Raw genomic sequence first — 65,256 nt, 5'->3', positions numbered from 1 at the left:
GTTGATGGCAAGCTACATCACCAACATCAGAGGTCTCAGTCAAGAACAGTGCAGTGCTAATAATGGCTAAGATACTGCGCAGGACCCTCAAACTCCCAGAGCTCGAGGATCATATATATGAAGCTAAATTCCATCTTATTTTTTAACAATTATATTTTTTTGTCAATTTTAGGTTATTCACTAGAATTTGGAATCACAAATGTGTCTTTTTCTAATTTTGACGTTTCATTTGACCTTTGTCTTTTATTAGGTGTTTCTAGGAAGCACTTTGGAACACTGGCTTTGAAAAGTAACGGTTTTTTAAATGGTTTAAACCAGGAAATGTGTCTGATGTCACACATATTTCCTGGTTTAAACCATTTAAAAAACATATGCAAGCATATGCATATGCAAGCTTTTATTCTTAACAACTTTTAAGAGCAACCTACTTTGCTCTGTAGGCCAGACAAGTGGAATTCCCCTTTTTGTCAGTGTAAAAAAGTTCAATTACTCATTTAATCCTTGAGATATCGTAACATAAGAAAAAGAAGTCCAAGCAAGCATTGGTTTAAAAAGTCACCTAGATAATGGAAAAAAAAAAAGCTATCCATTTTAGTTTAATTTTTGCCTCAGCCTGTAGTTAGGCTGTCTTCCCACAACTGTAGTGGAAAGTAAGGCATGTTTATGGAAAGTAGTCCAGCAGCCTTTAGCTCACGGTTTAATTAAATAGAAACAAATTTCTTTGGGTTAACCACTTCCAGCTCACTGCGGAAACTACTATCTTATCTGCCCTTGAGCAAGGTGAAGGGCTTTTGACATAAAGCAGTAGCCGGAAGTGTTGCGCGTGTATATGAGTGAAATGATATCCATCTGGCTCTGAGCTTTTTGAATCAGAGCACGAGAAAGTGGACGACTTATTGACTCGCCACGTGTTCTGGTGTCACAGATAGCGCTCAGATTACACATAACCACCTTCAGTCACATAGAGTGAAACCGCGTTTCAGTTTTGGAGCAGTTGCGCTAACAGTGATACGTTTAGGGTTGCTCAGCATGTGGTGGTGCGTTCACGGGGCGCACGCCTGCGCACACACCCTTGCTGGCTCGTAAACCGTATCAACCAATCGGCGCTCCCTCGTGAGGAGGGAGGGAGAGTTTTTACAGCCTGCTACAAATACTCGTGGCACATGTTTTATTTTAAGGTCGCCGCTTCAGACCGACTGAGAGGAATGGGGACCTCGTGGTAGTCAATAAATAAAACTTTCACTATCACCAGCAAGTCACAAAAAACTTCCTCGCAGCTCTCTGTAATTTTGGAAAACTAAACGCTCAGCACCTTTGAGATATAGCCGTGAAGAAACTTTTCTGCAACTTTTTTCAGTAAGCCAAAGAGGGGAAAAAATTCTGTGTCTGCAGTGGGGAAACGTGGGGACATTAAAGTGTCCATCCATCCATCCATCCATTCATCCTTCAAGAGTCCCGCTCGCGTCTCTCTCTTCCTGCCACTTGCCAACATGACACGGAGATCGTGTACCATTTACGTGGTTGGGATCACCTGCGCCGTCCTGCTCGCGGTTGGGATTGGCTTGTTTGCAGGGCAAGTTTTCCGCACATTAATGAACAACCGCCTGAAAAAGGTAAAGGGAAAACACACACACCGTTATATTCTTCTACCTTTTAAAGCTCACGTGCATGCATGGCTGCTTGAATGAGTGATGACGTGCATTTCCCCCCCTGTGAATGGGCTAATTGTTTACAAGGAGAGTGTTGAGAATGATGAACACTAAAATGATGCCATTGTCTGTGTGCCTGTGTGTGAGACCCTTACTCATTTGCATACCCTCCAATTCTCTTCACACTTTCCAACATGAGCTGTTTTTTCCTGTTGGTTTTATTGCATTCATTGTTTTATTGGTCATTAAAATAAAGTAATGTTTTATTTATCCACATCAGAAACCTAAGTGGATTGCGCTGAATAGAAACAAGAGTAAAATAGTTGTTCAGCGACTGTTCAAACAGACAGTGATGGGCTATGTGTCTCAGAAGGAGTGGCCGCGTGAGGTGGAGGGGGATGGGCCAAAAATGGGCTGTTATGGGTTAAGTAGCCTGTACTATGCAATCAGCACTTTCTCTTCTCTACAGTTACATAGCCTCAGTCCCAGTTCCATGAGCACACACATGACTATAAATACTTCTTCCTAGGAAATGACTGATCTAAAGAAATTCCTATTGATCTCTTATATTGTGATATGTATATCTTGTCCCAACAAGTCACTCCTCTTGTGCAAACAAGTTACTTTCTTGTCCACACAAGATAAGAAGTCAACTTAAACGTAACAACATAACTTTTCATTGACTTTAAATTAAGTGTAACAAGTTAAGATGCCGCAACCACTCTAAACTAAAATATTAGCTGTGTAAACTCTGTTTCAACATCCCACACCAGTGCAATGGGTAAGATAGAGCAAGTTTGGATAACTTGCAATTAATATGCTAATATGGAACTGCCATGCAAAGCTAATGGACGTCATGGCGCTAATTCTTCAGAATTAGTTATGTGCTGTGGACTGGCCTACAAAGTTTTACTATCCGCCTTTGTGTGTTTGCCGAGTAAAATCAGTCCCACCTTTGGCCATCAACGACTGTTGCCAGTGATGATTAATGCCCTTAGTGGGGATATTAAAGATTAAATTAGTAATATGTGGAAAAATAATAATGAATACCTTTTGTAGTTCCCGGTATCATTTTTAGCGTTCTGTTTTTAATGTTAAATCTTCCTACTTTGTTTGTCATGGCAGTGACAAATGTGGAATTCATGGAGTTGGTTCTGATATTAGCTAATCTAACTATGCTAACTACAGTTTACGCTGGTCAAAAAAGTTAAAGGAAAATGTTTAAGTCAGAGTATAGCAATCAGTTAAGTAGCAAAGGGGGTTGTTAATCAGTTTCAGCTGCTTTGGTGTTCATGAAATTAACAACAGATGCACTAGAGGGGTAACAATGAGACAACCTCCAAAACAGGAATGGTTTCACACGTGGAGGAAACAGACATTTACCTCCTCATCTTTTCTGACAGTTTTTTCACTACTTTGGCATTTGGCTAGAGTCAGTGTCACTACTGGTAGCTTGAGGTGATATGATGACCCTACAGATGTTGCACAGCTAGTCAAACTCCTCCAGGATGGCACATCAATACGTACCATTGCCAGAAGGTTTGCTGTGTCTCCCAGCACACTCTCAAGAGCATTAGGAGTAGGCGATTCCAGGAGACAGGCTGTTACTGTAGGAGAGAGAGCTTGAATCTAGATAAGCTGGAAGGTCCCTAACCCATCAGCAGGACCAGTATCTGCTCCTTCGTGCAAGGAGGGACAGTTTCAGCACTGCCAGATTACCTACAATATGACCACCAGCAGGCCACTGGTGTGACTGTCTCTGACAAAACAATCAGCAACAGACTTTATGAAGGTGGGTCCTTTTAGTGGGTCCTGTGCTCACCACCTGGCACTGTGGTGCCTGATCATTACCAGAATTGGCAGGTCCATCACTGGTACTGTCTGATTTCCACAGTTGAGAGCAGGTTCACCTTCAGTACATGTGAGAAGGAGGAGAAGCTGCACAGAACATTCAGCATCTCTAGTTTGGTGGTGGGATAGTTATGGTCTGGGGAGACATATCCATGGGGGGAAGTGTTACATAATTAATTTACTTATTTATAGAACTTTCTATAAATGCAGTGTATGTGTTGTCAGTGCTGAGAGGACGTTTTCCACCTGTGTTTGTGGGTTCCTGTGAAGTTTAATAAACTCCTTGCTATCTAAAATATAATGGGACACTGGAGTATATTCTCGAGCATCTCACACTTCTGATAATCAGTTGTCTGCTTGACGTTTATTCAGCTGTGTAAAAAATATAACTTTGATCTCAGCCAAACCGATTTACTCAGGAACAAATAAAATACAAAAAAAAAGCCAAACAATAACATTTTTAAGTTATCTAAGTGACTTATATATGTTTAACCTGAGTAGTGAAAGACGGCGGTGGGTTTGAAAACGATTTGCACCGAGTCCGGTGTTCTCACGGGCTCTAGTGAGCCTTGCCCCCGGCTAGCTATCGAGCTAGTGGGTAACAGACGTCTCCGAAAACGTCAGAGCACTTTTGAAAATATGTGGTGTCTTGATAAACTGAGCAGATATTTGAGGCTTACACAGCTACATTCTCGCCTAAAAATATGTTAAAAGTTTATTTTGTGACCCAGAAAGAATAATAAGAGTATTATTAAAACTAACTAGCTGCCGCCATTGGCTGTATCCCAATTCAGGGTCTGCAGCCTTAAAGTACGCATTTCAAGGCCGATTACGTCACAGCAGCGCGCCGAAGGCTGTCCCAATTCAAAGGCTGCTCGAAATGCGGCCCTGAAATGCGTCCTTCATTTCCCCGAATTTTAAGGCTGTGGCAGTGTAGACTTCATGGCCCAGAATGCATAGCGCGGCGGTGGGTGTGGATAATTTTGCCGAAAAAAAACGGCGGATGAGGGGCGCCCGAAGAGTAAACTTTAAGTAAGTACTGAATATTATGTCACTTATTTATGTGCAAATGTTTAATAACGACGAACATTAAAACATTACTGTTGGCCACATGTCGGCAAAGTTATGTGACATTAGTGACGTTTGTACTAACTTGGTTTTATAGCCTTTACTTTAAAATATACACCGTTCAATAGCTGAGCTTAATCTTACAGAGAATGATCAAAGCTCATGTAGAAACAAACAAACAAATGAACAAAAGATTTTCTCCTTCATTTCTGTCAAAGCTGTATGACATGTTTCCAGTTGTTAGTATCATGGTTGCTAGGCAACCTGGACAGCGCAACAGAGGCTAGACCGTCCCATTTCACAAGCCTCGCACTTCCGGCCTTAGCGGTCTTTGAGTACGCGGCCCTTGAGGATCGTTGAGGCTGCGTACTTTAAGGCTGCAGACCCTGAATTGGGATACAGCCATTGTTGGAAACTGAGCTGGGCTGCGCTATGAATTCTGGGACAGAGCTACTTCTTCTTCTTCGGGGTTTAAGGGCAGCTGGCATCCTTGTACATGCAGTGCTGCCATCTTCTGTTTCAGTCTGTTATTACACTCTTAAATCCTACTACTCATTCCTGCGTCTTTTGGGATCTTACAAAGCTTCAAACGACGCGTCGACGATTTTGATAGTCGACGTAATCGTGACTAGTCGACTAATCATGGTAGCCCTAATGCTTTTTTACTGTTGCTTATGGGAAACTCATACTTAGAGCAATGTTAACATCAAAATTGTCACCCACACAGACCCCAGTCAAGTCATCCCGTTTCAAGAGTTTTGTGGGTTTAGAGGATTCTCAGATGGATTATCTTGAGAACCAAAGGTGAAAAGGTCAGAGGGACACAACTACAAATAAACACACTGTCAGGGCGTCGTGCATTCAGTGAATTTATGCTTATTCAGTGAATTTATGCTTATTCAGTGAATTTCGCTTATTCAGCTGCCAGTCATAGTTCCTAGAAAAGAAAATCAGAATTAGCAGGTCATGCTTTTAAAAATAATCTGTATTGGCCAAGAACAGTGCCATCTGTGCATCTTCAAAAGAAAGTTTGCATTCTCAACATGTAGAATAGCTACTGTTTTCACTTCCTTTAACTCTTGTTTTTTTAGCCATTGTGTTTCGTAGTACATTGAACAATGGTCTTTGATTTCTAAATGTTTTAATTAATTAAAGCTAACTGAAGCGCTTAGTCTTGCTGCATAAGCTTAAAAATGGGTCAGAAACTTATCAAATTGGACGGGTGCATTGAATGCAACAGTTTTGCGATCAATGTTTGATCCAGCATCTGCCCAACATTGAAAACATTTGTAGTAATGTTCATCATATCTTTAGTCACTGAGGTCCAGACATTTCGATGATTTCCAACATTTCAGATGGTAGAAAGTAGTGGAGCTTTCCCAAAAGGTTCACTTTTCCTTAATAATAGTGCGGACATGAAAGACCCATTGGCCCACAGTCAGTATTCTCATATGGCACACCTTCATGCTTGTTTTCATATCAAGACTTCATAACAGGTATCAGATTATTCTTCGCAGACTTTAGAGGTCGACAACCATATGCAAGACTTTCTATTGATGATGTGAAAATTTTCATTTTCTTTGACCGTTAGGCTTGGTGTGGAAACAGTATGTTTGCACTGAAGCACCGCAGCAATTTCCTAATTTTGTAAACCCGTTCAACATTTGGCAATAAAACCCTTTCTGATTCTGATTCTGAAAATGGAGAAAAAAACAAAAAGGTAATGAGCTGAAGATGAGCTTCTGCAGTTAGTATATTTTGATCACAGATGTCACAGAACTGATTAATGTCATTAAATTATTTTCACGCTTGAACAAGAAAGTTGTCAGAATTTTTAGTCGTCTGTAACAGAATAGTCTTTAGTCGCTAAATAACACAATTATGTGACATTTATATTAATCAGTAGCACGTCACTTACAGTGATAAATATACTTTTGACTCAAAGTCTGGAGCCTTAAGAAAATCTCTATGTAAGTGGATTGCACAGTAGCTCTTTCTAAAAGAGGTTTAGGTACTTTAATGCCCATTAGTAAAACTCAAGTACAGTCAGTTTCTAGTCCAGAACAAAACAAGAACATACAGGCCATTAAGTTATTGAGGTCAAGAGACAAGGTGGAGGGTTGGTGGTTACCGTTATTCTGAAGAGGGGGGTCTGGGGGTCCTACTACATGCCTTGTAGTTAGGGCTGCCACAAACGATTATTTTGATAGTCGACTAGTCACCGATTATTTTTGCGATTAGTCGACTAATCAGATCATCATCCATTGGACTTACAGCATACAGCTTATTGCACCAGCAGCATCTGCTCTTATATAACTATCATTAGCTTACAGCTTTAAGTGTTTAAGGTATGTGGTAACTAAAAATAAAGACAAGATGATAGTTTATTCAATTTTAATGGAATTTGCAGATTGTTTCAGTGAAGTTTAATAAACTCCTTGCTATCTAAAATATAACAGGACACCGGAGTAAATTCTCGAGCATCTCACACTTCTGATGATCAGCTGTCTGCTTGATGTTTATTCAGCTGTGCAAAAACTATAACTGTAATCTCAGCCAAACCAATTTACTCAGGAATAAATAAAATACTAAAAAAAGCCAAACAATAACATTTTTAAGTTATCTAAGTGACTTATATATGTTTAACCTGAGTAGCGAAAGACGGCGGTGGGTTTGAAAACGATTTGCACCAAGTCCGGTGTTCTCACGGCGCTAGTGAGCCTTGCCCCCGGCTCGCTAACGAGCTAGTGGGGTAACAGGCGTTGGAGCGATTTTGAAAATATGTGGTGTCCTGATAAACTGAGCCGATATTTGAGGTTTACACAGCTACATTCTCGCCTGAAAATATGTTAAACGTTTATTTTGTGACCCAGAAAGAATAATAAGAGTAATATTAAAACTAACTAGCTGCTGCCATTGTTGGAAACTGAGCAGGGCTGCGCTATGAATTCTGGGACACAGCTTCTTCTTCTTCTTCGGGGTTTAACGGCAGCTGGCATCCTTGGACATGCAGTGCTGCCATCTTCTGTTTCAGTCCGTTATTACACTCTTAAATCCTACTACTCATTCCTGCGTCTTTTGTGATCTTACAAAGCTTCAAACGACGCATCGACTATTAAATCAGTGGTCGACGATTTTGATAGTCGACGTAATCGTGACTAGTCGACTAATCGTGGCAGCCCTACTTGTAGTGTGTACTATAGTTTAAATATTCTTGTTTTATTGTCAGAGTACAATTTGGGTTACTCCTTTACACAGTGCACAACTCTGCTTGGATCAGCTGAGTTTTGTGATTGTGCTCTATCAAGCATGTTTTCCAAACAGAGAAGTTGCAGAGTATGCTGGTTAACAAGGTACAAGGTCAACACACATAACATAATGTTGCTACTCAGATATTAATTGATACTAAAAACAATTACTGATGCACCAGTCATTTCCAGCAATATTGATGCCAACAGTGTCATCATCACCTCCTTTATCTGACACATAACTTGACAACCACACCCAGACAAGCAGGGGCACAGCCCTCGCTTTCGCTAGCAGATAAATACATGAAGAGCAGCAAAAAAAACTTGGTGAAGCATCATAAACATTAGCTATTATTTATCATTAATATAGCAGCGAGCAGAAATGATGAAAAATAAAACCACTCTATTAAACTGGGAGAGAAGTAGGCAGCAAATGTTAATGGTCCTGTCCGTATATAATATAAATAGTTATTTGTCTTAAATGTGATATCGTTGTCTTAAAGTTCCTGATTAAAGTTAAGAAAACTCTACCAGCAGCCAGATAGAAAGGGTAGAAGTCTACCTTAAAAATATTTAATCTGCAACAAAAATGTGATGCAAATTAACCAGAAGCACATGAGGTAACAGAGGTTATTCCTACAAACATTTGCACAGATCAGTATTCGTTATCAATATCAATACTAAGCTTGAGATGATAGCATTTTGACAACCCTAGTCTTTGGTTACAATCTTTAGAGTTCAGATTAGTTTCCATTTGAAAGACCCGTTTACAACAAGCTTCATCTCTCTGGTTCATGGTTTGTAGCTTCCACTTATATACCCATATTTTAGCCTGCATAAGAAAAAAAGTATTTAGTGAAGTGTGAAGTATTTTTTTCTGTAAAGTAATGTGATATTTTTCTTGTAAACTTGTAAACTTCGCTTGGGTTGGGGTTGTGCATGACCAAACAGTTTCGTCATACCCAAGGACATTTCTCAAGAACAGGAAATCTTTATCGGGGGTATTTTTGGCAGTTTTGGAGCAGTGGCTTCTTCTTTTGGATTAGCCTTTTTGTTTATGTCTGCAATATCTGTTTGTTTGTTTGTTTGACTGTATGCTTTTCATACAAGTTTCACACAAGACAGATACAAACTTAAAGCAAGATTTATATATATATATAAAAGATGTATCGAGGTGACATAACTCAAGTGAGCTTCTTACCCTCTGGCATTACTGGACTGAAAGTGAAGTAATCTGTCTGTAAAAAGTAGTTGAAAAAATGTCTTTGTGTCTTGCATAAAGTAGATGTCCAAATCAACTATGGTTTGCTAAGATGAAATATGTGTAGAGGTTGGAGCAGTAATTTTTATAACTTATCCGGTTGTTCAGTCTGACGTCACTAGCCGTGTCTGGGCCTGAACTCCGCTGCAGGTCCATATATCAAACGATCACTGTGGCATTACTGAGAGTTGAAAAACAGTCTAAAGTCTTTCATCTTTAATAAAATGATCAGCGTTCTGCTCTACCAGGTGTAACAATTGAGTTTAACATCCAGGCATCCATGAAAACGGAATTTATGACATTTAACGGAGTTATAAGTTAACAGGAAGTTAGCTCGCTAGCTTCTATCTAAATACAATATAGCATGTCCTGACTGCGGGGTTTTGGAAACAAATTAAACAAATTAAAATTAATTAATCCGGTTTTGGACCGGATTGTTTATGTAAACACATGTTCATATGTAAGTGTTCAAGCTCAAAATGAAAATGTTTGCATTTTCCCAGATGAACACTCTGGAATTTACCCAGGAGTTGCTATATATGATCATTGTTGTGGCTTTAATGGTCACATTAATTCATATCAAGTCCTGTTAAAACAAGAAATGAAAGTTTTGCAAAGTACACCATGTTTCATAAAAGAATTCTTCTTCACTTGTTCAAGCAAGTAGATAGATGTTTGTTAATAAAATGGCTGGAGAAGATATCAAGTTTCATTTTTAAGTGGAAACTGGAAAGAAGAATGTATCTGTGGGAGTGACACAAGCATTTAACTCACATGGAGACATACTCAGTTATCTGCTAGTTTGGCAATATGATATATTTCAGCTGTGTCAAGTTACTGCCTTTTCCACATTGCACCAGCATGAAGGGTCTCTTCCCATGGATACCCTCCCAGCAGTAGACTCTCTTGTGTGCTAAGCCTCTTTCAGGTTGAAAGATTTATTGGGAAACTGGCTGGCAGTCTCTCAGCTTATATGTGAGTCAACCAGGGTCAGTATAAGTGACCCACTGGTGAAGTGATAATGAAAAATGACTGATTCCTGAAAGGAAATTTCACCATCATTACCATCTTCACTATAGTTTCTGACTACTGTCTCGTCTCTGGACTTTCTTTTGCTTAGTGGTTTTATTTTGAAAATGTTAACCTGCTTAATAAAGCTGGTGAAGGTGCACAACTTGCAAGTAAAATAAGCTTATTTGTATATTAACTTAGGGAAATGTTGTGGCCAACTTGTTAGTCATGCTCATGTAAACCTCGTCAACCTCTTTGCAGTGTGAGGGGAAAATCTTTCACTTAAGAATTTAAACATAAATATTTAATTCTGCACCACCACGATGCTTCCTTCCACAAGTTTTACATAAAATTTAGAGGTACGTGTTGCACGGTCATCAAAAATGTCTTCAGCTTTACTGGAATGAATTGTCGCCCTTTAAGCTTTACGCCTGTGATCACTGCTTTATTTTGAATTCTTAATTCGATATATTTAGTGTTGAGCCAAACAAAATTCTGTCCCGGATAGAAATATTTGTGAGTATAAAGCTATGTACGTGACACGTGAAACGAATGTAAACGGTGAATGTAACATTGAATTCGCAGTGGGATGATGAAATTAATTAATATATACAAAAATATGATTTAAATTTAATTTATGAATATAAATTTAAAATGCATGGATGTTAGTAATTGCTGTATGTGTGATGATGTCTGTGCAATAGTGATGGGTCGGTAGCGAATGAAATGGCTGTTAGAGGCTCCTTATCACGAGCCGTTTTTTTTTTTTTTTTTTTTTTTTTTTTTTTTTTTCTCTCACCCGCTCGCACTTTTTCCCGCTTCACTCGTGCGAGCCTTGTGCTTTACGCTGGGAAGAGGGGGGAGGGGCGGTAGTTACACTCAGTAGCACAGGAGCAGGAGCAGTGTTGCCAACTTAGCGACTTTGTCGCTATATTTAGCGAGTTTTCAGACACCTTAGCGACTTTTTAGGTCATACTCATACTTTTTTTTAAAAAAAAGACGTGAAAAGCCAGGGATAACAACAGCACATTAGAAAGGTATAGTACTCATCCACAACTATTTTCAGTTGCGGATGATAAAGGATACAGAAAGTTTATTCATGCAAGCCTATATGACAGAGAATGTGCATGTTCTTTTTGTTTTCATATTTTAATTTATATTTAATTGTGTTGTGGTTTGCAGTGTTTTGTGTTGTTTCACTTTAAATTTGTAAAAGGAAAAAGCTGAAAATTTAAATAGTTAAAAGTTGAAATGTGAATAGTTGATTTTTGTATTATATGATTTATTTATTACATTTTATGTGGAGTGAATAAATAAAAGTATATTTACGGTGGCCCCTACAGACAAATCACGTACAAACCCTGAAGCACGTACAAACTCCAAAACACGTAAAAACACGTAAAAACTCCAAAACACGTTGTAGTGGCAATTCCTTTACTTTTGTATGATCAAACGTCCCACAACTTAAAGTCCACAAGCCACTGCTGCACTGAGGTAATATTTCGTACGCAGGCAAAAGAAGTCCATTGTCCAAACCTTTTAGTTGAGAGTTTTGGTTTTGGTTTATTTATCCATTTGGCAAGCAATAACAAGATCCTTCCTACTGCTTCTCCTGCTCTGGTAAAAAACCGTAGGCCCACCCCAATGCATGCTGGTCCTATACCAGTCTCTTTATTTATAGAAACAAAATGGCCCTACAGCTCTTACTGACTAATTTAACAAAATAACAACAAACAAAACAAATCATTTAAAACAAAATATTAACCGACAAATAAACCCCAAAATATAAGTAAACTAACAACAAACTTTAACTAATTTCAAAAATAAGAACAAAAACAAAAATAAAGAACAAATAGCTCCAACACTCCGGCCCCTAATTGTGCATACAATCACAATTACTTTAAAGTCCCAAAAGGAGGAGCTATTCCCTTAAACAAATCCTTAATTTTCATTGAGGATTTTCTTCACGATGAGGCTTCCAGTAGCAAAATAAGTTTTGTCACTGGCCTTTCCAAAACACTGGTCCTTGTTTGTAGTCTCACAGAACGCACCAAGCCTTTTGCATCCTGGTTTACATTTAAGACTTTCGCCATCATCCATGATCCTCTTGGAGCTGTAGCGTCTGCAATTAAAACAACATCTCCAGGTATAAGACATCTTTTAGTCCTCATCCATTTTTGTCTTTCTTGCATCAAAGGTAGGTACTCAGAAAGCCATCTCTTCCAGAACAACTCTGCCATGTACTGTACCTGTTTCCACCTTTTCCTGACATGCAAATCACTTGGATGAAACAGTCCTGGTGGAAAAACTGGTTTATTTTTCAGCAACAACAAGTGATTGGGTGTCAGTGCTTCAAGATCATTTGAGTCATCTGAAACTTTAGTAATGGGTCTGTCGTTCATTATAGCTTCAACCTCACAGAAGACTGTGTGGAGTCCTTCATCATCCAGAACTTGCTCCTTAAGAACTGAGGCTAAAATATTCTTTACTGAACGAATGAGACGCTCCCACACACCGCCTTGGTGAGAAGCTGCTGGGATGTTGAAGTTCCATTTCATGCCATCCTGAACAAAAGCCTTTTGAATTTTGGCATGGTCCAGCTCAGTCAAACTTTCTTTCAACTCTCGATTCGCCCCAACAAAATTTGTAGCATTATCAGATCTGATGGTCGAAACTGGGCCTCGTCTACAGATGAACCTCCTCACAGCATTTATACAAGAGTCTGTATCAAGTGTACATGCAATCTCCAGATGTACTGCACGACTGGTGAAACAAGTAAAAAGAACTCCATACCTTTTAAGGAGACTTTGTCCTCTTTTAACACTTATAGGTCCAAAATAGTCCACTCCAACATTTGTGAATGGAGCTGTGTCTGGCAGGACTCTCTCTTCAGGCAGATCCGCCATCTTTTGTTCAACAAACTTTCCTCTGTTGCGTCTACACGTGACACAACGAGAGATGATTTTCCTGGCAGCAGAATTTGCATTTAGTATCCAGTAATTTTGTCTTAGTTTTGACAGCATGTGTGCTCTTCCTGCATGTCCCAACCTTTGATGGATATGGCGTAAAATCAGTGTTGACACATGCATATCTTTTGTCAAAATTACAGGATGCTTTAATTCCATAGGCATGGCTGCTTTATTCAATCGGCCACCCACTCTGAGGATTCCTGCATCCAACACTGGATCAAGTTTGTAGAGCCAATTTCCCTTAGAGACTCCTTTGAGGCCATTGCGGATTAAAGCCATTTCAGTCGTAAATTTCTGTTGTTGTGCATATTGAAGAATAGCTTGTTCTGCCTTTGCCAAGTCTTCTGGAGTGAGATTTCCTTTCTTCAAAGTGGTCTTAAATCTTTCCATTCTTATCTCCACTTCTTTCTGACCTTCCGGATCATTCTTATTCAAACCTGCAGCAAGCAACTCTTTCCTCTTCTGTGCCAACAACACCAAGACCTCTTTCATCTTTAAAAGCCAGGCTACAGAGATTTTAAGTTTTGCCCAAGACGAGAAGTAGAGGATAAAATAGCTGGTAGGATTTTGTAATTCTCTCACAATGGCATTCATTGTCAGGTCCCTTTTGACCTCTGGGTCATCTGCAGAAATTACACTGTACTCCACATCCAGTTTAGGCCATTCCTTTTCTGACTCATAGAGAAATTCTGGCCCTTTTATCCATCTCCTACATTTGAGGAGATCCCCAGCTCTCATACCTCTGGATGCGTCATCTGCAGGATTCTCCTTAGAAGAAACGTATCTCCACTGATTCACATCTGTTGCTTCCCGAATAACAGCAATTCTGTTTGCAACAAAAGTATTGAATCTTCTGGTTTCATTGGAGATGTATTTCAGTACTGTTGTGCTATCAGTCCAAAAAACTGATTTTTCCAACCTGACTTGCAGCTCCTTTTGCAGAAGCCTGTCCACCCGAACTGCAAGAACTGCAGCCGTCAATTCCAACCTGGGAATTGTAGTTTGCTTGAGAGGAGCAACTCTAGCCTTTCCCAGGATAAAAGCAACATGCGTGACGTTATTCTTTTCCAACTTTAAATATGACACCGTTCCATACCCATCTTGACTTGCATCAGAAAAATGATGAAGTTGTGCCCTATCTGGTCTTCCAAAGCAATTTGGTTTAATGCAACGTTCCACTTTAAACTTTGAAATCAGCTGGAGATCCTCCAGCCAATCACGCCACCGCTGGGAAAGAGAGTGGGGAATAACTTCATCCCACTTCAAATTTTGTTGGCAAAGCTCTTGTAGCAACAGTTTAGCTGGCATACTGAAGGGAGACAAGATTCCCAAAGGATCATACAGTGAGCTGACCACAGACAAAATTCCCCTTCTGGTTGTTGGACGGTCCTGCAGGGAGGTTCTGAACTGGAACTTGTCTGTTGCTATGCACCACTGTAAACCCAGTGCTCTCTCAACTGGAAGTTGATCTGTGTCCAAATCCAGATCCTTAATTTCCTTTGCTCTTCTTTCCTCTGGGATTGACATGAGCACTGTGCGACTGTTGCTGATCCATTTTGAAAGCTTAAATCCTCCTTTAGCGCAGATATCTGTCAGCCTCTTCACCATGTGCACTGCCTCCTCTTCTGAAGCAACAGATTTCAAACAATCATCCACATAAAAGTTTCTTTTGACTGTATCAACCACTTCAGCTGGAAACTGTTGTGCATTATCATCTGCAGTTCTCTGTAGAGCATAATTTGCACAACTTGGCGAAGATACAGCTCCAAACAAATGCACTTTCATCCTGCATTCCTGTGCAGACCTTGAAGTGTTGCCATGTTGCCACCACAGGAAACGGAGAAAGTTGACATGTTTTTCTGAGACGTGAACTTGGTGAAACATGGAATCAATGTCCGCCATTAATGCAACAGGCTCTTGTCTAAATCTGATCAGAACCCCAACCAGCGAGTTTGTGAGATCAGGTCCCTGTAGAAGCTGACTGTTCAATGATGCTCCTTTATAAGTTGTTCCACAGTCAAATACAACTCTTAATTTGCCCTTTGTGGGATGATACACTCCATGATGAGGGATGTACCACACCTTTCCATCATCTTTGTGCAACTCATCTACAGGCACAAACTCGGCATATCCTCGTTCAAGCATGTTGTTTACACATTTAGTGTATTCATCCTTATAATGAGTACCCTTTTCGAATCTCCGTCTGAGACTCTGGAGACGCTGCTCCGCGACACAGAGGTTATTTGGCAAACTGGAACCTTCTCTCCTAAAAGGCAAATCAATGTGATAATGATTTCCAATAAGCTTTATTGAACTACTAACAATATCCATGAAACACAGATCCTCTCTAGACATTTCAGTCTGCTCCTCTGATGATCTTTCATTAAAATCATGATTGTACTGTTTAATCAACATGTCTTCAAGACGCTCAACAGAAATCCTATTGGCTGTTACAGCAGTGCAGTTGGTTTTATTTCCACTGTTACTTCCAGTGCGCAGGGGACCATTTATGACCCAGCCAACTTTTGTTTTTACAGCATAAGGTCCACCCCCCACACTGTTTATCACCTTCCATGGCTCCAAAACATTGGAAGCATCAGTGCCTATCAGTAGCTCCACATCTGCATTAACGTTGTACAGTTTAACAGGTTTTAGATGAGGCCACTGATCGATGTCGCTTTGCTGGGGAATATTAACTGTAGAAACTGGCATAGTCTTTTGAGTCAAAACATCTGGCAATGGCATGAAATCATTTGCTTCCAAACCAGACACTTCCAAACCAGACAGAACTTGTGTACTAACAATCTTATCTTGACTCATTGTTCTCAAAAAGATATTGGTCTTTTTACCTTTTACATTCAGCCTTTTTGCCAAAGTTTCTGTACAGAATGTACCTGAACTTCCAGGATCCAAAAACGCATAAGTTTGCACAATTTTATTACTCTTTTGGCTCTTAACTTGAACTGGAACTATAGAAAAAATTGCATCAACTTCATGACCAGCCCCAATATACCCACATGTCTGAGTGGTTGCAGTTGAAAAGTTGACATTAGAGTTTGTCCTCTGTTGAGTTTGTTCCGAAGACGCACCTGGATCCTTTCGCTCTATATGAAGAACCCCTGGGTGCCTTTGGTGACACACGTCGCAATCCAAACGACTCCTACAGTCTTTGCTTGTGTGACCAACTTTTAAACAACCAAAACAAATTCCCCTTTCCTTGATAAAAGTCAACTTATCCTGATGCGTTTTAGCTTTAAACTGCTTACAATTCTCTAGTAAATGGTTGCTGTGTGAACAAAACAAACAACTATGCAGAACGGCGGAAGTTGTTCTGCTTCCAGTTGATTGAGTTTTGATTCCTGGCACTGTACTGACATTAGTGGCAAAACTACTTCCCTTTTTTCTTTGCTTGGTAGAACTTGAAGCTTTAAAGCTGCTTCCAGATTGTGAGTCTTGTATGTTGCCAAACACTGGATCTGATGCTACTTTTACCTGTTTTATTATAAAGGTAACCAGATCAGTGAATACTGCTCTGTAACCATTTTGTTCCTGCAGTTCATAGGCAACAACTCTCCATTTTTCCCTCAATTTGTATGGAAGTTTCATAACAACCATTCTCATATTTGAGGGCAAATCCAACTCCTTCATATAAACAACTTGCTGCATTAGATTCGAACATCCTTGAAGAAAAAGAGAGAATGACTGTAGACCTTTCACATCCTCACTTTTAATAGGTACCCAACTCACAATCCTCTCCATATATGCAGAGGCAATTTTATTTTCGTTCCCAAAATGTTCTTCAAGAAGATCTTTGGCTGTGGAATAGCCCTGCTCAGGTGGTAAATGCTGACAACTATGCACCAAATCTCTAGGCTGTCCCCTAGTGAACTGCTCTAAAAAATGCAAACAGTCGCTCCAGTTATCAGTTTTAGCTTCCACTCCATTTTCAAAGGCATTCATAAATGATCTGTACTGTAAAGGGTCTCCATCAAACACAGGGATGTTTCTGGCGGGGAGGACAGAAGATAAGTTTTGTTTTACAAGCAAAGTAGTGATGTCATTTTGTTTTTGCATAATATTTACAATCTCCTTCGTGCAATTCCCAGTCAAAGTAGGAGACTGAGGCTGTGTTTGCTGCGTCACTTGAGCTGAATCATCAACCTGATGTTGGGTTTGACTTTGTCTAGGTACGATTACTTGTGATTCAGATGCAGAATTTATACCAGAGTAATCTCTTGATGTTGGAACAAATGTATGTATGCTTTTAATTGTGTAATTTAAGTGATCTAGGTAGCTCTGTTTTGGAAGTTCAGTTCATGCTAGAAATGTGTTTTGGAGTTTGTATGTGCTTTTTGGAGTTTGTACGTGCTTTGTCTCTAGGGGCCACCGCATATATTTATATATAAACATATATAAATAAAACCACTTTCTTTTTTTACATTAGTAATTCCTTTTGTGCATAATTTTATATTATTGTTACTAATAAATTAATTAAAGCAACAAAACAACCTGAAGAGCCAGTTCAGAGCCGAAAGAGCCGGCTCTTTTTAGTGAGCCAAGCCGAAAGAGCCGGTTCTCTAAAAAGAGCTGGAAATCCCATCACTACTGTGCAAAGTTTTGCTCAGATTGGCCCACCCATTCAGAAGAAAATATATAGATATGTATACACACATATACTGAAATCATTATACTAAGATTTAAGTTGCAGGATTGTCCCAAAGTCAAACTTCCATCCTTTGGTTGTGTTTGTGCCAAACCATAATTCTTCACTTCTGCAGTTTGATTGCAAGTGGGTTTTATGGACAATAGAAAACTAAATGGACCTTGATATAGTCTCGATGGTTTAAATAATATCAGGGCTGGTCTACAGTTCTTTGTTTGGCTTTGTTGAATCTTTTAACCACTACTGAGGCAAACCCATTTAGAGCCTACAAAGCCTGTGCACCATGACTGGAGGACTTAATGAATACTGTGGCCTCTTGCTGTGCCCAGTGTTGTTCACATCTATGTATGTGAATGTCTGCACATCAAAGCACTAGCTTTAAGTGTATTTATGTAATCACCTGCTGCATGTGTTTTCATATGGGGAGTGGTGTAAGGAAAGCAGTGGTAGATACTGAGATAAGAGGGTTTTTTCTGTTCCTGTTTTCCATGTATTTTAAGTGCCATGCTGGGAGGTTTACCCTATTGATTGTTCAAAGCATGAAATAAGATCACAGAAAGACCACGCTCTCCCTTCCTCAATCTAAGGTGACAGCTTTATTGTCCTTGGCCACTCAGCTAAACCTTTGTCTCTGATCAAGTAGAGGGGACCGCAGAGGAAGAGGGGGGAGGAGTAAGAGGGGGTGAGTATTCCCCTAAAGCATCGAGCAGTTCTGGACCTATTTCTCCAGCTATTAACTTTAAGATAAATCTGACACAATTAGGCCAGAGTGAGATTTTCTCTTAATGTTCTCTTGAAAGAAATGCTAATCCTCTCAGAGCCTTCAGTTTTTTGCCTCTTTCTTTGCCAGTATCTCAAAATGTATCAAAATGTATCTCAAAATGTTCCTGTCCGCAGGCAATGACGTTTGCTGTGAGAATGAAGCAGGATAGTTGCCTGTGTTCCACCTCCAGGGCCTCATAAGGGCTCAGTACTGAGGAATGTGGCTCAGTTCATTAAGGCTGGAGTTCTGCATAAACAGTGTGCATCCAGCTTTCTGCATCACATGATCGGTTAGCGGCTCTCCCCCAACTGCCTGTTGCCACAGGCAACCGCTAACAATTGGAGCAGTGGAAGGGCCTCCCCTCATACCATTCATGTGTGCAGTCAGTGTTCTTGTTTTTGCCGCTCAGACAGCATCTCCCCTCCACGACCCCCTACGGATGATTTGTTGTTACTATTTGTTTTTACTAGGAGCACATTGTGGAAACTTCATGTTCAAAATGTGTTGGCTGTTGCAAAAGTTTCCACTTTGTGCAGGAAATCACCTGAAAACCACATAAAAAAAATGATGTCAAACTCCATATTGAATAGAAAAATGTTTTAATGCAGTATGTAAAATGTGCAGTCAGCGTTTTTATATTAATTACTCCCAAAAGATTTGCTTTTCACAACCATATTTGTGAGTTTGAATTATATATGATGATGAGTTTTCAACTAAAAAGTGTTTCTTATGTCTCAACAGGAGATTGTGTTGGTAGAGGGCAGCCGCGTGTTTGACTCATGGAAAAAACCTCCCCCTCCTGTCTACATGCAGTTTTACTTCTTCAATATGACCAATCCAAAAGAGTTTCTTGCAGGGACAAAGCCAGAAGTTAAACAGATTGGACCCTACACGTACAGGTAAGAAGCAGGAGCAGAACTTGTCAACTTCTTGTTGACATGAATGTTAGCAAACAGATGTTTATGGTGAGTGTAAAAAAAAAAAAAAGTCTTCTAAGAAATCACTGAAATCACACAATCTGGTAAATGTGCTCTGGGTAGAGACTGTAAATAAAAGATGGATGTAGCCACGGGGACATGACAAGTACCTTTTTGACTCAGGCTACGTCCACACGTACACGGGTATTTTTGAAAACGGAGATTTTTCGTTAACGGAGATTTTCCGTGTTGTGGCGTTAACGTCATTTCAGATTAACGCTGACAGCACTAGTGGAAACATAATGAATATGACTGCACATTTACGCCGACATCATTCTAGTGCAAAGACAAGTGGAAGCAGACAAAAACAACAAGCACGCATGCTACAAACTTTACCCGAGTTAGACAGCTGTTAGCACGTGATTCTCCTTATGGGGACCTGATATGTTTAATATGCTGCTGAGAATATAGCCCAGAAGAAGCGTATAGTATAGCTTTTAATTTGGAAAGAGCCATTTCTCTGTAATAAACTCTCTTTTCCAAAGATGAGTGATTTCTTGATCAGATAGATTAATTTTTTTTATTACTTTGTTGTTTCAGCAACATTAAATTTAAAAACTGTACTTTTGAGTTAAAATATATATTTATAATTTTAATAAATGACAAATTAAAAAGGCGTAAACATTTTTTTTCTATATCGAAAAAATATCGAACCGTGACACCAAAGTACCTAACCTAACCGTGAATTTTGTGTATCGTTGCACCCCTAGTATTCTGTATTATTCAAAATGATTGTGTGAGTCCGTAACCTTACCATGAAAGTGTTTATAGAGGTTTGTCTTATCTGGGACTGTAAATCTTTTTGCAATTACAGCTATCGCCATCTGGAGGGCTACAGTTTGAATTCAGATTTTTAGGCACTTCTATAAAGGCTTATTTTTTCTGGCTATAAACATGGTTTATTAATGCTGTAAAATTTGGCAATTGTGATAGTATAAAACATATTAAATATATATAATACCACTACTACTGTGTTGCCATATACTGTGCATGTTGAATTTTTGCTTAGGTTTTCTAGGCTGGGCCACAGGTCATAACCCTCAGGCTGTGTCATGTGGCCTTCTGCTTTTCTGCTTCCTCTTTGCGATATATTACTTTCGTCTTGTCTTTTCCTCAGGAGGCCTTTTTAATTTTTTTGTGTGGGTTGCTAGTTTTTAATCACTAGTCATCAAAATCCTGCACTCAATTAAGCCCTAAATGATGATAACTGCTAAAGCACCGGAAACGTTGCAACAGCCAACATTGCGTATCAAGATAATCTATTCCTAGAATGTCATTTTAACAGTTTTGGGTTGGTTAATTTCAATACGATGAATGATAAAACTGTTGCTTCACAGCAAGAAGGTCCTGAGTTTGACTCCCCAAACTGTCTGGAGCCTTTCTATGTGGAGTTTGCATGTTCTCCCTGTATCTGTGTGGGTTCTCTCTGGGTCTCTCTCTCTCTCCCACTGTCTAAAGACATGCACTTAATGTACTTAGGTTAACTGGGGATTCTAAATTGCCCATAGGTGTGAATATAAGTGTTAGTCCTGCATCGCACTGGCAACCTGTCCAGGGTGTTCCCCGCTTCTCGCCCTATGATAGCTACAATAGGCTCCAGTACCCTCCACGACCCTGATAAGTGGAAGAGAATGGATGCAGGGATGGATGAATGGTTGCAATGTTGTGCTAAAATACAAATGCAGTGCTACGTTTATGTGGTCTGCGTTTGGGGATTTTAAATGACACTCTTTTCCTGCGTTTGCACAGGGAGTACAGGTACAAGGACAACGTAAGTATGGTGGCAAATGGCAAAATGGTCTCCGCGTATAACACGAAAAGCTTTGTGTTCCTGAGGGAGAAATCTGTGGGTGATCCAGCTGAGGATAACATCACCACTGTCAACATCCCTGCCTGGGTGAGTCATGAACTGAAAAAGTAGAGGAAAGTGGAAATCCAAGTGGGTTAAAGAGGACTTTATGTTCTCTTTGTTACTGAACATTGTTTATTGTGTCCTCATTTCCATCTCATTGTCCACCTTATCCCGTATTATTAGTTCAAATTTTTTTTCCTCACAACTGCTTCCGTTCCTGTCTCCAGGCTGTCATGAACAATGTGAAAGATAGTTTCTGGAAGGCCTCCATGGTTTCAATCTGGATGAACTCTCTCAAGAGTGATCTGTTCACTACACGCACTGTGGATGAACTGCTTTGGGGCTACAAAGATCCTCTGCTGGTTCGCGTTGCTGGCACCAAACCTGAGGTGGAGACGGTGTTTGGACTCATGTACAAGGCATGTAACAGCTCTTTACAAGTAATATAAAGCTATGAAAAGAAAGTTGTCAGAGCAGATCCTCCATGAAGTCTTGAAGATTTTTTGTTTCTCCAGAAATAACATTTGAAAAACACGTTTTGAATGTTTGTTTGTTTTTTTATTTAGAAAAATGGAAGCAACGACGGTGAATTTATCTACCACACTGGAGAGCAGAACTACATGGATTATGGCCGGATCGAAACATGGAAAGGCCAAAGGTAGTGCTGATACAGTCTCACGCAAACACACTCTCCCTCTCTGTCTTCATCCAGAGTGATGAAATTTTATTGGGTAACCTTTGTATTAACAAGCCTGTGAAATCCTTTTTTTTCTACTTTTTTTGGCAGTAATAGAGATACTGTCTGCCTGCCTTCATCCTGATCTTTGCCCTTAACACAGAGCACAGAGCAGGATATCCTGATGCCTTAAAAATGGCCTTTACTGAACCTTCTTATCCAGTTTTATTGTCTTAGGTCCCCTGGAGCCTCTAATTACGCTTGTGCTCCTGGGTGTTTTTTTTTTAACTGTGACTTTCAGATAAAAACACATTTGATCATCAAAACGTACCACTGCAATTTATGGTTATTAAGATGAAAACGATAAATTTGTTTTCACTGGACGGGATTATTTTGAAAATGAGATTTGTTTTCTTTTTTCTTTTCTTTTTTTCGATTTTAAATACAAGCCTGCACATTCCAAAAGCCTTTTTTGGTTGTTTTGTAGGGAGTTGACTTTCTGGAGATCTAACTATAGCAACAGCATCGTTGGATCAGATGGAAGTGCTTTCCACCCCCTGCTTGACAAGGATGAGCGCATTCACATCTTTACTCCAGACCTGTGCAGGTACGGTTCATCACCACAGTGCACTCCAGCCCTTTTGGTGGTATGCCAACCACATTTTATCCACTGTGGTGAAGTTTTGTGCACCAGTTTTTATTTTTTCTGTACTAATGTTTAGTTTAGTTTTTAGCTACTATATACATAGCAAAACCCAGACCTTTTTAAAAAAAAATTCCATTCTGTGACCATGTTTTTTTTCCTGTAAAGTTGGTCTTTTTTTATCACAAGTCTGTGGGGAAAAGCTAATTTTTGGAGAGAACCTCAAGTGGCCATTAGAGGAACTGCAGTTTTGACTTTATTTTCCTGCTCTTGGAGCTTGGCTATAGCTAAAAATTACTGTAGCTGGCAAAGGAGGGAAAGGGCATCAGCTTTGACGTTAATTTTATTAGTCATGTGGTAAAAATAAAGTGTTATTTCAATTAAAGAGTTTTTCAGTAAAACACATGTAATGTGGTTACCATGGGGACCTGTGTGCCCCTATCTGTTTACACTTGGTGTCCCATTTAGGACATTTTACATGGGGATTGCATGTTCTATTTCTGGTACATGACAAGCAGACCAGTGTGGAGGCTTTCACATCTAGTATGGAAATAATGTCCACAGCCTGTGGATCACATGGTATGTTATTTTAACATCCTGATCACTTACTAACAGCTCAGTGGGTGACCTCTCTTTGCTGTTGACTTTTCTGCTTAAAGCACGAGGACCGTTTGAAACACTTAAGTGGCATTTTCCAGAAAACACCATGAAAAGGCTTCCTTATTAGGAGAGTTTCCGTCTGGAACATCAGGGACAGGGTGAGAGAGGGAATGCAAGGACAATTGTGGAATAACAGAAAATAAGGAGAGAGAGAGAGAGAGAAAGAAAATGCTTTTAATGCTTGATGATTGATGGTAAGTGTTACTTTGTGCTAAGCACAGGACAAGTATTTCCTCTTGGAAGTGTTTGTGAGAAATGTTCTCAACTAATGCTTTTGGGGAAATTTATTATGGTTCCTCCAGGATTTCCAGAATGTCTTTAGAGACAGTTTGACGACTGCTGAGAATTGCAACGAGTACCAAATTTAATCCCAAACCTTGTTTGTTGCAAAACAGACGTGCTGCTTCCCTAGTCTTCATAGCAAGAGTTTGTCCTTTAGAGAGCACAAGCTGTTTCGGACGTCTTCCTCATGTTGTTGAGCGTGGAAACAATCTGGAAAGTCAGAGTGGAATGGTTGCACCTTTGACTTTGATTGGACGTGTGTCAAAAACCCCTGCACCAAATATTTACAAAGCACTTTCACCTACTTGTTCTTGGCCTGGTTGTGTCATTATGGCGTCTGTGTAACTGTGACTAAAGGGAATACGCCCCCTCCCCCCTTTATTGTACTTACTACAATCATTTGAAGTGGAAGTGCTCCATTAATACATGACGACCTTTCACACAGATCCTCAGCCCTATGTATAAGTCACTCGCTTAACATAACTTTGTGTTTAAAACGCATGTTTAGTTAAAAGAGAACACCTGGGACTGCATAGCAGCAGAATTCCCATCTGTGAGCTAAACGGGTGGTGGCCTCTCGGTCCAGAAACTGGCAGCTGAGCTACAAAGAAAAAGAATTGGTAACATGTGTCATTGTTCGAATACCAGCTTCACCATCCTTTTGCTCATCATCATTACTGACTTCATTAGAGGGTTTTATTTCATTTAAAAAATGTTGAAAAAAGAAAGTCAAAAATACACGAATATTAAATGACAGAAATAATAGACTCTCTCATATCATTTTAATTTAACCAGCCCTGTGACACTTTTTCAAAGCCTTCATTCTGTATTTAGTGGTCACTCAAACAAAATTGCATCGCAAATACATTTTGGTGAAGTTACGTACGAGCAAGAACCCTACAGAGCGCTGAGTTTAAAGACACCCTAAAAATGAAAGCAAAGAAATTATGTACAGCTTATGTACAACTACGCAGCAACTCAGAGGTTTACTTAGTAGTAGCCTGACAACATCGGGGCGTGCTCCTAATGAGATGACAGATGGTGCCCTGGGGGATGTCCTCCTAGATCTGAACCTGGGCGTCACTGACCTCCTGTGCAATCTGAGGTGCGTAGGATGGAAACATAATCTCACAGAAGTTTTCTGTGGGATTTAGATCAGGTGAGCTTGGGGTCCAGTCAGTGGTAACAAATTCTTCAACCTTCAAGACCTGCCTCCATAGTCTCTGCACATGAGATCGGACATTGTCTTTCACAAGGAAGAACCCAGGAACCACTGCACCAGAGTGGTGGCTCCAAGGATTCATCCCGACACCTAATGGCATTGCCTGGTCAGTAGATGTTTGTATGTACCTCCATGGATATGCCTCCACCTGCTGTGATCTGTGAAAAGCACAGATCTCCTGTGATAGACCTGCCAATTCTGGTATGCTATGGCAAATGCTAATCAGGCTCCACAATGCTGGGCAATGAACGCAGGGCCTACTAGAGGATTTCAGGCCCTTAGACTGCCCTCATGAAGTCTGTTTCTGATGTTTGGTCAAAGACATTCAAAATCTAGGTCATTTTGTAGCAACCCGTTCCTCTGTGCACAAAGGAGCAGATACTGGTCCTGCTGATGGGTTAAGGACCTTCTACTGCCCTGTCGAGCTCTTCTATGGTAACACTGTAATAGTTCTCATTCCTAGCAGTATAAGGCCAAGGATTTTCACTTGGCTTTTCCCAGGAAGGTCAAGGGAAAGGTCTGTACAGTATTGTTGCACGATTGGTGGGCTGCACCCTCCCAACCAGCTGGCAGACACTGTATAGAGTGCTTTGTTCTCACTAAGACTGGTTGGGATTCCCTCGACAAGACAAAGCTGCAGATATGCAGGGCAAGGATGAACTGCTCTCAGTTCTCTTGGATGTTGGGAAAAAAACCACACACACATTTAAAGATTTCACAGTGTCTTTGCTCCCAGTACTAACAGAAGGTTAACACCACAATATATTATTTGTCTTCCCTGCTCCCCTTACAAGTCTAGATTTACTGATGAAGGAGCCCCAGCAGGATTTTAGCATATTGTTGAAATCAATGTCAGTCATCTGGTTTCCTCTTTGTGTCTCTGCTGAAAGTCAGTCTGCAGTGTTTTTTTTCTTTTACTTAGTTCAAACAGTCTTTCTTAAATAACATAACAGAACATTTCTCATGATCGCATTGCTTGTTATGAAGTTCCTCACCAAAGGTACAGTCCTTAAAAATATTAGTTTGAAGTATTCAGCATTCACACTCGATCATGCTGAGAATTTCCAGCAAAGTTCCAGCAGTCATGTGTCACTATGAAATGCTGTGCTCTGAGTGAAGTTAATTGTTTTTGTGCAATGTGACTGTTCGCTTTATTCTCCAGGACCATCTACATGGAGTTTGAGAAAGACGTCGAGGTGAAAGGGATCCCAGCCTACCGCTTCACACCTCCACCCTCTGTCCTGGCCAGCAAAGAGGAGAACCCGGACAATGAGGGTTTCTGCGTCACCCCAAAGGAGTGCCTGGGAACTGGTGTCCTTAAAGTCAGCCCCTGTCGGAAAGGTAATCGACGCAGCACAGTTTCTCTCAGAAACTTTCCATGCATCGGTCATGATTCAGCACCAACATAACCCATTTTATTCTTTTCTCCAATTTCTTTAATAATGACACAAAAGCTTTGCTTAGACTCAATGTCCAATGTAGTAGCCATTAAATACTAATGGCTACTACACTGATATCAATAAAGTCCTTCTTTTGTTTGTAATGCTAATACCCCCCTAAAATACCCATGTGACACAGCTCTCCCCACACCTCAGGCGTCATCTGACATGACTGACCCAGTAGCAGAGTGGGCGGTAAGCCCTGTCACCTGATTCTGCCCTTGAATATGACCGGGCATTACCTCAGTGTTCATAGCTCAGCTGTGCCTCATCTTTCCATCCTGTAAAATCACAGTACTTGTGGTTTCAACATTTCTTTTACATATTTAAATTAAAAAATATGGAATTTTTTACATGGTCAATGCAGTTGATGGCCCGTACTGCACCTTTCTGTCACAGCATGCAGCCATTTCTAACTAGTTTCACAGAGTTATTCCAGCAAGTGAACGTCGAGCCCTGTTTTTTCTCACGTCAAGGTTTTATTGTTGTGAAGCGATACATTTGAAAAACTCCGTGCTTTGCTTCAGAATAATGTAACTGTGCCAAAGATTAAAACAGACGTCACAGATTGGCATTCTCAAAAGGATTTTCGTTGTCCACTAAAACAAATGGAACAACTGCAGTTCACTTCAAAGGTAAAAGTATTTTTGAATGTTGTTTAGCCATAAAGAGAAATTTGATTGCGTGTTTATGGCCCGGAGTTAAAGAACAAGCGCAGTAAATAAAGGCCTCTATAAGTATACCAGTATGTGTGTGTGTTAGCACGCCCGCATTGACCTTGCCAGTTGTCATGTGAACAGCCTCTCAGGTGACTGCGTGTGTCCAATGTTTTTGTCAAACGTCTGTTGCTAAACAGGAGAGCAGGAAAACTCTCACCTCTGCCCCACTTTATCAGCACCTCTAACTGCCCCCCTCCTCTCATAACTGTCTGGCTTTGTCGCGCTGCTGCGGGGACACATGGTTTTTCCACCGTTGGACCATTTGTGTTTGCTTGGGCCACCCACCAAAAATGTATCACTTGACTTTAAGATTGCGAGTTTGACCGAGGTGATGTTGTAGGAACGTGAAGTCCTCCATTGACAATATAAGGAAGGAACTCAGAAAGACTAACAAGAAATTTTATCTGGATATCAGCTGCCGCCTTTAATTGCTCACACAACAGGGGTTATTGTCCATTTGTGATGATTTATTGTTTGTTTTTGTTTTTCTTGGACCCCAAGTAACATGTTGCGTCCCTGTCAGATTGTATCTCACCACCTTCTTCGCCTTTTGATCTGTTTTGTTATTGTTGTCATGCCTTGATTAGATCAGACTTCAAACATGAAGGAAATGGGGCATTAAAATGTTTTCTGTGCTGCCGCTTTAATGGCAACAGTTATGTCATCTTTGTGGCGCTTTGCTTAACGTGTGTAGATTCGCCATAGTCGTGTGAAAGAGGTTCGAAGGTTTTACATAGGAGACATAAAACATGATCTGAACAACAGCACGTGACTTTTCTACTCTGCTCTACAAGCCTCGTATCTATATACCATTGAGACAGTCACGCTCAATTCAGGGTTCAAAATTTTGCCCGAGGATGTCTTGGCATGCAGATGGGAGCTGCCAGGGCTCGAGCCACTAACCTTCCAAGCAGTGGACAACATGATCTAGATCCTGATCTCTCTTCTTTTGAAGAGAAGAGGCTTTCTCCTTTTCTAGATTGGGTCAGTTTAGTGTGAAATGATGGCCTTGCAGCAGAGGCGTGCGGGAGCTCGAGTCTTATTAAACATTTTTCATTTCTTCTCTCAGGTGCGCCAGTGGTTGCCTCCTTTCCTCATTTCTACCTGGCAGATAACAAATATGTGGCTGCCATTGAAGGACTGTCACCTGAAAGGACGCATCACCAAACTTTTCTAGACCTAAACCCGGTAAGTCTTCAGGCTTAGGGTCAAACATTAAGATGTACTGCTACGCCACCTAGTGGTGGAGTTCTGAAGTGTATCTATGTTTATATACATTATTTTCTGACAGACCACTGGAGTGATTGTACGCGCTCACAAAAGAGCGCAGGTGAACATCTTGATGCAGCGAATCCCTGGATTCCCGTGAGTAACACACACTTCTGTTGTTGTTTTAAACGGATGCGTGTAGGTGCTGTTTTTGATTACCAACCATATTTTTTGCTGCACTTTTAACAGGACCACTAGATCCCTGAATGAAACAGTATTTCCTGTAATGTTCCTCAATGAGGTAAGTGATATTACACATGCTGAAACACAGGAAACTCCTAGATCCTTATTATGAGGTGCAATAAAGAAATTAAACAGTATGTCAACATTTTGAAAAAGACACGTGTTACTGAGAGTTAGATGATTATGTCGGTCCAGCTTAGCTTTACTGAGCTGAGTGTGACTTGGAGCAAAGATAGAAAACAGCTGGAAACAAGCGACCTGGCTCTGAACTAAAGTAACTGGCACAAGGGTGCGATGAGCAGAGAGTCCAAGTAGTAACTGTCTCCCAGCCAGGAAATAGTCCTGCCCCATAACCTCCCTAAAGACACAGCTTTGTGTTTTTTCACATGGGCCTCACAGCAAGAATGTCCTGTTTTAGAATCCACCAGCCTGCTGGGGCTCTTCTGTGTGGAGTTTGCATGTTTGCTTGCCTGCATGGGTTCCTCCCTCGGGACTCCTCCCCTCACACTGATTGAGCAGTTAGAAAAAGACAGACAGATGGGTTTTGCATTGATTAAGCACTAAACACAGTGCTTAGTAACACAATTAAGTTGTGTTTTTCTGGTGATATTACAGCAACTAGTGCAGATTTCCAGTTAAGATAAGAAGAAGCCCAGCTGATTCAAATTAGGCATTGCCAAGCAAATTTGGTGTTTTCCACTGAACATGTATGGTAATGGTAATGGCCTGCATTTGTATAGCGCTTTTCTAGTCCCTAAGGATGTATCTCTCAGCTGTGTATCCAGTCTCAAAAGGATTTCTTTTCAAGAGATTTAGACAAGGCCAACATAATCAAAAGTAGATTTGGTTCCCAAAAGTCAAAGCCTGGCTAGATTTTCCCACATTTTCAGCCTTGATGCATTAGTACTGATTGGTTTCTTCATCTTCTGTATGCTCAGCTGAATTCCCCTCTTCCTCTGATGGATCTTTTACTCTCTCTCTCTCTCTCTCTGAATAAACAGAGCGTGGAAATTGACGATGCGTCTTCAGAGAGATTAAAGAAGCTTCTGCTGATTAGCAATTTGGTGTCCAACTTCCCTCTCGTCATTGTGGGACTGGGTGTTATTCTGCTCATGGTCTTTGTCATCCTCCTGTGCCGGGCTCGCAAACAGAAGGTATGAGACTGCTTCTTGCTGAGTCCTAACAACTTACAATTTGCCTGCTCCTAATAAGTCATAATTTTTGCACAATTCATTGAGTTGCTTAATTGCACACTAATAACACCGAGCTTGTGTTTCTCACTGTGTGTTCCTGGGAAGAATGAAGTTAAGCGCATTGTGTTTACCAAGCCTCTTTATGCTGTAAGTGTTGCTGCTTTATTTTATCTGCTTTATTTATTCATTTGTCTTACTTTGGTTATTATTTATCACCTAAGTGCCTTTTTTCATTTAATCTTTCATTGCACAGCTAGACCAGTTTCACCTGACTTAAAATAACTCTGCTAATGTACACTTAATGCATTGCATATTAATACTGCCTTTTTAATTGTTGTGAGATGGCATGATTAAGGGGAAGCAACCACTTTCCATTACAGGTATAACTTTACAAATTGTAATAAGACCTGATTAGTTTGTAATGCTGCTTTATGTCCTTAATGTCCCTCTACAGTCGTCCGCTGAAGACGACACCGCTTACTCTCCAGTTAATGATAAAGAGAAGGAGGATCCCCAGAATGGAACCTACATTGGTCTGACACCTAAGGCTAACGTGGAAGCTTGAGGATGTGCAAGGGGTCTGTCATAGAGGGCTCAGGTGAAGAGGATATGTTTTTAGTCTCAGATGTCTTGTATTATATGCTCTTAGGTTTCCTTAGAGAGCGCTAAACTCTATTCCCAGACAAACAGTGTTTAGAACACAACAGTGGCTTCTTCTAGCTGCTGCTAATTATGTAAAAATAGTTGTAAACAGTCATCCAGTAAGCAGAGATGACGAGTGTGCTCTGTGGTGGTTCTAAAACAGGGGTCCCCAATCCCAGTCCGCGAGGGCCGGTGTCCCTGCTTTTAGATGTGTCCTTGATTGATCACAGCTGATTTAAATGGATAAATTACCTTCTCAACATGTCCTGAAGTTCTCCAGAGGCCTGGTAATGAACTAATCATGTGATTCAGGTGTGTTGACCCTGGGTGAGATCTAAAACCTGCAGGGACACCGGCCCTCGTGGACTGGGATTGGGGACCCCTGTTCTAAAACAATCACACCCTTTAAATGACGGAGGATCAAAACTGCCAAAATTAAGAAGACATGGAAAAAAATGAGTAAATTAAGGTTAATGGAATTTATTACATTATTTACAATGCATTTGTAAATGATTGTGTTTGCTTTTGTATTATTTACCTTTGTACTATGGCTCCATAGTAGAGTTGTTGTGATTGACACCTCAGTCACACTCGGGCCAGAAACTGGTCAGCGACCCCCTGCCGACCTCCCATATTATTTACATTTGTCATAATTATTCTGTTTATCTACAATCAGATTTAATTTCATCTCTCTGTTGGCATTTTTGTGTTTTTTGAGTGGGTTGGGGTTACATGTAGATTTCCTGTTTTGGTCCCAACTAGCCAAACAACAAAGAACCACTCACTGCTTAAGGAATGGAGAGTGAAAGTGGACATTATATTCTGGTTGTTTTTGTTTTTTAACGAAACATTCATTGTTGCAGCCAAAGAGACTGCTTTTCCCAGACTGTCTTTATTAGACTGTTTTAAGTGTCCTTGTTGTCCGCTGAGTTACTGAGTGTCACTAGTTAGCTAACATAAGCTAATGTAAGTCTATTAGCAGCAACCAGTCCAGTAATGTCATATTCTGTACTGGCGCAATATAGCACTAAGCATGTTATAAAAACACATATTTTTTAAAATCCAGCTTCACACACAGTTTATAGAGGTTCATTTGGAAAAGCAAATATGTTTGGCACAACAGTGCATTTAAATCATAATTATGATATTTTTTTTTCTTAATTTGGCAGTCTTGGTCCTCCATACATAGTTAACTTCCTTTCATTATGGCTAAACTCATTTGTCTTGCTTTAGACTTCAGATTTTTGGAATGATTACTTGTACAAGCGCACCGAAGTCATTTGGGGAGCAATGTGATGAAATCCTTAAACTAATGATTTTTTGGGGTGTTATATTTCACTCTCAGGGGGTCTCATCTTAGAAGCTGTAAAGCAGTTATTAAAGCAGGAGAAGGCACAATATACCGGATGATAAATCAGTGTTACTATGTCTCATTTGCATTTCATGTTACAAAAAAATGTCACATAATATTTTCTGCTCATCCATGGCGCATAGAGGGTTATCTAACAAAACCAGCATACCTGAGAATCTTCAGAGTATGGCATTTGTTTGTAAATACATACAGTGTAAGAAGTGACGAACTGCTTACATTCCTCTCAGCGTGTGATGGGGATGAGTATCGGACAAAACACTGTATATTTTGGAAATTTTAATTTGTAAAGTAAGACCAACCTTGCTTTATGGTTTTTTGTGTTGTTGTTTTTTAAATGTGTCATTGTAGAAATGTTTGAATTAAAGACATTTCATGTAAGAACTTTATAAATATTTATAAAGCTCTAAAGCCTTAACCACGGCAGATTTCTTTGGTTGAAACCATTGTTACGTCCCTCTGCAGCCTCGAATCTGCTCAGTGTGTTCAGCTGGTGCTAATTGGCCACACCTAATCAGGTGTGGATAAAAGCATACCTGAGGCAAGCTTCCCAGGGAGCTCACTAGTCTTTGCCTTGGTGGCACCAGCAATTTTAGCCAACCTGATAGTCCATTTTAAGATAAACCTCTTTTTACCTACACTCTGGTATTCGTCTCCTTTTTAATGTTGCGGCTTTTGAGCCGGGTCGTAACACCATGATTCAGACAGTACAGAATTTATGTGTTGACAGTATTTTGCCCTGTGTAACTGTTTATGACTAAGTGATATACTTAAATGTCTTTTAGATGCTGTAGTAGTGTCTTTAAAGTTACTGGATTTCTTGTTCCTTTTAAAGATTTTTGTTGCGTGAACATAACACTGTGCCATATCAACAAATCTACTCGTGACTTTTTTTCCTTCTTCTTCTTTCAGCTACCAAAAAATAATTAAATAAATAACAAAACCTTTTGATATTTCTAATATCAAACAGTAGGGTCAAACTGCACTTTGCAAACTCTCTGCCTGACTAGCAGGTTGTTGTGCAGGGTCACAGTTTTCTCACTCGATGCTGGTGATGAAAATGTGCCGTCATAATGTGATCTGGAAAATGCTGCAGAATTCCGGCTTTTATTACTGCTCATGTAACATTTTAATTAAAGGCTTATATGCACTGTGATAATCGTAATGACTATATCAGATATTAGTGGATTCATTTGATTTTAGTAAAGTGTTTAACACGTACACTATAATAAGGAAAAAATGATTGCATTTTAGAAACTTTGTGCACAGCGTTTTATATAAGAGTTACAAACTCACAAGGAGATGAAAGACAGGATTCATCTGAATCCCTTTGAAAAATACACAATAAACAGTATAAAAACACAGTTGTGGCTAAAGAGAATAAATTATTTTGCTGTGTCGATAAAACCAAAACACATAAAGCAATGCGTGGACTGTTCGCTGAGCTACGCAGTGCCATACTTTGATTGTAGATGTTTCCTGAAAGTATTGTTACTGCCATAAAACACATACTTGTTTTGAAAATGTTGAATGTTTTTATTCTGTATACAAAAAATAAAAAGTAGTTTCAGTACAGGTCTTGTTGACTGGTGTTTGTCTCTTTTTATTTCCTTTCTTTTTTTGTGAAGAAGTCCGATTCTGCGCCAAGCGACGGGGAGATAGTTGGCAATAAAATATTATCACAATAAGTACATCGCTGACATTCTTTGTTTAAATTACTGGATCTAGTTTTTGGCTTTTGTACAGTGAGCTGTGCCCAGATAGTGATGATATAACTCGGTCCCCAGAAAAGCCAGAAAATTGTGCTGCTTCGAATTATGTTTAATTTCACCTTTTCAAATATCAGTTAGCAGATGTTTCAGCTGGCATCCCTGAAGGTAGACATGAAACATGCAGCTTAAAGTTGCAGCTATGCTAAACATATATAGATGAGTTATTGGACTGTAATTGGACGTTTTCCACAAAGAAAAGGTTTGTTTGTTTTTTATGTAAAACCCAAATTGCAGAAAGTTGGGATGTTCTTTAAATTTGAACAAAATGAAAACTAAAAGACTTTCAGATCACATGAGCCAACATTGTATTCACATCAGAGCATAAATAAATGAGCTCGTTTCAAATTTGATGTTTCCTACAGGTCTCAAAATATTTGGGACAGCAACGTGTTCACCCTGATGTAGCATCTCCTTTCCTTTTCAAAACAGTTTGAAGCACGTCTGGGCCTCGAGGTTATGAGATTCTTGAGTTTTGTTGTTGGAATTTGGTCCCATTCTTACCCGATATAGGTTTCCAGCCACTGAAGAGTTTGTGGTCATTTTTCGTTTAATGATGTGCCAAATGTTCTCTATAGGTGAAAGATCTATACTCCAGGCAGGACAATTCAGCACCCAGGCTCTTCTCCAACTAAGCCATGCTTTTGTAATCGCTGCAGTATGTGGTTTTGCATTGTCCTGCAGAAATACACAAGGCCTTCCCTGAAATAGATGTCATCTGGAGGGGAGCACACGTCGCTCTAAAACCTTTATATACAATATTGGCTCATGTGATTTGAACGTTTTTAAAAAGGCATGTAGAGATGGTCAAGATGACTTGGGAAGAAAGATGATTTAAGTGAATTTGAATGAGGCAGGATTGTTTGTGCCATGTGGGCTGGTCTAAATTTTTCAGAAACTGTTGATCTACTGGGATTTTTCCAACACAAGTATTTTTAGGGTTTACAGAAAAAGGTCTAAAAAATATCCAGTGAGCTGTAAAGGTCAGAGGAGAATGCCCAGACAGCTTTTAGGAGAAGATTATCTCTGAACCCATAACACATCAAACCTTAATGCAGATCTGCAGCAGAAGACCACACCGATGCCACCCCTTCACACAGGCTCACCAAAATTGGACAATAGAAGGTTGGAAAATGTTTGCCAGTCTCAGTTTCTGCTGAAACATTTGAATGGTGCTGTTGTAAAGATCCTGACTTGTATCAGCTGGGCAGGCTGTTGGTGGTGCTGGTGTAGTGTTGCAGGGCATATCTTCTTGGTACATTTCGGCACCTCTTAATACCGATTGAGCATTGTTTAAACATGACAGGCTACCTGAGTATTGCTGCTGACCATGTCCATCCCTTCTAACAGTGTACCTATTTTATGATGGTTCCAGCAGAACAATGCATCATCTCACAAATCTCAAATGATTTCAAGCTATTTTTTTTAACATAAAGAGTTTATTGTATTCAAATGGCCTCTACAGTCTCCAGATCTCAATAAATAGAGATGCAATGCGCTAATTTCCATCATGCATGTGTAGAAAATAAATCTGCAGTGTGCCCAAAACTTGATTCCCAGGATTTAAACAGCTGTAAATGACACACTGGTTTAAAATCTGTCGAGAATTTGCCAAACGTATCTGTTCTGGTCATTCTGAGCCAGAAGGAAGATTCCTATTACAATGCAAAAAGCTAAAATAAATTTTTTTTTTAAAAAACCGATATAATTATATAACATATATTTTATAATGTTGGTACAGTATTGCACAGTAATAATCATACTTGCAAAGCAGGTCATTTCTTTATTTACATATATGGTCATGCAACACAGAGCACCTGTATAAAAAAGCCCAAAGCCAACTGTACTTCCTCAGGAGGCTGAGGTCTTTTAACATCTGCAGGAAGCTCCTGAGGATGTTTTACCAGTCAGTGGTTGCTGGAGTACTTTTCTATGCTGTGGTGTGCTGGGGGAGCAGCACAGCAAAGAAGGACTCATGCAGGCTGGAGAAACTGATCAGGAAGGCTGGCTCTGTGGTCGGCATGAAGCTGGACACTCTGGTGACAGTGGCAGAGAAAAGGACACTAAAGAAACTGCTGGACATTATGAACAATGCTGGGCATCCTCTGCACACGGCCATTAACAACCAGAAGAGTCTGTTCAGTGACAGGTTGCTTCTCCCCAAGACAAGAACTAACAGACTTAAAAACTCCTTTGTCCCACACGCCATCAAACTGTTTAACTCCTCTCTGGAGGGGAGAGGGAGGGGAGACAGGAGGACAAAGGAGGGGGGAACAACTAAGCTGTAGTGCCTCTTCACCTCACTGTACAATACCTTGTGCAATACTTTTTGTAAATAGTCAACAGTGCAATAGACTCAATACTTGAAATGTGCAATTCACTTGTATTTTTATTTTTATTCCTATTTATTCTATTTATCCCCTTCGTATATTTTATTTATATTTGTCTCTGTATTTATATATGTGTGTGTATGTGTGTGTGTGTGTGTGTATATATATATATATAATATTCTGTAACTGTAACTTCTGTCAGTGATGTGCTTTTTGGAAATCGAATTTCCCAGAGGAACCCACCCGAGGGATTAATAAAGTTCTATCTTATCTTAAAACCCCTTCATACCCCCCTCTTGATTGCAATCTATTTACCAATATAATCAAATATATTGCACATAGAAAACACACGGAAACATCTCACTTTTTGGCACAACACCGGTCATGTTCCTTTCCACAAATATTTTTCATAAAAGTAACCTACTGTTTTTGTACCGGCGGCTGTTCAATTATTATTTTGGGACAGCAGGTGGCGGTAGTGCACCACCCAGTTGGACCAGAGTCAGACGAAGAAGCAGCAGCAGCAGAAGACGAAGAAGAAGGTGTCCGTGGTGACAGCACTCAACATGGCGTTCAATTTTGGCGGTGCCACGAGCAACCCAGCAGCAAGTATGGACATTTTTAGTTAATTATGAAATACTTGTAAGAGCTGGTGATGTGTCACATATTTCGTGTCGAAGCTAAAGCTGTGTTAATGCTTGTACATGAGTAATACATAGAAATGGTCGGCTAATGGTTCACCCTCAGTTGTTACGGTGGGTTCGTCTACCGGCTAACGACAGACATCACGTGAAAACAGAGAGCGCTTTTACACTTGAGTCAGTGCAACTAATGAATTGCAGTCGGATTTGTGTTCGCGTGTTTCGGTGCTAAACTGGGCTCCAGTGAGACCTAGCTCTTGTGGCTAACTGTTTTGGATGCCCGTGTGGAAGCTAATACAAGCTTACCCAGTACTTACAGCGCTCTCTCGTTGTTTGTTTGTTTCTAAAAGGCACGTCCGGGTTTTCATTCGGTTCATTTGGAGCCAAAACTACGCCATCGACAACATTTGGCTTCGGCACCCCAGCCACCACAACCACAGCCTCATCCGGATTCGGTAGTAAGTCCAAAGCTTAGACCCAGATTCACTCCTTACGGGGTTTATCCTGTACATGGGGCATTATCATCACGTAACCGTCACCAATGTGATCAAACCCTTCTTCTCGGAGCATAACTGAGCCCACTAGGTTCCCTCAGTCTAGGGCTCAAAGCTTCTGGGTGTTTTTGTTTTGTTTTGTTAGTAAGTTTGTTTTAAATTGAGCATTTCTTCACCTCTTGATGCACTTTCAACATATCTACCAGTTGGTTTCTTGGGTTTAAATCCTTAACATGGGCAATTTGGATGACGGGGCTCAACCAACTAACTAAGCACTCACTATATGGTGCACCTCACAGATACAGATAGCTGCTAATCAGTCCTAAATAACAAACTAATTAAATACTCAAATGTCACTCATAAACCTGAACTGCTTGGATGGGTAGTATCACACAACAAGCCATATTGTTTGTCAAAAAGTGCTCTAATAGGGTGATATGGTACTATAAGGTCATTAAGATAAGATGGGGCCTGATTATTTAAGACCTTGTATGTGAGGAGCAGGATTTTGAATTCAATTCCGGATTTACCAGGAAGCCAATACAGGAGAAATCTGCTCTCTCTTTCTAGTCCCTGTCAGCACTCTTGCTGCAGCATTTTGGATTAGCTGAAGGCTTTTCAGCAAGTTTTACGGACATCCTGATAATAATGAATTGCAGTACTCCAGCCTGGAAGTAATAAATGCATGAACTAGTTTTTCAGCTTCACTCTGAGACAGGATACTTCTAAATGCTCAAAAAGGCACCAACGCTATAAACATTGTCAGGGTGTCCAGTTCGTGATGAGCTTGATAAAGACCACCACCTGAAAGGTATTGGTCGTTAAGCAAGCATTCCTGGAGCTTCCCCAAGAGGTCTGGTTATTTGGATGGTCTTTAGTCATATAGGCCTAGAGACCGGTTGGCAACCATTCAGCAACCAAATGTGCATTTTCTCACTGTTTAGCGAGTAGTTGTTGGCTGTTGTTGCTGTGAAATTGGTGTCAAAAAAAAAGAATGCAGTGCTGCATTGAAGAGCCTCCTTGTGATTGCTAGCAGATTAGTGGTTGCCTAGTTTGCATGGAAGATACACCAGCTGCTCTCCATGCACTAGTAAAACTGTGAAAAGTGTGACACAAACTGTAAACTGAGAGTGTTCACCTTCAGAGTAAAAGTTGTATGTTTTGAAATATATTGGTTGGAATACTGAAGCATAATTTGTAATTTGATGGCTACAGAACTCCGTTTCTGGTTTGTCGCACTTTTTCCAAATTTCACTACGACTCCGCAAGTAGTTGGTGTTTGCAGACAAGTCTGCATCTTCCATAAGATGCAATCATAAAGGAGGCTTTTGATGCAGCATTTTCAACCGATTTCACTCAGTGACAGCCAGCTGTCTTTTGTAACCAATCGCCAACCAGGGAATGTGTTTTTTTTTTTTTGTTTTTTTTCCCTTGCAACCAGTGGTTGCCACTTAGTTGCCAGCTAGGCTCAAAGCCTGTGTGACTGCTGTATAACTAGGACCTTACTAGTATTCAGCACAGATAGTTGCATACAGTCCAAAACTGTCTGTACTAGGCTGTTAATGTGGTTTTCATAGCTAAAGTTGAGCATTTTATCATGGGAATGTGGGATTCACTCACATCTGGGAACTGCAATTGTGGGGACTTAAGTAAACGGTCCCTTTGTAAAAGAAAATTCCTTCAGGGGTTGCTACATAGAAGATAAAGACCTTCTTCTTGTGCTTGCTGTTAACGTTTTGTTTTACTAACTAATGCAAAATAAAGCCAATAATGTATTATTTTTGTGTGCTTTGCCTCCATTAGCTCTAACAGCCCCTGGTTTTGGGGCAGCCACCACCACCACTGCTGCACCAGCCACAGGCTTTAGCTTTGGCTCCACCAACACTGGTAAGACGCTCATTGTTCAGACTTTTCTTTTAAGACACTTGAAGACTGTTTTTACAATAAATGAGCCTGTGCTAAATCTGGCGTTGTGTCATTTAATTCCATGTCATTCTCTCTTTCTCGCTGCCTGCCTGCTTTGGCTGCAGGATTTGGGGGGCTGGGAGCTGGAAACACCACGGCTGGTGGGTTTAGTTTTGGGGGGTTCGGTTTAAATGCAAACCCGGCAGCAGTCAGCTTTAATGTGGGGTGCTTTGGTACAGCAACCACCACTGGCACAATTTTCAATTTTGGTAATAGCCTGGCTAGCACAGGTAGATGACCTTTGTGAATCAGTACACTCTGTCTGTAAACTTACATTTCTATCCATTGTTTGATATCTGTGTGGATCAAGGATCGTTTTCTCCTCACCTGGTGATTCATTTCATGAACACAATGCATCGCTGTGATTGCATGAAGAGATAAAATGTTGAATTTTTAGTCATTTCATTTGATTGCTGTCAAGAGTCACTACACTTTCACCTTTGTGTAGAGGTAAATCGCTATATTGTAGTGAAATTCTCATTCTCCTCTTATTAATCGTAGCAGTTGTGATTTCATTCTGTCATTCTCTCACCTGTTTTGTTTTTTGTTTTGCTTTTGGGGGGGTTTGTCACCTCATTGAGCACATTTCTTTTCTCTTCTTCTTAGGCGCGTTCGGTGGCTTCGGAACAACGACGACAACTGTTGCTGCACCAGGGGCAACATTTAGCTTTGCTCCCCCCGCAACAGGTTAGTTATAGAGCTGGTTTGAACCCCCACTCTGCTTTATTACAGTTAACATTTCTGTGCAAGCCAGGAAAGGTACATGAAGATAATGCTAGGTTTTTGAAGAACATCTTGCATTTCTGGCCAAATTGCAATGCACTGGAAGAGAAAAAAATGGGCTTTAATTCATTTCACATTTATTGATATAATGCAACTAAAGACCCTACCATAATAGAGATAAAACCCCAATAATCTAAGAGCAAGCACTTGGCGACAGTGAGAAGGAAAAAAAATTAACAGCACAAAATCTCAGGCAAAAGCAGGGCCAGCCATCTGAGCCTAGGTGGTAAACATCACCTAGGCTACTTTTGTGCTTATTTTTGACTCGTGCTGTGTCGCTCTACGTAATGCTTGTTTCAGTGGATTCAGTGTCATGAGTGGCAGTAGCTCACTGGAAAAGGATAGAAAATTTCATTCATTTACTTACACCTAAAAACGCTGCCACACTGCAGATAACAATGAAATGTTCACAATTTTATTTATTTAGATTGTTACCACAAATTTATTTGGAACTATTGTATCACTTTTAAGGCTTCCATTGTAAAATAACAAATGCTAAAACTGCCAAAAGTCCTTTTATTTTCTGCGGTGTCTCTCCAGCAAAGCTGGAAGCATATTTCCCAAACATTGTTTTCTAAACTGGTTTTTCATGAGCACTCGTACTTCCTCAATCATACTTCCTCCCTGTGTTTGCACGTTGTTTTGTTTTAGGAAGCCTGTTTGGTAACATGCAGAACAAAGGGTTTGGATTCCCGACTGGGCTTAGCACAGGGACTGCTGCAGGAACATCGGGATTTGGAACTGGAACTGGACTAGGAGCAACTAGCCTGGGTGGCTTTGGAGGCTTTAATATCCAGCAGACTCAGCAGCAGCAAGGTAAGAACCTCAATTTCCCTGCAAATAGGGGAAAAATACAAATAAAATGGATATCTGTTGAACAGAGTTAAAGCCAACCACAGCTATTCAGACTGATATTCTGTTAGAAACAAATCTTTTACAAAGTTCAAAACTGGTGCCAATACCTTGTTGTTATAATTATGCAACTTTGGGTATCATGAAATTGGAGACATTTCACTAAATTCCACATGATTTTCTGGCATCTTTCTTTTCTAGTAAAATGTTTTTTGAATACATTTGAAGAATAAGATAAAATGAGCTGTGAAATGTTTTACCTCTGGTTCCCGTGGCCAGGAGGCTTGTTCGGTCAGCAGGCGGGTCAGAATCAGTCCACCCAGCTTTACCAGCAGGTCACCGCTCTGTCAGCTCCCACCTTGTTAGGAGATGAGCGTGACTCCATACTTGCCAAATGGAACCAGCTGCAGGCATACTGGGGCACAGGGAAGGGCTACTACAGCAACAACAACCCACCTGTGGAGTTCAATCAGGAGAACCCATTCTGCAGGTTCAAGGTAAAGACAGAAAGCTCAGCACAGTGTGTTTGGTTTGTTTTGCTTTGAATTTTACATTGTAGTCATGTGTATCTTGTGGTTCCTAGGCGGTGGGGTACAGCTGCATCCCGATGAGTAAGGATGAAGATGGTTTAGTAGTCTTGATTCTTAATAAAAAAGAAGCTGATGTGAGAGCTCAGCAGCAGCAACTGGTCGAGTCCCTCCACAAGATCCTAGGAAGCAACCAGACCCTCACTGTCAATGTAGAGGGTGTCAAAGCCCTGTCGAATGACCAGTAAGTCATAAATATGTGATTATTTTTCTTTTTTTGTTTTTGTTGTAGTAGTAGTAGATCATGTAGAAACACTCTTGTATCTCCTGTCCTTTTTAGAACAGAGGTGATCATTTATTTGGTTGAGCGCTCTCCCAACGGCACCTCCAAGCGAATCCCAGCGAGTACCCTCTTCAACTACCTGGAGCAGGCTAACATAAAGGTCCAGCTCACTCAGATTGGAGTGGTCATGTCAGTGACGCGCACAGAGCTGTCCCCAGCACAGCTCAAACAGCTGCTGCAAAATGCTCCTGCAGGTAAATGTGCTTTGGTGTGTTCTTTTCTTGTGTACAGTGGTCCCTCGTTTATCGCGGGAGTTACGTTCCAAAAATAACCTGCAATAGGTGAAATCCGTGAAGTAGCCAACTTTATTTTTCACAATTATTATAGATGTTTTAAGGCTGTAAAAAGTTTAAACCTTCGTAGAAGAATACGTCCAGTATTATAGAATGAAACCAAAGGCACCCGCGGTTGCCTTTGACGGTGCAAAACGTTTCGTCGACGTTGTTGTTTGTTGGGGAGGAAACTTACAAACATACAGCACAGCACTTCAGAGTCACACTGCTAGCAATCGAAGATTTATGTAAATATGAAAAGCTGAATGCGCTCTGTACTGTACAGGGGAGATGGCACGATATTGATTGACAATGCTCTGCAGCCAATCAGGACGCAGAATATAAAGTGCTGTTTAAAAAAAAAAAAAAAAAAAAACATGCAAAATTGCACACACAAAAAATCCGCAAAACAGCGAGGCCATGAAAGGTGAAACACGTTATAGCGAGAGACCACTGTAATAGAGGAAAGTGTCATTCAAGTTGGTTGTTTTGAATAGTTGCCAATAATGTTTCTTCCTGAACAGGAGTGGATCCTATTATCTGGGAACAGGCCAAGGTGGACAACCCCGATCCAGAGAAGTGAGTTGGTTGTGTTGTTATAAGTTTTTATTATAATTAACGCAAAGTTACCCGAGTTTATAAAAAGCAAGACATCTGGCTAAATAATACAATTTTATTTAACTTAGTTGAACCAATATGGAAAATGACAGATAAACATGAATCGACTCCAAGTGTTCATCAGTCTATAACAAACAGTCTGAATTATTTATCTGTTATGATAAATAATTCAAAACCTAGTCTACTACATGACCCATAGAGGGCGCTAAAGCATAAGCATAAAGTCTGGGCTGACGATAAGATAACTGTTCTATATTGCAAACCATTGAGGGACCAGCAAACACTAATAAACAGCAAGTAAGCAAGCAACATACAAGAATAGAAATAGCACACTAGCATAAACATCCATGACCCCTTTTCACACATTTTTAATAAATTAGTTCATATTAGGAGAAATGTTTTTCTGAAAGCCTGAGTAGGAAAAGCCGAGGCACCAATTCCCCAGATTTGATCTAGTTCCGATAATAAATAGTTTCTAAAGGTTTTTTTGTGAGTTGTTACCGTTAACTACAAGTTCAACAAAAATTCAATAAAAGCTGCTGCTTCATTTTGTGTCCAGGTTGATCCCAGTGCCCATGGTAGGATTTAAGGAGCTGCTCCGCAGGCTGCAGATCCAGGAGCAGATGACTAAACAGCACCAGACCAGAGTGGATGTGAGTGTAGTAGTCACTGTTCCTGCTGTTTGTGGTTTTAATTTTCCAGATTTTTTTTCTTCTTTTTCTTAAAGGATTCAACATGGGTGCAGTGCATGTAAGCACAGGTGTTAGTAATGACATGAAGGTTCAGCTTTAATGTGATTAGAAACACCCGTGTTTACCTGCTATTTCAGGTAGAAATGTTCTGTTAACAACAAAATCAGTTTGGAAGCAAGTATATTTATATTGTAACACTTTGTTACGCTGATCCCAGCACGAGACGCACACAGTTCTCAGTTGCACTTTCAGGGGACGTTTATTTAAACACTGTCCAGATCGCTCAGTTCTGCTTTGGATCTCTCTCCTGCTCAGCCCAGCTCTGCTCCACTGTGCACTCTGTCTGCACTGCTATCCCCAGGCCCCAGCAGCTACTGCAATGGGAGAAAGTGTGATTAGTATGGTGAAAATCAGCTGTGTCGGCCAGCCTCCCTTGGCACGGTCTGCTGATCATTGCTCCACCCCTCCCTGCAGCTGAGCCACAAACCACACCCCACCACACACATATGTATATCATAGGACATTTCAAACTAAACTAGAACATGAGACCTGGTAGCTGTGTGGGTTCTCATCTGCTTTTTTCTACTTTTTAATATTGTCACTTGAGTCCAGTTCTAAGGCTGTTGGTCTTGAACTGTGTGTGTTTCAGCATAATGTTATAAATGTCAAAGTTCTCGTCACTCTGTTAAACGCTGCTTCAAAATGAGTCACAGTATCTGTTGTAGCGAGTGGACCTTTAAGTTGTATAGAGGTATTAGCCACACTGCTTTAATCAGGAAGAGGAAAGAGCAACAGAAACACCTGGATCTTTTTAACCTAAATTTCCTGGCAAAGGCGGTTAGTCAAAGTCACGGCCAAGCACAGGAGAGACGGCTACATAACTCTAAAGAAGTATTACATTTAAGCTACCTTGTGATTTACAGTCAGCTCTAATATCTGTGCAGATTGAGCATCCTTGCCAGATCAGGTTTGGCATTTTTCTCTGTTGTCCATGGCCCCTGCATTCAAATAATAAATTAATTTTGCTCCAGGTGAAACTTTTTCCAAGTCTTTTTGCATTCGGGCATGAAATTTTGGATGTGTGAAGACCTCTAATATCAAACATATGCTTGTTATCAGTTTTAAAAAAGCATAAAGTACTTGCAATCAAAGGAATTCTGGAAATGTCACAAAGGTTCATCCTCACTGTTTTCAACCATGCATGTGTGGACTTGCAGATTATCTCCAATGACATCAGTGAACTGCAAAAGAACCAAGCAACCACAGTGGCAAAGATCGCCCAGTACAAGAGGAAGTTGATGGATCTATCTCACCGAGTGCTGCAGGTTGCTGTCTCACTTTTTTTTTTTTTTTAAATAAGCCATTCAGACATCCCTACATCTCTGTTAAACTTAGAGTAACTGTAGGAGCTCAAAATTCACTGTTTACATAAATAAAAATAATGTGTGGGAATTGAAAAGTAGAACTGTGTTTTGCATGAAATAAACTGTCATATCTGAATGACATCAGTCTAGAGCTTTCCCTTCACTACTTTATAAGTTTTCTTTTTCCCTTCCATATTTATCTCTCCTCCTTTGTTTCCCTTGGAAGGTGTTGATCAAACAGGAGATCCAGCGAAAAAGTGGCTACGCTATCCAAGTGGACGAGGAGCACCTCAGAGTGCAGCTGGATACCATTCAGTCTGAACTCAATGCCCCCACACAGTTCAAGGCAAGTGTGTTGAAACTGTGGCTGCACAGTGCTATGTTCTTTCAAACAATTAGAGTCGCTATGAAATATTTTTGTAATCAGGTATTCTATCAATTCTCCATTGACTAATTGAGTAATCGCATAAATACGTTTGCCTTAATGAGGAAATAGAAATTATTCAAAAAGGGGAGGGGGGGGGGGGGGGGGAGATGGGCACCATCAGCAGGGAAATAACCTGGTGCCTGTCCATGAAGAGCTCTCAAAGAATCTTAAATTGCACTCTGAAATAAACTGGAAGCCAGTGTAGCTGCATCAAGATTGGAGTCGCATGTGAAAACTTGGAGGATTTCGTCAGAAGCCTGGCAACAGCATTTTGAACAATTTGCAACCGTTCTAGGGAGGTTTTGCTAAGACGTGTGTGTGTATAGTGCATTGCTGTATTCCAATCGTGACGAAACAAAAGCATGAATAATCATTTCGAGTTTGGGACATGACACAATGGAGCTTCGTTTTTTAGCTTAGTTTCTCTTAGCTGAGTGCTACAAAGAAACAATGCGAAGACTTTTCATTGAGGATATTTTTGTAATAGTTTTTCGAGTTACTTGATGAATCATTGCAGCCCTAAAATGAATGAACAGTTCGTACAGTTCTTAGCAGCTATTAGACGTCAAACGTGTGTTTGTTTTTTACAGTATTTGTTCTGTCTTTGTCTTACAGGGTCGGTTAAATGAATTAATGTCCCAAATCCGGATGCAGAACCACTTTGGAGCTGTGAGATCAGAAGAGCGCTACAGTGTGGACGCAGACCTCCTCAGAGAAATCAGACAGGTGAGTCGGAACTTTAGCACCTCTGACCTGCAGTTGTTGTGCAGGCATTCACAACATGTGTTCAGTGATTTCTGAAAGTCGGCCCAGGACTTAAAAAACACTAAGAAGGAGAACATTAAAGTAACATTTGAGTCTTCCGATACTAAGTTGCAAAAAGCTGAAAGATTATCATGATGTTAACATCCAGTCAGGGTTCTCACCCAGCTTCCTTCACGCGGGTAATCTCTGAGGTGCTGACAGTGACCGACAGAAGTAATCACTCTTGCACAGGTGCATTTTCCTTATTGCAAATAAGTGTAACATTGTAAAAACATTAGCTTCAAGGTCGGTCTCAGAGCTTCTGTGTTGTTTACTGGTGGCTCTAATCTGAGGAAGACTGCTCTAAACTTGTGGATGAAGGCGGAGACAGCTGAATGTTTAAGTTGTCTTCTCCCGGTAACTGAAACACTGTCTCCTTTTCTCTCTCTTTCAGCACTTAAAACAACAGCAGGAAGGTTTAAGTCATTTGATCAGTGTCATCAAAGATGACTTGGAAGACATCAAACTTATAGAGCACGGGCTGAGCGACAGCGGACACATGAGAGGAGGCATCCTCAGCTGAGTCTGCCCCACCAACCCGCACATGCTCAGACACACAATCCTCCCAAAAAAATGGTGCATCAGCCATTTAATTTAGAGGTAATCTGCACTGTAGTTCCCTGATAACCCCAGTGATATCTGAACCTGTCTGCTCAGATGATCATTTTGACTAGAATGTGCCTTTAAGTCCCCACATGGACAGGTTTATCATTTGCCCCACTTTCTGTACCAGGTAAACACTGACTGGTTAATCTGTGCTTTCTCAACTGACACAGCCCTAATGGAAAAGACTCAACAAAGTCTAATAATAGCTGGGATCCCTTATGTCAAATCAGATTATAATTATAAGACTACAAATGTGACTGGCATGTAAACAAGTTGTGTATGTCACCAGTGAAGACATTGTAAATACATGTTTGTTTTTCTTTTTTATCCTCCTAGAATGTTAATAAATTTCATTTGTTGAAAAAAGCACAGTGACCTTGCATCTCTTGCACACATACTTTAAACAATGGCTAATTTCCCCAATAATCTATTCCTGTGTGGGAAAATGTATTCCTGTAAGTCCACCTATTTTGTGATCTGAGCATTTTCATTGTTTTGGTGCAAATATAGAAACACCCGACGGTCCTTCTTTAGCTCTTCAGGCCAGCCCTTTCCAACATCTCATCAAAGCAGGGCTTGAGTTGATAGGATTTATGTCTCGGATTCACATCCCGGTGGAGATGAAAGACTGATTGGCAGTTGAACTTATTAGGCAGCTTTCATGCAGATTACATCCCCTCATCTAACTTCTACTTCAGTACCTGGCAAAGAGCTAAACATCTGAATTCTCCAGATCCGGCAGCCTTTGCCTCCTTACTTTCGTCTTATTGTAAATATTTAATACCCATTATTTGTTATTATCTGTTCATCTGCCTGTAAATATTTGGGGGAAAAGTCCACATAGACTACGTTGCCAAAACGATGTGAGCTACCTACACATTACACATAACAGCCACAGGAGCTTTTTATGATATCCCATTCTAAATGGAGTTCCCCACCATTGCAGCTATGAAAACCATTCCCATTCTTCTGGGAATTCTTTTTGCAAGATTTTCACCCAGAAGAACATTTAAGGCCGGACACTGAGGGCTTGGATTGCAGTCTCCATTCTACTTTCTCCCAAAGGTGTTCAGTGGGGTTGAAGTCAAAGATCTATGTGGACAAGTCAAATTCTTTCATATCTAAATTTTTTTTTTTTTTTTTTTTTTTTTTTTTTGTGTGTCCTGTTTAGATCTTTAGCCATCAGAATTGTTGTCTTAAGGCCAAGAAAGATGCCAAGTGGATTTATTTTACCAAGTGGATCATCATGGCCTTGCCATATTGGTCCATTTGATTGACCTTTATTATAATTGTGAATTTATTTTATTTTCAGTTGCTACAAACGGGACAGACATGACTGGGGGATAGGACAGGGAGAAAGAATGAAAGAAAGAGAGGGAGAGAAAGAAAACCAAAGGGGAGAAGAGACGGTGAGAAGGGGGGGAAGAAAGAAAAAAAAAAAAAAACACCTGGGTCACCTGTATGGAGAAAAAAAACAGAAGAGAAAGCAAACAACAAAGAGCAACATATTAAAAAAAAAAAAACAGCACCATCACAATAAACTAGCTAGCAGTAGATATCAGTAGATACTAAATAATAAACGATATTGTGCAGCACGCAAGATTAGACAGCGCACAATGTGCTTTGAGGCAGCAGCCAAGAAAGCTGTAGTCCGCGTCTGTGAATACCCGTGTGTACACCTGTGTGCATACCTGTGTGGATCAGCATGCTTGCATTCCAAAGGTTCCTTCATGTAATGATCTGTTAGAGGGTGTGGGGGGGCCACAGCCCCGTCCTCCAGGGCATGAAGCAGGTATGGAGGAGATCAAGACTCCAGACATCCAGAGGCCCCCAGAACACAAGAGACCAAGGAAGACCAACAGAGGGGCAGCCGCGCCACTGTCCCAGTAAGAGCTGAGGAGAGTCCCAGATGAGGGGTCGCGGAGCAGAAGCCAGGGGGGGTTGCAGTGACGCGCCCGTGAGCTCCGCCGGCAGCCAGCTGTGCCAGAGTGACCGAGCCCCAGGCCGAGAGGCCGGGGGCACCCCACCTCCGAAGTGGCCCGAGCGAGCCCCAGGCTCCAGGCCCCGATAAGCGGCCGCCAAGGAGTGAGCAGGTGTGTACCCGGACGCCCACCCCCAGACACAAAGAACCACCAACACACCGATACCTGAGGGAGTCCGCCACCGGCAGGGGAAGTGGTGGTGGGTGGAGATAGGCCTCCAAACCTTGGAGGGCCTGAGATGTCCCCAGAGAGGTGGCGTCTGATACCCAACCTGACATATAGACACAGACATACAGGCACACACAGATACAAACATCCATTCCCACCCTCATGCCCTCATATGCACTTACTCCACACTCAACCAACGTGGAGACAGACATAGAGAGGCGCTGTACACACGATCACACTCCCCAAGCGTACTCTACAAACCGGATCTAGGTACCCTTGCCCCTGGAGGGGGGAACTGCACCCAGACCCAGGTGGTGTTACCCTTTTCCCTGCGGTGGGGAGAGGCAGACCGCCCCGACTCCGTAGCAGCAGGGAGGCCCCACACTCCAGACCACAGTCGGACGGCCAACTCCTCCTAGCCCCCCCACACCAGCAGGCCGCAGAGAATTTCATATCTAATTTATCAAACCAGGCCTTTATGGACCTTATTTTGTGCACTGAAGCATAGTCATACCCAAGTCATTCCATGGCTAAGCAGCTGCGAGCTAGTCTTACACTCCAAGAAGTAGCATACAGCTTTTATACTGATGTTAATCCAAGAGGAGATTTGAAATTGTGCAGTTATTGAGTCCATAGAGTGATGGTAGCATTTACACTTGTAGCAATGAGACTGAATTCAGGTGTTTGTTTGTTTTTAAAGATTAAGAGGTGCAATTAAGCAGCTTTCATGCAGGTTACATCCCCACATCTAACTTCTACTTTAGTAACCTGGCAAAGAGCCTGCGTCTGTATGGTGTATCACAGCTATTATCACTAACAGAAACTGAGGTCAAGAAAATCATGACACAAGCTGTGAGCTGCATCTGCAGTATGCCCTCCTACATCCACTCATGCAGCTCACTATGGAACCACAAAAGACATCATACTGTATCTATTTTCCATTAACACTTTATAATACAGACTAAAGGCATAATTCCCCAATGATTAAATGGTGTTTCAGTGTATTTTATTTGAAATTGCAATTAAAATGTATTTACCTACAAATACTTAAATGTATGTACACTAGAAAAAGGGAGTAATAACTAATGTTTTTATTAGTAACAAACAATTATATTGTACAGTACATTGTGAAGTACATTTAATTATGGGGAAATTGTTTTTTTTAATCAGTTGGTAGTAAAATACATTGAAATTAAACTTAACTACAGGGGAGTCACGCCCTTATTCACCAGCTGTATTAAAAAGTGTTACCATTTTTCCCTCTCCTGTAGTCTCGAGGAACTGTGAATAAACTACGATGTGTATCTGTAACAGTATCTGCTCCAAAGATGTTAATAGTGCACTGAGTACAAATAGACAAGCCAGTATTGCACCTGTTTGATGTTTTTATTCACCAACTAAACAGGTGAACTTTCAGTTAGATAAAAACTTTAAAAATACATAGAAAGTTTTTTAAAAAGTGGTGAAAAAGATCTACATTGCAATGGAAAAATAATCTTTTTAGTTCATGATGTAAAATACTACTAGTACCCCCAACTATTAAACTTTTCATGATTGTGCATCAAGGTAAAACGTAAACACAGCCCTTCCAGCATTTCAGCTGGTGCAGCTCCAGCTCCTGGTCCATCCTCTCAGGAATGTGCAGAGAGGTCCACCAGACGGAAAGCCTCCATGAACTCATTAATATCGATGCTTCCGTCCTTGTTAAAATCGATGCTCTGGGCCAGGTTTGCAATGACATCATCACTGATCTCTGTCTTGAGATGAGAGCTCAGGAGTTTCCAGGTTTGGCGAAATTCCTCGTAAGAGATCAAACCTTTAGGAGGGAGAGGAAAATTCACAAACCTGTGCTATATTGTGTTGGTGACCTTGGAGGTGATCTCAGAAGGTCTTTCACCCATTCACAGAAATAACAGAGCATATAAAAAAAAAACAGTCAAGCTGAGTAGTAGGACATGGGTCCAACACTGCTTATAAACACTAAAACTGAGAGTTTGGTTGTTAACTAACCTGAGTGATCTGTGTCTATGATCCGAAAGATAGTTTCCAGGTTGGAGTGGTTTTTGTACATCGTCTCCAGTAGGCTGGTATCTGATATCTGTCAGGACAAGATGCATGTTTTGTATTTTGGGGTGCCATACATTTTTCATGGTTTTACAGCTCTGAGCAGAAGGGAAGTAAGTTAAGAACAAATGAGTCACCTCTAGTTTGGGCTCAGTGATGGAGAGCTCCTTCATCCACTCCTGGTAGTCCACCATACCATTCTTGGTGCTGCTTACAAGCTGTGGGCGCAGCACTCTCCAAGGCAAACCCAGCTTCAGCACGCTCTCTGTGGCACTTGCCCAGTGACTTGGAGAGATTATCCCTACGAAAAGATGGGAAGAATGACGAGCCCTCACACTCTCATATGCTGCCGTTATGATGTGTTTTATGTTCTGAAAATTCTGAATGCTATTTAGTGTAAAGCAGTTACAGCTAACCTGTGTTGTTAGGATCAAACTCTCGGAAGGCACTGATGAGATCTGACTTGTGTACGAACAGCTGTCGCCTCAGAGCTTGTAGAGCTGATCTCTCCGTCCAGCCAACACTGCCGAAAAGCCAAGAAGGAAAAGAAAATCCTCAGGGATTTCATATTTATTAAAACAATGTGTACAGCCATCTTCAGCAAAGGTTTTCACTTGATTTTCCACTTTTCTTCCAACTCAAAAGAACTTTTTGTCAGAAAATCTCATGAAAAACTCTTTGAATTGTTAATGTTAAAATAATGCTTGACTATTTCTCTGTGCTCCTTTACCTTTGTCTCAGTGTGAGCTCTCTGCAAGTCCTGCTGGCCTGATACTGAACAAAGTGAGGGACCAGATCAGCTCCCATTCTTATATAGGCTCCTCTATTGCTGCCCACCTCGTAGTAATTTGAAGCCGAAAAAATTGTTAGTACCTGGATACAAGAGAAGAGATGATGGGAAAAATAAAGGTTTCTTCTGTCACTCAGAAACCTGTGCTTTATGTGCTCACCCTGCGGTTGTGGCAGAACTCATAGCCATCCTGTTTGCATTCATGGGAGCGGATGAGGAGCTGCAGGTTGTGTCTTCCGAGAACCTCCTCCGTGACATCTGGGCCCCAGTAGCAGCCTCCCCCTCTCACTTCATTGGGAATGCAGCCATTTTGGGGCATAGGATCACTCCACAACAGGTCTACCATCTGGACAGAGGGTATCAATGAACTGTATGAGCACTCTGAAGAATTGGTCTATGTTTGACGATCCTCACTACCACTTACTTGTTCCCACTCGTGCTCGTAGGTCTCTGTTCCTTCTTCGCACTCTGGGTCTGAGTCAGAGTCTGGCTTCTTCCTTTCTCCATACGACTGGTCAAACCCAGCCAACCTACGTCTTTTCTTCAGCTCGTCATCCACGGACCAGTTCATGTGCTGATGGCTGGTGTGGAGGTTATGCAGTGAACGTCGTGGGAGGCCTTGAGGTGGGGTTGAGCTGTGGTGAGTCAGCGATCGCACCCGACGTCGAAAGTCCACTGGAACGCCGGCGTCTCCGTTCCTTCTGTTCGTTGTCTGGCTGTTGCTGCCGTTCACGGCTAGCTTAGTCATCTTTGGAGGTCTGAGGGTTGACGCATACTGTGCATGTTGAAAAAACAAAACACAGATGAAGTATGCAGACATTTCTGTTTTCTTAGAACAAAATTCAAATTAAAACACAACGAACTGAAAGTGAAAGGTCGTTCTTACTTTGTGTCTGTCCACTCTGGCTATTACGTTCAGGTCTGTTGTGTCAGAGATCCCTCCATGCGCAATCAGCACCTTGTGATCAATCACAGTAGCCAGAGGTAGCCAGCTGAAGATCTTTTGGAGAAGCTTAAGGATCTTCTTGCCGTGCACCTGCAGATCAAGTCATCTTTATCATACCTTGTATATAGTCATGGTCATTATTATCATAATCCATCCTCTTCTGCAGGGCTAACACAAACATAGATATAGACAAATATTCACTCCTAAGGTAATTTTTTTCTGGCAGTAACTTTTTTTACAGATGTAAAAACAGTAAAATTCAATGCATGTTTAAAAAAATACTTGAAAATTCTTTCTTTTTAATATTGTACATTCTAATGTATTTTTATGCATTTAGGTTTTTTTAATATTATTTGTTTATTTGTTTACTGTTTGGGTGTCAAACTGAATGCTAATATTAAAGTAAGTTTAAGCCTTACCCTATATTTTCCCAAAACTTCTTTAGTAAAGCCATATCTGGGAAAACACACAATGAATGACAAAATTAGTAAACACATCACATGTTGGATCGATATAAAAATGATTTCTTTAAGCTAGACTATGACTGCATTCTGACTGAAGATGTAAAACAAAACAACAGAAAGAAAAAATGAGAGCGAGATTGAGAGAAGGAAGAGTTCTGAAGACTGGCTTACCTTAGGTTAACAATGTGGTCCTCATGGTTCCCTCTGTTTAAATGAACATCATTGGGGTAGACTAGCAGGAACCCAAACAGGATGAGCAGAATCTCCAAGGAGTTTTTGCCACGATCCACAAAGTCCCCATTGAACACATACGGTTTCTCAGTAGATGGCAAACCATTCTGGACAGTTTTAAGAGGAAAGTTTGATCAAATTGAACATCTAGGAGTGGCAAGCCTGTTTGAAATGTGTGGATTGTGTAGCCTAGCCTACTTTATAGAATATCAATAGCAGATCTTCTAGCTGCCCATGGAGGTCTCCTGGAAAAGAAAACAGAAAACCTGTTTATTTCATCATATGACTGCTGTGACTACAGTAGACTGAAACGGACAAAAATGATCAAATAAATCATGTGGTAATGATCATATCAACAAAAACAATACAAACTATAAATATGAGGTTTAATTATTTATAAAGCGTTACATAAATCAATATATCTGTAGGTGTTTGCCACCATAATAATTTATCCATCAAATAATTTCACAATTTGTCTTACTTTCCCATTTTATTTTATTTTGTTACACATTTTCTTATATTTCTTCCCAGGGCATATTTATTTGTTTAATTTGTTGCAGAAAGTCACGTCACATTTATTTTTTGTTTCATTGTGCAAAAAAAGACAATACCGGTAACAACAAAGCAAATAGGTAAGTAATTAATTAAATAAAAAATAAAATAACATGGAAAAATAAATGGAACTGAAAAGTAAAACCAATAATAACAAATAATACTTAGTATGTATTATTCTTGATTTTGATTTTGACGGTTTCAGTCCTCCATAGCTGGGTGCATGCTCAAATAGTAGGAAATAAAAAAGGCACAGTTTGGGGATCAAATCTAGGAAAGGCCTGTTGTGTACCACATATTGTAATCTCCTTGGTGTGACAGGAGGAAAGATGACTGATGTTTGGAAGAATTCTTAGAAGTCTCCAAGTCTCCCCAAGAATCTGCAGAACATATCGTGCATGGAGCTGCTACTGGGGGAAAGAAATCATGTATGAATAATCCGAGTGTGGAAGAATAAGGCAAAAAAAGACTATATCTGCCTCCACTGTACCTACTTGCTTGTGCTTAAAAGCCTCGACAAGCTTTGACACTCCGCAGAACGTCATGGGGAAGGTCAAGTGGGGCCCCGTGTAGCTGTCTGGTACATCTATGCTCTTGTAGCAAAAATATCTTTCCCATTCTACATCACGGCAGATTTCGTTCTCACGAAAGATGTGAGAAATTAGATTTCCTTCATTAGAGACAGAGGAGAAAAGAAACGGACGTGGATCAGTGCAGTGAGGAAAAGCTACTTTCGTGCTTCTCAGCAGGGAGCAGGCTGGGTGAGCTCGGATTAGCTCACTGCCTGTAATCTAATGAAACCTATAATACCGCGAATGAAACTGTGTGTGATAAGAGTCACTGTCTTACTTTCACTGCTGGCTGGGGTGAAGTGGTCCATCAAGAAGCCAAAAAAACTGTACAGCTGCAGGAAGTGAAAAAAGTAACCATAAAAATGACAGTTTGTGAAATCATACAACTAGTCCAGTAAAACTGTGCTTAAGCAGAGTGGACACCGGACCCCTTGTCAGTGCAGGTATCATAGTTAGCTGATACTGATGTCATGTTTTCAGATGTCTGTTATTCATATATCAAAGTATAGGACACATTAAAATTATGACCTATGGCTAAAAGAAAAGTGAAAATAAAAATAGCATGGCAGACAATTAGTGTCTGTATTAAATTCAATAGTAGAAAGCGATGTGATGACCTGTCTTATAGTTAAAGCAAATATGTCAGCTTCATAGTGATGCTATCCAAAACGGGCAATACATCCACTAGCTGTGCAGGTATTCCAGTCTCTACCAGAAAATTGCATGACCAACATTATAAAACACCGGAAGATGGCTAAAAATTACTTTCATAATGCATATATGACACCGACTTACATTAATTGCGTGAGCTCACCTTGATCTGATCTTGCTGTCCTGCATATTCAATAGACTGGAAGATGTTCCACGTGCACCTGCGTCTGATCTCCAGCCGGGCAACATACTGCCGATACCAGCGCTGAATCAACAGAGCCGCTCTGATTGCTGAAGATTTGGAGAGAAACAACAAAGCACTCATCTTCCATTACCAGTACTTTTACACTCTTAGTCAGATCCAGGTTGAAACACTTACCAGTGGCAGCTTTACCGCATGCATAAAAGTGGGGTTACATTTACAAAAGTTAAACTTACTGAGAATTTTTCCAGAGAATAGTTTGAACTATACACTATGAAAGGTACAGCTGATGAAGTAAATAAACTTACCTGGGACTGAGAGGCTCACTAAAATGGGAGAAGACACTGAGTTGTAGTTTTACAATTTCAAAAAAGCATTTCTTTAAAGAAGAAAAAAATTGGAAAGTAGCTGCACCTCTGTCACATTTCTTCTGCTGTACTTCTGATTTTCTCAGGCCACAGCCCATGACCTCTTTGCTGTTGTCACTGTCAGAAACAAAGACAAAGATACTTTCACGCAGAAGTCTGAAATTTCTGAGCTTGTGTTTTGCAACCTGGGAATAGTGCAATAATAGATCTCTAGATACAAAATAACATGCTATACTTATTTTTACAGTTTAACTGACACTTGATTTATGAAATGTTCCCAATAAATCCAAAATAGCATTCACAACACAAGTAACGTAAATGTAAATAACTTGGAAAAACAAATTATTCCTTAAAATGACTGAATTCATGATGTTAACCATTAACAGAATAAGAACCTTGGCATTTAATATTAATATAAAAATGAAGAATATACAGCAAAATCCAAACAAAAGCCCACACTGAACATTAATAACTTACCTGGCCACGTCCCCTTCCGTTCATTACCTCCTCTCTTACACCTTGTAAAAAGTAAAAGGAAAAAAGTATAGGTTATAACTTTATGACTATTTTGTTTCCCTTGTGTAGCAGCATGGGAAACCGCACGTCCTCTCTCCACAGCTACAGCACCCCAGTCATCACAACAACACACCAGCAAGTGTCTCAGACAGGCTCCTGCGATTGCTTAAACAAAACAAGATGCAAGTGGATTAGGATTAAACCTTACTACAGCTGGCATCTGCGCTGAATAAACAGATGACAGCTCTAATAAAGGGCAGCAAGTGTTTTGAAAGGAGGCTTAGCTGCAGTAAATACAGATTTATTCATGAATGAAGTTACAAGTACAGCACAGCATGTACTCTAATTTGCTCTCTTTCTGTTCCTTCAGTAAGTTTTTGCTCACACCTCAGTGTTTCCAGGCCTCTCACCCTGAAAGAAAACGTTTTTTAATCTTTAGTTTTGTAACACTATTAATGTCTCTCAGGTGCTTCATAGTATGACTGGCAGCAAGACTATTGGATTGCATAACATTGTTGCACCTTTATTAAGTGCCACCTGCAATGCACTTCACATGTTGTTGCGTTTTGATACAGTTTACTGTACTAATATTTGTCTTTATTAAAATGCTACCACTGAAGTTTCCCCGTCTTGCTGTGTTAAATGCTGCCACACCTCCCGTGCCCTGTTAAGCACCAATGAAAATTGTTCATTGAACTCAGCTTGTTTTCAGCGTCCTCAAGAAAGTCGTCTGTGATGTCTGCTTCTAAACGTTTGTCCGTGTATAAAGTCTCTGTGTGATCCCAGCCAGCAGCACCTGTTGGTGCTGTGACTTTCTACGACGAGGAAGTGGTGGGAGACGTCTGCTACTCAAGGACTCTCATTCATACATAGCTGCAAGCTGTCTAAAGCTGGAGAATCCCACAGTGACACACACACGCCCACCATCAGTGCGCTGGACTTATTACTCACACTTTGGGGAAATGGTTGACTAAATGGTTGAAGGCTAAAACAAGGGCAACTACAGAGCACACTAGTCCGCGAAGACACGGAAAAATCCATTACTGAGAGATGTTACAAAGAAGAACAAAAAGGGGGTGACACACCAGGCACGAGACTGGATGCGCCGCCATGTGGCAATACACTGCGTTACAACAGCAACTGTTACAACACCCACACTCAGAGCAACAAGCACACAAAAGAGAGAAAGCAAAGGGGGAGAGAGAGAAATGGCAGAGACCCACAGGAGGACTGGAGCTCCATGACTATTCACCACCCAAAAACCAAAAATGGCTATGTCCATCTTTTATATACAGTCTTCTACACCCCAAAAAACTGCGCGTGTCGTGTAAAATCACTTTTCTCTGTCTTTTGGCTTCCTTCTCATTAATTCGCCTCTTGATGTCTCAAAAGTGTCCTGTGACCATTTGATGAGTCTGATCTCCATGCCAGATACCACTGGATTAAAATCATTCAAGTAAGCTGAATGTAAAAACTAGCATACAAAAATGCTTCTCGTGTATTTTCAGTCTGAAGTTGTTCATATTACAGATTTTCTTTAAAAAAAAAAAAAAAGCACTACATCAGACTTCATCTGCACAGAAAGTACTTGTTTGCACATGTTTATATTTAATTACTGGTTTGGGGTTTCCAAAGGGTTGGATGACATTAACAGATTTATATAGAATAGCATTACATAACTATGTTTTGTGTGTGTGCATGCGTGTGTGTTTGTGTGTGTGTGTGTTTTTGCATGTGGTAACAATATACAAATTAAAGCATTCCAGCCCTGAGAGGCTGATTCATGGAAAATTTAAGATCTTTGCAGTGTTGTTGAGACCCATACAGCATCTTACGCAAGACTATTTTCCATATGTGAATTATGTGGGTTTAAAAGGCTATAAAATATTATTGTAATAATATGAAGCAGTTACATTCTGACAGAAGTATTTGTACTTTTACATAAGCAAAGTAGACCTACAATATGTTCATAATTAAACCTTTTCAAAAAATAAGTGTTTAAATAAATTATGTTCACAGACCTTTGGTAACATTGTGTCAATTTGCCCCAACAAATTAAAATACTATATTCTGTAAGCTTATCACATTATTTTGATCACAATATGACTTTCTATTTTGAAATTAAATTTAAGAAAAAAATAGTACAAGATACTGAAGAATAGAGAAGGGGTATCTTTCTGGTAGTACAACCCTGAGTGAATGTATAATATTTTACAAAACTGTGAACTGAGGTAAAAACACATATTTCTTTTCCATATAATACATAGATATTTACATGCATACATACATGTAAATATATTGAACAGACAGCCATTTAACTTTGTGCAGGTCTTTATCTAAGGTGAAAGACAGACTTGTTATATCACCTCCAAAGGAAAGTATTGCAAGCAACAGCTTGCAGCATGAATTCCTTTGGCAGCGTGGAAGAATTCTTGTTTGGTATCCGCAGGCTGCAGATAAGAGAACCAATTTGGCCTCATGAGAAAGTTTGGCTGCTGCAAATTTAGTTGTTAGTTGAGGAATCTGAAGAGACGGAGGTCAGCTAAGGACGCAGAACTTGTAGCTGCCATTCCATACAAGTCTGTGGCCTCGCATGACCCACAGAACTGTGAAAGGTTTTTTTTTTTCAGATATTAACATCACCTGCAGCAATCATTGTTGCTTTGTATTACATTTCTTCCCTCAGGATCCTGTCCTTGAAAAACAGCTGCAGAGAAATAATATAGTTTTTTTGTTTATCTGGGGAGATTTCCACCTTTCATGTGATGCCCGAAAATGTGAGGTGTGATACAAACTGATAATCACCCATATGCAGAAATAAATGCTAGTTTGTTGCAGTTTGTTGAAACCAACTGTATTTTTCCCATGATTATAAACTGGGGTCTGTCAATGGGTCATCCGTTGCCGTCTTTCACTGTTCAAACCCAAATGTGTAGTGCAAAAAACCCAAAACACATATATGATATAAATGGTTTATTCAAAGAGTTTTAGTCAGGTTTTGAACCTCATCACAGTACAGAAACAGTGTCAGGAAAGGTTACAAGTGATCTTATGGCCTCGGGCATTACTTATTTCTGGTACTGTCCTACTAGACTTCAGTGCAGCAGTTGATACTGATGACCAAACTATTTTATTACAGACATAAGAGCATGCCTTGGGAATTAAAGTTACTGCAGAGTAGTGGTTTGAAGCATATCTATCAAATAGACTCCCGTTTGTTTATGTAAATGAGGCCTCTTCTTCACACACAAATGTTAGTTATGGAGTTCCAGATAAACACACACAACAGTTAAACTGCAGGAATGTCTTAAAGACATAAAGATTGGGATGACGTCTATTTTTAGTTTCTAAATTCAAATGAAAGGTTATTGTACCCACCCCTGAAATTCTTAGAAAAATGACATCCAACCAGAGACTTACTCTGGATGTCATTATCTTGGCCTCCAATCACACTGTGAATAATCATGGAGTAATTTTTGACCAGGATGTCGTTCAGTGAACATATTAAACAAACATGTAGGACCGCTTTCTTGCATTTGTGCAATATCTCTAAAATTGGAAACATCCTGAATGGTGCTTAAAAACGACTTCATGCATTTATTACTTTTATTATCTGCTTTTGTAATATATTATTTTCAGGCTGTCCTCAAAACTCCCCGAAAAGCCATCATTTGATCCAAAATGATGCAGTAACTGTATTATTGTACTGGAAATGGAGAGCATATTTCTCCCATATTGGCTTCTCTTCATCGGTTCCCTGTTAAATTCAGAATTCAATTTAAAATGCTTCTCCTCACATACAAGGTCTTAAATCATCAGCCCCCATCTTATCTGAATAATAATGATCATACACGTCACCCTAAAGGAGCACTTCACTCAGACTGCAGGCTTACCTGTGTTTCCTAGGATATTTAAAAGCAGAATGGGAAGCAGAGCCTTTAGCTTTCAAGCTTTGGGACTAGTTCTCAGTTTGTATTCGGAAGACAGACACCTCTACTTTTATAATTAGGCTTAAACCTTTCCTTTTTTATAAATGTAGTGCTGGAGTTGGGGTGATCCTGAATCCTCCCTGAGTGATGCTGCAATAGCCTAGCCTGCTGGGGGCTTCCCATCATGCACTGAGTGTTTCTTCTTTACTCACCCTTTTCACTAACTTGGTGCTTACGCACCATTCTGCATTTAATGAGTAGTCACTATTTATCTCTGACTCTCTTCCACATATTTTTGTCCTGTCTGTCTTCCCTCACCCCGACTGTTGCCGTTACCCCTCTATGAGTCTGGTTGTTACAGAGATTTCTTCCTGTTAAAAGGGAGGTTTTCCTACCCACTGTTTCCAAGTGCTTGCTCAAAGAGGATCATTTGATTGTTGGGGGTTTCTCACTATTATTGTAGGTTCTTTACCTTACAATATAAAATGCCTTTTGAATGAATTGTGATAAAACATTATAGGGGTGCAGACTGGGGCCTGATTAACTATTAATTAAAATCTGACTTACAGCCATCCCGATCTTCAAGGTAAAAAATTTACTAAACCTTTATAACCTAATATATTGTGTAGAAAGTATTAAAATTTAAAAGATCATGTCACATTTTAAAAGTTATATTAATGGAATATAGAGCTATTTAAAACTGTTTTCTACTTCAATTTGTTTGTACTGACAACATATAGGAAATGATATATGGATATTCCAAGTATGACGCCACTTTGGACCTCTGATCTCTTCTTCAAGGTCAAAAAACTTTCATAAAATTGTGCTTAAAATTCTGCTGCCTTTGTTTTTTTTTTGCAACATTCAGGATATGACATCACATTATAGTTTGCATCTAAATATCATGATGCCTGATCTCAAATTTTCCTTTTTTAATTTTACTTACTTTCTTTCAAGTTGACTGCAAAGTGCATTAAGACTTTAATGAAAGTATTGTACAGAGAAAGATAAATAACTGCCTAGTTAGTTAGAAATATAGTAGTTTTTATATAATAAGCTCAAGTTATTCTTTTCCAGTTTTTTAAAAATCAGTGCCTATTATTCATTACCTATTGTGATATAATGTTTGTATAATCAAATGAAACATCTGTCACGCAACCCTTACAGGAGTTTCAGTGCACTACAAACTGCTTAAAGTATGTTTTAACAAACAAAGAAAACTAAGTAATTATATAAATGCAATACTGCCCTCAGAGTGAGCTGCCTTGGTGAAGGACAGTCTCAGAGTGCCTCTTGTTACATTAGGTATTTCACTGATAAGGTCATTTAGTCAGGATGTTTAATGGACTGCATTACATCGAGACGTGTTCATAATTTTCCTTCACCTATGGAAATAGCAAAAATACATAAGTAATAATAATAGAAACAACAACTTTAAATATAAATTCAAACTTTTTGTCAAAGTGTTGTGCCCAGGCAGGCATACTATAACATGAGTACATGTTTTTTACAACATATGTGTACCTCTTGTTCCTAAGTTTTTTTTTGCCTGCATTTGTGACCTCTCTTTCTCCACCCATTAATCTTCGTTCATTTATTCTTTCACACAGAACAGGGGAAAAGTCTACAGTGTTAACTATCTCAAGGCCACGTTGGGGTACAAGCAGATAAAAACCGTGGTTCCCAGACCCTGACAAACAATACCCAGCGCAGCATCCCAGTTTTGTCGCTCCTATCTCCTCCTCCGACCAGACGTTCGAAACCAACCGCAGCCTTTGTCTGCAGCCAGTCTTACGTGTTCATCCACGATGGCCTTTGCATTCATTGTCATGACAATGCTTTTGGGCTCTTCCATGATGATGGCATTTGTCTTGGATCCATCCAGGAAAGAACCTGAAGCTGCTGTCTTAGGTCACAGGTCAGTATCAATACCAAATCAGAACCTCTGCAATAACCACACCACAATTTTGCATGCCTATGTAGTTTTTGTTAGTACAGCCATCTATTTGTATGATGTTTTAATTATGTTTTGGGAATGTTTCAAGGAAATCTTTCTCTATTGTTCAGAAATCAGAGTGTGCTGATGCACGTGCGGTGAGGTCACATGGGTTAAATAGTAAATTCAGTGTGTGATTCAGGGTCATGTTGCCCAAATGGTTTTCAGGGAGAGCTGCACAGAGACATAACAGACTGTTCTGTTCAAGCTGCAGTAATGAAATCAGTCACACTTGTCTCACTTCAGCCAAACATCTGCAAACCACTAGTCCACGAGGGTATTTGAGGGTATCTAGAAACCAACTACTTTTTCTTTTAATGCTGTAAAAACAACAAAGATTACTTTCTTTTATTTTTTTCCAACACAACATTGTACGTGATGTTCAGGTGCCAAGGTGAGTCATGGCAGTCCATCAAAAAGAACCTCCTTGGGGTTCTGAACTTGCAGACTGAGCCGCAGCTACCTGCCGGTGCACTGGACAGTGTCAGAGAGCAGTGGAACCGAACCTTCAGCATCATTTCTCACACAGCCAAGCATACTGCAAGTATGTGAAATCAAAAGATACACAGAAAAATGTACCACCCTCAACCTAGCGCTTAGTGGCAGTCAACTCTAAAGTCTTACAGTGCCTCTGTATCTCCTTCCAGCCCCAGCAGTCCCAGGCTACTCTGCATCAGCTGATAATCAAAACAGAGCGAGCCTGAACTGTTGCTCCATTGCCTCAGAGATCTTTATGAAAGGTGTGTAACAATACATTGTTATTTATGTGTAACAATAATACTGGTATGCAGCATTTTTCAGTACAGTAATCAAGTGTTTAATTTCCCAGATCTGGGCTGGGACAGCTGGGTGATCCAGCCCTTGAGTCTTACCTATGTTCAATGCGCAACCTGCAACTCTGCCATGACCACTGTGCAATGCCCACCATCCCAAGTAAATATCCAGGATGCCAACACACAGTTAGTTAACAAAGACATTATTACAAGAGAATAATTCACTGATTTATATGTTTTTGACTCACATTTACATCCATAGATATTTATATGTTGTGCTTTAGTCCCCCAAAAAACAAAACCTGGCATAGGAAATTCTCAGAGGTGTGTGGGAACAGCACGATGCTTAGATTTATGATGTACTTTGTTATTTTCTACTATGCTGCCTAAGAACAGCACGTATCTTACCTTGGTGTGCTCTGGAGGCGAAACAGCTGCATGTAGATAAGCATGTGTACTTCTTCTTCCTGCCAACATAAATGAACTTGACCAAAAACAAGCCAAGGCATTCCACAAAGTTCATCGACCAGAAAAAGCGTGACAGCAGGAGAGTATTGTGGAAACAGAACAGTAAATAAAAATCAAAACTAGAAGCTGAAGTGTTTGTTATTTTGTTTAAATCATTTCTATTTAAACAAAATAAAAATGTAAATCATTTCTTGACACCTTGCTTTATTTGGTGTGGAGCAGAGCAAGTCCTGCACACTCTAAATGTTTATGGGGGTTTTTTTTTTTCACTGAAATATGACAACAATACAATTTTTAAAATGCTTAAGCGTCAGCTCTATAATCATGAAAATATGCACCGTGTCTGATTCCTGCTCTCTTTATCTTTTCCCAGGACCAGGTGCCATGCTGTCAGCCCATCTCCCATGAAGTGGTGCCCATTGTCTATATGGATGAATCCAGCACCATTGTCATTTCCTCCATGCAGCTGACCCGCAGCTGTGGCTGTGGGCTGGGCAACTCTGAGGATCCTGGCAAGGAGTAGGCTGTCTTGAGTGTGTGGTATGAACCGCTTGGCTTTTATACACACATAAAAAGAACAAAAAATCATATCCACAATTCTGTTCTCATACAAACGCTGCTTTTGTAGGTTGTCTTTCCCTTTTAAAATAGAAAGTGCATTCAGCACTGGCTCCAGAAACCAAAGCAAGTCTGGGCTTTCCATTAAAACAGGAGTTTTGGAAAGCTGGACAATTATTGTTCAACTGATTTAACAGTAATTACACAATCTTTATGTCTTTGTCTGTAAACGTTGAACCAAAGAAAGCTCCAGCCAACACATGTATGGTAAATCCTCACAGTCTGTCTTTAAATAAATCTCATGTGGACAGGCTACTATTAATAGCTGTTAACTATTACTGAGAGGAAATGTTCCCTGAAGAAATGTAAGACTTGAGCCAGACCCTCTCACAAGAGGATCAGGCTCTACTCTTAAAGCAGATCGTCTCTGATATGTCATCTTCACAGATTATGTTTCATGCTCACAAGATAAATTTAGCAATCTATTAATTTCTCTGGGACATGGGCATGACTTTCCATTGGTTATACTCTATATTTTCATGTTTCAACTGAGGAAAAAGAAAAACAATTTTGGCCCACAAACCCAAAAACTGCAACTTTAAAAGTTCATAATTAAACTATTTACTGGTGATATGACTGACATGCTTTAACAGAGGAGAACAAACAATCTTCTGTTCACATTTAATTTTCATTCTGATTTGTCATATGTATATAAATTCTGCCAGTTGCAACAGTTCAAAATTCAGATTCTTATTTTTGAGATTGGCTGCTTCAGTTTTATGTTTTTGTGGCGTAATTTACATTACATTATCTGACTGCTTTTATATACATTTACACGGAAGAATTCTTGTTTTTTTGTTTGTTTGTTTTCAAATGTATGCTTTTTTAATTAAGACTGGTGACAGCTCTTGGTTGTAATTTTATTTTGTTGTATACGGCTTATTTTACAAAATTACCACCATGTTTTAAGTAATGTTTCACAAGTGTAATACTGCTTACAGTGCTATACAATAAAGCAATTTAACATATTTAGATAAACCTTTTTTTTTTAACTGTGCTCAAGACATTGTTTTCCCATCTTAATCACTTGTACCATTCAATAAATTCTTGCTTATTCCAATAAAAGATTATAAATGATTGAAATCAGCTAATTTTTTTAATACTTCTCAGTTGCTATTGTGTAAGTATAATTCACAAATTAAACAAAATGCTTCACAATAAAACACAAGAAATACAAGTATAACATATCACAACAATGCATTGTAACAGTCACAATTGTGTGGTGTCTCTTTAAGACCACCCAAGTTAATGTTTAGTGATGTCACAAGTATGCGCCACTGCCCCCTGTAGAGTGTGTGAGAAGCGTGCTGGCACATGAACACATGGACTCAGATGGACCTCATATCTTTACCTCCTTAACTCAAAGTAACGTTACGAGTTGTATGAACACTGCTTGCTTCATGATAAGACAGCAGCCGTTCAACAGGGCCTTGTAAGGTTAGTGAATAGTGTGTTTATTAAAGGACAAGCTCTGTGGAATTCCCAGTACCAGTGTTGTTGTGGGCTGAGTGGTCCTCTCAACCACTGAATACAACCCACGTTACAGTATTCTTTATGTTATTCTCTGAACTGACATTTTTAAATAAAACTTTCCTTATACCAGCCCCTCGTGGCTTACTGCCAGCCACAGACTTGCTGTTAATTCAAGTGGGAGGGAAAAAGTAGATGATGAGGAAAAGTTGGCACAGTACTGTATAAAACTAAGTGTTGGTGTGAGGGAGAGCAACATGTTGCGTACTTCTGAGGAGCCTCTAATGTTTTTTTAGCTGCTGTACATGTAATCCTTTCCTGGCTGCAGTGAAATCCTTACATATAGTTCTAAGTTTAAAGTCTGTGAAGTTTCAGGTCTAGCTCAACATTGGCAGCTGCC

The 65,256-nt window shown here is 40.2% G+C and overlaps 4 protein-coding genes across 10 annotated transcripts; 3 read left to right on the top strand and 1 right to left on the bottom strand.

Moving 5' to 3' along the window:
* The first annotated feature begins 1,162 nt into the window (after nt 1–1,162).
* LOC146570997 (lysosome membrane protein 2-like) lies at nt 1,163–33,182 on the top strand. Of its 2 annotated transcripts, XM_085279899.1 has the most exons (13): nt 1,163–1,613; nt 19,225–19,382; nt 21,210–21,357; nt 21,540–21,731; nt 21,879–21,970; nt 22,476–22,595; nt 25,958–26,136; nt 28,023–28,141; nt 28,245–28,318; nt 28,412–28,463; nt 29,407–29,559; nt 29,704–29,745; nt 30,053–33,182. In XM_085279899.1, exons 1-13 carry the CDS (start codon nt 1,491–1,493, stop codon nt 30,161–30,163), a joined length of 1,563 nt encoding a protein of 520 aa, XP_085136025.1. In that variant the 5' UTR covers nt 1,163–1,490; the 3' UTR covers nt 30,164–33,182. The 2 variants fall into 2 exon arrangements, with proteins under 2 accessions (XP_085136025.1, XP_085136026.1); XM_085279900.1 differs by lacking the exon at nt 29,704–29,745.
* Nucleotides 33,183–36,194: 3,012 nt separating this feature from the next.
* nup54 (nucleoporin 54) lies at nt 36,195–46,462 on the top strand. 5 transcript variants are annotated; one of them, XM_085279895.1, is made up of 15 exons: nt 36,195–36,317; nt 36,700–36,807; nt 38,647–38,730; nt 38,874–38,909; nt 39,415–39,495; nt 40,243–40,407; nt 40,723–40,940; nt 41,027–41,214; nt 41,311–41,507; nt 42,110–42,164; nt 42,763–42,856; nt 44,113–44,220; nt 44,486–44,605; nt 45,302–45,412; nt 45,885–46,462. In XM_085279895.1, exons 1-15 carry the CDS (start codon nt 36,275–36,277, stop codon nt 46,011–46,013), a joined length of 1,737 nt encoding a protein of 578 aa, XP_085136021.1. In that variant the 5' UTR covers nt 36,195–36,274; the 3' UTR covers nt 46,014–46,462. The 5 variants fall into 5 exon arrangements, with proteins under 5 accessions (XP_085136021.1, XP_085136020.1, XP_085136022.1 ...); XM_085279894.1 differs by having other exon boundaries at nt 38,874–39,038; XM_085279896.1 differs by lacking the exon at nt 38,874–38,909.
* A 3,156-nt stretch (nt 46,463–49,618) lies between these two features.
* On the bottom strand, nt 49,619–55,765 carry ppef2b (protein phosphatase with EF-hand domain 2b). 2 transcript variants are annotated; one of them, XM_085279890.1, is made up of 19 exons: nt 55,564–55,765; nt 55,133–55,203; nt 55,027–55,044; nt 54,896–54,904; nt 54,680–54,807; nt 54,143–54,197; nt 53,788–53,963; nt 53,586–53,700; nt 52,940–52,986; nt 52,682–52,848; nt 52,466–52,502; nt 51,987–52,136; nt 51,525–51,875; nt 51,261–51,446; nt 51,041–51,183; nt 50,727–50,833; nt 50,448–50,611; nt 50,257–50,344; nt 49,619–50,062 (listed from the first exon to the last, which is right to left on the bottom strand). In XM_085279890.1, the coding sequence occupies exons 2-19, from the start codon at nt 55,182–55,184 to the stop codon at nt 49,878–49,880; spliced, it is 2,178 nt and encodes a 725-aa protein (XP_085136016.1). In that variant the 5' UTR covers nt 55,185–55,203; nt 55,564–55,765; the 3' UTR covers nt 49,619–49,877. The 2 variants fall into 2 exon arrangements, with proteins under 2 accessions (XP_085136016.1, XP_085136017.1); XM_085279891.1 differs by lacking the exon at nt 54,896–54,904.
* Nucleotides 55,766–61,010: 5,245 nt separating this feature from the next.
* Nucleotides 61,011–64,469, top strand: gsdf (gonadal somatic cell derived factor). The gene is made up of 5 exons (XM_085279892.1): nt 61,011–61,449; nt 61,914–62,071; nt 62,175–62,267; nt 62,357–62,460; nt 63,142–64,469. The coding sequence occupies exons 1-5, from the start codon at nt 61,340–61,342 to the stop codon at nt 63,289–63,291; spliced, it is 615 nt and encodes a 204-aa protein (XP_085136018.1). The 5' UTR covers nt 61,011–61,339; the 3' UTR covers nt 63,292–64,469.
* Nucleotides 64,470–65,256: the final 787 nt, after the last annotated feature.

This window comes from Mchenga conophoros, linkage group LG7 (assembly GCF_057382185.1).
Source record: "Mchenga conophoros isolate Kocher_MC1m ecotype Shallow Benthic linkage group LG7, M_conophoros_male_GT1.1, whole genome shotgun sequence".
Taxonomy (NCBI): domain Eukaryota; kingdom Metazoa; phylum Chordata; class Actinopteri; order Cichliformes; family Cichlidae; genus Mchenga; species Mchenga conophoros.
The sequence above is the reverse complement of the archived record's forward strand: the minus strand, read 5'-3'. Positions and strand labels throughout refer to the sequence as shown.

Excerpts from the sequence above, each read along its gene's own strand:
- LOC146570997 (XM_085279899.1), top strand. The coding sequence starts at position 1,491 with ATGACACGGAGATCGTGTACCATTTACGTGGTTGGGATCACCTGCGCC. Across the intron at positions 19,383-21,209 it reads ATTGGACCCTACACGTACAG|GGAGTACAGGTACAAGGACA; the intron begins GTAAGAAGCAGG and ends GCGTTTGCACAG. Across the intron at positions 28,464-29,406 it reads CTGTAATGTTCCTCAATGAG|AGCGTGGAAATTGACGATGC; the intron begins GTAAGTGATATT and ends CTGAATAAACAG.
- nup54 (XM_085279894.1), top strand. The coding sequence starts at position 36,275 with ATGGCGTTCAATTTTGGCGGTGCCACGAGCAACCCAGCAGCAA. Across the intron at positions 36,808-38,646 it reads AGCCTCATCCGGATTCGGTA|CTCTAACAGCCCCTGGTTTT; the intron begins GTAAGTCCAAAG and ends TGCCTCCATTAG. Across the intron at positions 42,857-44,112 it reads AGCACCAGACCAGAGTGGAT|ATTATCTCCAATGACATCAG; the intron begins GTGAGTGTAGTA and ends GTGGACTTGCAG.
- ppef2b (XM_085279890.1), bottom strand. The coding sequence starts at position 55,184 with ATGGGCTGTGGCCTGAGAAAATCAGAAGTACAGCAGAAGAAATGTGAC. Across the intron at positions 51,876-51,986 it reads CCAGAGTGGACAGACACAAA|TATGCGTCAACCCTCAGACC; the intron begins GTAAGAACGACC and ends CAACATGCACAG. Across the intron at positions 50,612-50,726 it reads GTTTGATCCTAACAACACAG|GGATAATCTCTCCAAGTCAC; the intron begins GTTAGCTGTAAC and ends ATCTTTTCGTAG.
- gsdf (XM_085279892.1), top strand. The coding sequence starts at position 61,340 with ATGGCCTTTGCATTCATTGTCATGACAATGCTTTTGGGCTCTTCCATG. Across the intron at positions 61,450-61,913 it reads GCTGCTGTCTTAGGTCACAG|GTGCCAAGGTGAGTCATGGC; the intron begins GTCAGTATCAAT and ends CGTGATGTTCAG. Across the intron at positions 62,268-62,356 it reads CTCAGAGATCTTTATGAAAG|ATCTGGGCTGGGACAGCTGG; the intron begins GTGTGTAACAAT and ends TTAATTTCCCAG.